Source organism: Oreochromis niloticus, linkage group LG6 (genome assembly GCF_001858045.2).
Source record: "Oreochromis niloticus isolate F11D_XX linkage group LG6, O_niloticus_UMD_NMBU, whole genome shotgun sequence".
Classification (NCBI taxonomy): domain Eukaryota; kingdom Metazoa; phylum Chordata; class Actinopteri; order Cichliformes; family Cichlidae; genus Oreochromis; species Oreochromis niloticus.
In genome coordinates this window covers 1480979-1553067 of record NC_031971.2, presented here as the reverse complement: position 1 = coordinate 1553067, position 72089 = coordinate 1480979, and the positions used below count along the sequence as shown (strand labels likewise).

Sequence of the window (72089 nt, the reverse complement as noted above, 5' to 3'; positions counted from 1 at the left end):
AATATCATCAGCATAACAATGATAAGAAATATCCTCAAAAGAGCCCATTATGTGCTGGAGGGGGAGAAGATAGATTAAAAACAATAAAGGCCCCAAAACTGACCCTTGAGGGACACCATAAGCAAGGGAGGTAGAGGATGACCTAAAATCGGAAACTGCCACAGAAAAGGATCGGTGATGGAGATAAGAGGAGAACCACTCTAAAGCAGTTCCAGATACACCAACCCAATTTTTCAGCCTTTCAATGAGAATGTGATGGTCAACTGTGTCGAAAGCTGATGTGACGTCCAACATGAGTAGAACAGAGCATTTTCCTGCATCATTATTCATCAAGATGTCACTTTAGACCCTAAGAAGTGCTGTCTCCGTGGAGTGAAATTGGCGAAATCTAAGCTTATCATCCATTGTTCTTCTAGGGCCTCTTCTTCTTGTGGCCTCAGCTAACTGCTAATATTTAAATGGCTAACATTAACATGTGTGCCAGCCAGGTTGTTCAGTGTTGTGACAGTCAGCTGCTTCAGCTGCTGCTGGGATGGGCTGTGGCAAAGAGAACAGAGAAAATCAAAATCAGAGTTTTTCTCTGGATTAAAAGCAAGGAAACAACAATATATTCTACATGGTGAAACTGATGGTTTATGGTGTTTGGGTCTGTTTTTCTGTATTTATGCAGATAAAGTGTAAACTCAGATGAATTATACCATCAAATGTTAAAGGAAAATATGAGGATGAGTGTCTGTGAGCTGAGAAGGACGTGAAGCGAGCAGTTTATCCCAGAGCTGAAGCTGCTCTGTGTGCAGAGATGAGCTCAGATTCCTGCTGTGATTGATCAACAGTCACAGAAATGTAGACTTGTAGTTATTACTGCAGGATGGTCACAGCAGATACTGATAAACATGGATTATGAGGATGGATGATCAAGTTTCTCACTCTCTCCTTTAAATCTCAGTTTTTTTCTTCTTCACAGTTTATCTGTTAATTTATTCATGAATAACACTGAAAGAGTTTCTGTTATATTTCCCCTTGAACATCACCTTATTAGGGCGGCATTAGGAAACAGCCCCCCTCCAAAGAATGAATGAATGAATGATAATAATACTAAAATGATTTTATAAGCAGAGTTCAGAGTGGTAGATGGTCAAACATGGATCCACGGGTGGTTCAACTGCATTTGGTGACGTGGCTAAAGCAAATCTTTCAAATAATCCCACCATCAACGGGATGTTGTCTCCTTTACTACGGTTAGTTTACTTGGTCACCGTGTGAATTTCTTTGAAATGAACCAAATTCTTTTATTTGTTGGTTGTTGCATATTTAAGCTCTACAGTCAGGAAAGGAGGAGATGAGGCCTCAACAATGTTGGGTTGTAGCTGTGGTTCAGGTTAGAGTGAGTGTCCATGGAATAAATGTAAGTCAGTGAACTGGAAACATGACTGTGTTCAAACTTTTTTTCCTTTTTATAATGAGTCTAATCAAAGGTGGACAGAAGTATCTCCACTTTGACTTTTCTGTGTCACCATCAGAGCTTCTGCACAGTGTGGAGAAAGATCCAGAAGCAGAGCTGGACTGCAGACAGCCAGTCAGAGCAGCTGTGTACAAAGTAAGACTGAACATCTGTCTGCTGATGGACTCATTTCTGAAAACTGGACTTCTTGTGTTGTTCAGACATTGAAGAGTTTTCTTTCTCTTTCTTTCAGCAGATGTTGGTCTGCAGGAGGTTTTAGATGAACATAAGATCAGTCTGAGGAAGAGATGTGAACATGTGACTGAAGGAAGTGATGAAACAGGAAGTAGAACCCTCCTCAACAGGATCTACACTGAGCTCTACATCACAGAGGGATAGAGTGAAGAGGTTCTTACGCAACATGAGGTGAGGCAGCTGGAGACAGCTTCCAAGATGGACGCCCTCCATGACGCTCCAATCAGGTGCCAGGACATCTTTAAAGCCTTCCCTGACCAACAGAGACCCATCAGAGTGGTTCTGACCAACGGCGTGGCTGGTGTTGGAAAAACCTTCTCAGTGCAGAAGTTCACTCTGGACTGGTGTTAAGGTTCGTAATTGGTGGAGAGTACAAAGGCAAGACAGTCCAGAAGGTTTGGGTCAAAGCGATCTTTTATTGAAGTACACGCGCGGGAAGACAGTCACTGCATACATCAGCAAGGGTCTTCGCCCAAATTATACTTCAGACTGCTTTTATAGCATCAGGGTATTATGACGCCCCTTCTTGCGTTTACAAGCACATATTTTGCATGTACAGAACATTCATGTATTTTAAGAATAAACTGCAGCATAGTGGTTCCTCATTTTGGCATCTTTTCCAAAGAAGGCAATAAACTCGGGCCTCTGTGGTCCCCAGGGGCTGGTCCTTGCCACGCGTCACCTGTTGTCAAGAAAGCTCTAGTGCAGCATGTTAACCAAATACATTCAGGCCTGTACTTAAGTCTGGTTCTAAGTTATATGTAATATATGTATATATATGTGATGTGTAAGCATGTGTGCTATCTTTCTTAAGCTCCCGGCTTCTTAACCAATGGGTCACCCAGACATTCACGCTGGATGCAGCTTGCGACCTTTATTACCTGGGAAGGCTTCAACTCCTTATGAGCACATAACTGCAATGTGTATAAAGATATAACAATGTATAAATGATTATGACTGCACCTGTGAGAGATTAATATGGTGTCAGTATGTTTAAATGTCTCAAGGCAATCTTAAAGCTGTATGCAGTATGGTTAATGCTATGAAATATATGTTGTGGCAATGAAGCAATTTTTTCTTATCTCGATACTGGGCAGAGGGCTTGGAGAACCAACATGTTAGTGTGGTGGTTCTGCTTTCATTCAGGGAGCTGAACCTGATCAGAGATGAGCAGTACAGTCTTCTGGAGCTGCTCCATGTTTTCCATCCAACATTACAGAAGGTCACAGCAGAGAAGCTGGCTGTCTCTCAGCTTTTGTTCATCTTTGACGGCCTGGATGAAAGCAGACTTTCATTGGATTTCACCAACAGGAAGCTGCTGTCTGATGTCACACAGAAGTCATCAGTCAGCCAGCTGCTGACAAACCTCATCCAGGGGAATCTGCTTCCCTCGGCTCTCGTCTGGATAACTTCCCGACCCGCAGCAGCCAATCAGATCCCTCCTACATGTGTTGACAGGCTAACAGTAGTACGAGGCTTCACTGACGCCCAGAAGGAGGAGTACTTCGGGAGGAGATTCAGTGATGAAGAGCTGTCCAGCAGAATCATCTCCCACATGAAGACATCCAGGAGCCTCCACATCATGTGTAGTATCCCAGTCTTCTGCTGGATCACTGCTACAGTTCTGGAACACATGTTGACTACAGAGCAGAGAGGAGAGCTGCCCAAGACCCTGACTGACATGTACTCACACTTCCTGCTGGTTCAGACAAAGAGGAAGAAGAACAAGTACCATGAGGGACATGAGACGAGTCCACAGGAGCTGACGGAGGCTGACAGGGAAGTTCTTCTGAAGCTGGGGAGGCTGGCGTTTGAACATCTGGAGAAAGGAAACATCATGTTCTACCAAGAAGACCTGGAGCAGTGTGGTCTGGATGTGACAGAGGCCTCGGTGTACTCAGGAGTTTGTACAGAGATCTTCAAAAGAGAGTGTGTGATCTTCCAGAAACCAGTCTACTGCTTTGTTCATCTGAGCATTCAGGAGTTTCTGGCTGCTGTCTACATGTTCCACTGTCACACCAACAGGAAGACAGAGGTGGTAGAAGGTTTTCTAGGGAATTTCCGAGAAGAATACCAAAACAGATCTTTTTTTAAGAACAAGTTCAAGTCTTAGAGCTTCACATCACTGGATGTCTTTTTGACTAAAGCCATGGAGAAATCCCTCCAGAGTAAAAATGGCCACCTGGACCTGTTTGTTCGCTTCCTTCATGGCCTTTGTCTGGAGTCCAACCAGAGACTCTTAGTAGGTCTGCTGGGTCAGACAGACATCAGTCCAGAAACCATCCAGAGAGTCATCAACAACCTGAAGATGATGAACAGTTATGAAGTCTCTCCTGACAGAAGCATCAACATCTTCCACTGTCTGATGGAGATGAACCACCTCTCATTATTTCAGGAGATCCAAGAGTTCCTGAAGTCAGAGAACAGATCAGAGAAGAAACTCTCCGAGAACCAGTGCTCAGCTCTGGCCTTCATGCTGCAGATGTCAGAGGAGGTTCTAGATGAGTTTGACCTGCTGAAGTACAACACATCAGAGCGGGGACGACAGAGACTGATTCCAGCTGTGAGGAACTGCAGAAAGGCTCGGTGAGTCCAGATGTGATCATTAACATCATTGATCAGTGTAGGTTAGTAGTTTAATTTTGAAAATAAAATCAGATTGTAAGCACAAAGTGTTTGTGTCCGTACGCTGCAACCTTCCACACCATCCTTTATTGTACAGACTCAGCAGCAGCTCCAAGGATCCCAAATCCAAGATAAGATAAGATAACCTTTATTAGTCCCACACGTGGGAAATTTATTTTGTCACAGCAGGAAGTGGACAGTGCAAAATCAGTGCAAAAATTAGAATAAAATAAGAATAAATGCAGTACACAACTGTATAGAATAGAATAAAATAAAATAAAACACTATATACAGTAGAATAAAATAGAATAAAATATACAATAAGATAAAAATAGAATACAAATGTTATATACAACTGAGTAAAAATACAACGATGCCAGAAAAGATTATTGCACATTAGTGTTATTGCACATTTGTGGATGTGTGTGTTTGGTCAGTTAAAGTCTTTGTTGTGGAGTCTGACAGCAGTGGGGAGGAAAGACCTGCGAAATCTCTCCGTCCCACACCGTGGGTGCCGCAGTCTTCCACTGAAGGAGCTGCTCAGTGCTGTCACAGTCTCCTGGATGGGGTGGGAGATGTTGTCCAACAGGGATGACAGCTTAGCCACCATTCTCCTGTCACTCACCACCTCCACTGGGTCCCAGCAAACCACACCATAAAAGATGGCTGAGGCCACCACAGAGTCATAGAAGGTCTTCAGGAGTGGGCCCTCCACTCCAAACGACCTGAGTCTCCGCAGCAGGTACAGCCTGCTCTGCCCTTTCCTGTAGAGGGCGTCTGAGTTATGAGTCCAGTCCAGTTTGCTGTTCAGATGAACACCAAGGTACCTGTAGCTGTCCACAGCCTCGATGTCCATACCTTGGATGTTCAGTGGTTGCAGTGGAGGATGTTTGTGCCTGCGGAAGTCTACCACCAGCTCCTTGGTTTTACTGGCATTGATCTGGAGGTAGTTCAGCTGGCACCAGTCCACAAAGTCCTGAGTCAGTCCTCTGTACTCCTTGTCGTCCCCATCAGTGATGAGGCCGACTATTGCAGAGTCATCAGAGAACTTCTGCAGGAAGCACTGGGTGGAGTTGTGGGAGAAGTCTGCAGTGTAGATGGTGAATAGGAATGGAGCCAGAACCGTTCCCTGTGGGGCCCCCGTACTGCAGACGACCCTGTCCGACACACAGCCCTGAGTCCTCACATACTGTGGTCGGTCGGTGAGGTAGTCCAAAATCCAGGTAGTGAGGTGATGGTCCACTCCTGAGTTCTCCAGGTTGTCCTTCAGAACCGAGGGAAGAATGGTGTTGAAGGCACTGGAGAAATCAAAGAACATGATTCTCACAGTGCTCCCAGCGGTCTCCAAGAGTGGAGAACAGATTTGAAGTGTGTCACATCCATGCAGTCACAGCTGTTTCCACCATGTTTACACTGATATTGATCCTGTTCAATGACACGTTTCATATCAGTGAATATGTTCTTTAGGACGTCCACTGACATGTTTAAGTGTCCTGCTGGAAATCACTCAAATCATCCATGAAATCCATGAAAAATCCTTTTAGTGTTTCTAACTTCACCCTCTGTCCTCTCTCTCTCTCCATCCTCCTCACTGATTCTTTCACTGATAATCACACAAACATCGTATTCAGCTACAAAATAACACAATAATATCATCTGATGATCATTATTATAAGAGCAGGATCCATATTTGATATCAGAGTAACACACTGCTTGGTTATGTGCAGTCATCATCAGTGACTGTGGGTCAAACAGAAGCTCTCTGATTGGTTGCTGACCTTGGTCACCTGTCCACTCTCACCTGTTTGTGTTTGCTCTCTCTTTGCTGTCTCCATCCTCTCTCTCCTTTCTCTCCCTCTCTGTCTTTGTACCGTCACTCAGGTCCAATGGAAACAGTGACATTTACAAACCAATCAAAGACAAACTGATCCATGTCAGGTTATAACAATATTCAAAGTGTATACAGCGACACACCAGCAGATAATGGCTCAGAAAGCTAAAATGAGCCAATCATTTCTGTGTTTAGTTCCCCTGAAATCAGATCTGATATCAGCAGCTCTGAGTTCATTCATCATTATTGTCCAGTGATGAGATTTCTGATCCGTTTGGTAACAGTCAGCAGGTTTTTCCTGCGTGTGGACGTGAACAGTCGTACCTGACAGCAGCAGGTAGCAAACAGAGCTCATCTTTTCCAGCTGGAACTCTTCACTGAGCTGAACTCATTCAAAATGTTCTGGAGTCAAAACAGGAAACAGTCCAAATGTGTGTCTTCACTCTGACTCTGGATCAGATCTCAGTGACAGACTGTGGACATTATGGAAGCCTAAATGTGACACCATCTTCCTCCTTCATCTGCAGATTAAAGCCAAACAAAGATTCTCATTAACCCTTTAAGACCTACCATAGAACCAAGTCCGCAAGAGCTTATATTATATTTTTACATGCTGTAGTGCCAATTTTGGGAGCATTTCAAGTTGATATACATCAATACAACCATTACAGCCCAAATTTTAATAATATGTATGCATTAAGTGCATAGTAATTACATAAATTGCAAAAAAGTGCAATAAACTACAAAAAAATTTAAAATCGTTTTTGTTTTTTTAACATATATTTCTAGTTAGAGAAATTTAAGAGGCTTATCCCTCAAAACTGTAAATACAAAAAAGTTGCACAAACTAGTTTCCCACCACAGGAAATTTATTTGAAGTGTCTTCATAGTTTTACTTTTGAAATACACCAATTTTTATATACTGCAGGAAAAACGAAAATAAATATTATAGTGCAAATTTGCAAAAAAGCAGCATATGCATCAAAATAAACCATTTCCAGCAGTGCAATTTGAGTTCTAAGCATCCCAGAAACGACACAGAAAGTCATAAAGTCAAAGATAACTTTTAAAAACACCAGTATAGGCTCTGAGGCCCTGACAGTAAAAAAAAACTACATTTCCGCGAAATGACGTCACTTCCGGTTTCGGTCAGGTAATGGCGGACATGCGAAAGTTCGCGCTGACGTCTATTCCAACGTAGGAAGTGTTATGAACAGCTGATCGGATCGGCAAAGCGTGTTTCTGGAGTATTATGTTTTTGTTGCTGCAAGCGCTTTTTATGCAGTTTTTGCAAAGCTATATGTGGAAGAAAACCGTGACCTAGGACAAGCTGATGGCATAAGATGTAAGTACAACTTATCCGGTTTCATATGCAAAAAAAATTATTGCGCTAGCTTACGTGGTTGCAGTGATACAGGGATTTAAAAATAGATACGCAAATTGTAGCGGGGGCGCTACGCTCGGCTCTAAAGGGTTAAAAGTCTGCAGGTCTGAGAGAGACTCAATCGTTGTGTCAAACACAGTAAGAGGAGCTGAAGCACAGATGTGAAGAGCAGATTCATCAGATTATGACCTCACTCTTTTTTGTCTTCATATACATTCAGTCTGTGTTTATAATGCCGATTTTCTGCTTTTATAATAACACATTTTATATTTTCTATCATCACAGACTGACTCGGTGTCGACTCTCAGAGTCTCACTGTGAAGTTGTGGCCTCAGCTCTGAAGTCCAACCCCTCCCATCTGACAGAGCTGGACATGAGTTGGAACAAGCTGAAGGATTCAGCAGTGAAGCTTCTGTGTGCTGGACTGGAGAGTCCAAACTGTCAACTGGAGACTCTGAGGTGAGTTCACTGACTGCGGCTGTTGTTGTTTTTCTATATTTCAGGTCTTTGATTGATGTTTGAAACTTTCTTTAGTTCCTAAATGTTCAGGATGTGTCTGAAGACAAATGTGAAGAAGTTTGAGTGCTTTCAGAAATGTTGTGTCTTTCCAAACGACTGAACAACAGTTTTTCCTTTTGGCTCCAAACAGAAGTGACAGACTTGAGCAGGGTTCATTTAAAGGCTGACAGAATTGGAGTGGTGACGGGGAGATGTTTGACAGGACAGTGTTTCAGCCTCCACAGGTTCATGTTGTGCTCCATCAGTCAGTGAAGATGAAGTCAGTGCTGATGAGGCTGTAGAGTGTGTGAGGGATGTGAATGAGGATGATGAAGATCTGATGATAGCAGATAAAAACAGGCTGCAGAGACTTTGAGCCATACAGGGCACACAGTGTGTGTACAGAACAGCTGAAATCATTATGGCGGCCTCACTGGAATATGGAAGCATCACAGTACAGCTTCACTAAAGTCTCTGATATGAGATGAGAAATGAAGCAGCCAGAGCTTTTTCATGAGTGGAAATCCACTGTGACTGTGAGCTGCTGCTACAGCCTCCAGATTAGCCAGCAGCTCATCCTGCTCAACATTTTCTCACCAACTTTAATGGAAGTGTGATGTTTTCAGCTGGAGTGATGGTCAGGGTGGCCTCCCTCTCCTCTTCTTCTCCTCTTCCTCTTTCATTTGTGAAGCCACTTCTGCTGCTTTCATTCATTTGGAAGTCCTGTAGCAGAGTTTGGGAGAGACTAACAGCCTCGGCAGCAGAGGGGAGAAAGGCTGTAACACCACCACTTTACTCTGTTCTACCTGTCACATCATTTTATCAGGAAACAAATATGTTTTTACTATGTTTGTCTTGAAGATGTAAGAAGATCACATGGTGCTTTTTATTATTGTGTTGGTTTGTTTCCTGTCTCTTGGATGGAGCCCAGCTGTGCGTGGCCCCTGGGCCTGTGGTCAGAGTGTGTGCTGGATAATCCGGCCCAGGATGAAGCCAAACTGACATGGGATGAAATGTCTGTCACATAATTGAACTTAGTGTAGTTTCATTTCTGCACAATTTAAAGACAACCAAAACTTTGTTCTGTCTTTTCTATGTTATACTGTAGACTTTCTTTGATACTGTGTCCAAAAGGAGCAGCTTTTGCTTTGAAGGGGAGGCGTCCTCTGTTTCCTCTTCAGGTTGGATGATGGAAGCAAATGAGTGGCCGTTTATCAATGCCCAAGTACGCCAGTACGTACTAGAGATGGCACGATACCACTTTTTTATGTCCGATACCGATACCGATATCATAAATTTGGATATCTGCCGATACCGATATTAATCCGATATAGTGTGTTTTTTAATCAATAAAACTGTTTTTTTTTAATATCTTGCTGCATTTTGTATAAGTTCATACTCAAGTTTAAATAAACAACAACACTAAAGCTATTCTGTTATACCTGTATGTAAAAAATACACTGCACCCAAAATATTTCATAGTTCAGCAATACTGATCAATCTAATAAACTTAAACCTGCTCCATCCTTCCTATTCTGGTATTTTAAAGAGTACTTAGCAGAAATATTAAGCAACCTAACTAATAGGGTTGCAAACTCCCAGCAAAAAAAAAAAAGGGAACCACCCCCCACCCTCCACCTCATGATGCTTAATCAACGTAATCAACTTTAATTTGATGCAGTGTGAAAAAAAAAATGCACAGAAATAAATTATTTTTCAAGAATAATTAAATAGATTCAACATCTTTCTTCTACAGAATTGCAGACTGCACAGATGGTATCTTCCCAAAGGAAAAAGTAGTATAGCTTACTAGGGTATATTAGACCTAACAGTTACTATATACAGTAATGGACTTCTATACATTTTACATCAGATTAAAACTTTGGGTGTAAGATTCAGATAATTATTTATTAAAAGCTAGACATTTTAAATGAGAATAAGAAAGAAAAGTATGTCTTTGTGCCCCCCTTTTCCCTGTTAATGCCCTATCGGCCCCCCTTGCTAAACTTGGCTAGATCCACCCCTGCACAGTTACCAGCCGTCAGCTACGTGGAAAAGGATCCTGGTCTAGAAAGTAATATTAAATAAATTCTAACGACAGCTTATCAAGGTTAAACGTGCTGCTGTTGTTCAGCCGCTGGTTTCCTCTTTCTGGTGCAAAGTGGGCCAAAAACAAAGAAGAGAGATGGACTCGCGACAGAAAAGCCGATCAGCTTATCATTAAGCAGTTTCATGAAGTAGCGGCAGGAGAGGGAGGGAGAGAGAAGAGGCAGTCGCTCCATATATCGGTTGTTAAGCTTAACGTAGGTACGCTTTACAAACATTCAGAGATGAACTTACACACTTGCTTTACTTCTCTCTGGGATCACTTCCTCGGAGATGAAATGCTGGTTTGCTAGCGAGGCTACAAATACACACAGCCGCTCTATCACGTGAGCACACTGCTCCGACGTGCTACGGTTATGAGCCGAGTTACGCCATGTCGCAAGTTTTGTGAGGTGCTTTTTTGATATTTAATGGATCGGATTACATTTTTTATTTCTCACCGATATCCGATCCAGCAATTTACGTCAGTATCGGACCGATACCGATACGTAATATCGGATCGGTCCATCTCTAGTACGTACTCGCGTTCTCGGCCAGTACGTACTCGCCGAGAACGCGAGCACGGACTCGCGATATGTACAATTGGAACACCTGCGTACGTGATGATGTCACAGGTCCGGAGTTTTTACTGCCGTCCCCTCTTAATTTAACTGTGAGTAATATGTTATGAAGCTTAACTTTAATCACAGCCAAACCGGTTTACTCAGGAAAAAATAAAACACTAAAATAAACCAAACATTAAAATTTAGAAGTGATCTAGGTGACTTATATATCATTTTAACCTCAGTAGTGAAACCTCTATTAATAAAAATAGTGTACATGTACATACGTGTACATACCTTAATAAAAACAAGCAGGTGAGATGTTAGAAAGCTTTTATTTTTATTTTAGTGGACACTCAATACTATAGACAGCTGCTGGGGTTTCTTTCACCTGAGTAGTGAGAAGTCCGCGAGCGGTGGGGGGGGGTGTTGAAACGATGTGCCGGGAGTCCGGGAGTTTTGGACGAAATGCATTCTGGGATATATAGCTGTACCAAGTCACCATCGATGCATGCTCGATAAAACGGGCGGAGCGAGAACACATCCGGGACTTTTTCAGATTCTCGGCTTGATGCGTACTTCGAATTGGAACAGTACAGTACTTGGTCTCAGACTGATGACGTTTCACGAGTACACGAGAACGCAAGTACGCACAAGTACGCATATTGATAAACGCCCAGTGTGTGATGTGCTTTCAGTGTTGCACTTTGTAGACACTCCCTGAGCACTGGTCTCACAGCCAGCTGCACATAGAGACCAGTGTTGTTAGTCCAGGTCAGAAGATGACTTGTTGGAATGAAAATGAGCTTGTAGTTTGTCTGCTTTAATCATGTGACTGGAAAAAGGTGTTGGACTTCAAATATGTCCATTTCTTTCACACTTCACCTTTAAAAGTGAAGCCTTGTGGTTCCTGGAAGGAAAAACACGACTTTTTCAAGTCTTTGTCCTGTTTTTATGATAAATGTACGACTTTAATGTGAAACATTCAGAGTTTTTTCTCTTGTTGTGTTTGTTTGAAGCTGCTTCCTGTTGGCTTCAGCTGTTTGGAGTTTCCATTTTCTAAACTTCTACATTCTGAACCTTCTTCAGCTCTAAACAGATGATGAAACACTGAATGATTTCAAGCTCACACTTTGTCTAATAAACTTACATCTTTCATTCTTTATACAGATTGGGGGGCTGTGGGTTGTCAGAGATCAGCTGTGATTATCTGGCAGCAGCACTGAAGTCCAACCCCTCCCATCTGAGGCAGCTGGACCTGAATAACAACAACAAGCTGGAGGATTCAGGAGTGAAGCATCTGTGTGGTTTCCTGGAGAGTCCAGGATGTGGACTTGAAACTCTGGGGTCAGTCAGCATGTTTTAGTTGTGCTGAGATGAATATGATGTGAAAGTTGTGCTGACACTAAACTGCAGACATCAGGCTGATATTATACTGATCCACGCTGAGGATCTTCATGGTAAAGTCTGTTTTCTTCTTCTCTGGTTTAGTCCATTGACTGCAACAGAACAATGTTCACATTTCAAACCTTCAAAGAAGAAGAAAAATCCTCCACTGGATAATTCACTGTGAAACTCTCCAACTCTTCATTCCACCTTAAAGTCTGTCTGACACTGAAATCCAAAGCAAAATGTGCGTTTGCTTTACAGACAGCAGTCCAACACAAACATACACACATCATCCAAAACACAGTCCAACATCCAAATCTCCTCCACTGCCAGCATGAATGATGGGAAAGAGAAGGAGGAACACTCTGACATTCAGGGTTAGAATGAGTTTCATGAAGCAGACTGTGAAGATCAAAGCTGCATTAGAAGCTTACATGAATGAATGAGTGGACAGAAGTGGACAGAGATCATCTGAAGCACTTCAAAGGCTTTAAATCAGCACATTTCTCTTTATTCTTTATCAACTCTGTTAGTTTCTCTCAGGTTTCTGTGGAATGAAGCTAACAGCAGGCTAATAAGATGCTGACCAATAGGTTTCTATTAAAGGTTGTAATTTGTATATGAAAAGTGCTTTGGCTCAGCAGGGATCAGCTTACAGGTAGAATACAGCTGCTGCATGGGATTAGCATGTCATAGCTATCTACCAAACTGCTAACTGGGGGATTTCAGGCCATCTATGGATCATTTTTGCTAACTGTTTATTCAGCTTAGGCTCACAGGGCTGCAGCCTGTGCCCTAGCTGTCATAGGGCAAGAGGCGTGGTCCACCTGCACAGGTGAGCAGTCCATCACAGGGCCAACAGAGAGAGACAGAGAAGCACTCTCTCACATCCACACCTACAGCCAATTTAGAAGCACCAATGAACCTAAGCAGCATTTCATTGGACTGTGGGAGAACATCCAACCTCCACAGAAAGGCCAACAAGCTTCAACCTACAACCTTCTTGCTTTAAGGCACTAGTGCGAACCACTTTTCCCCATTTCAGCCCAAAACCTGCATCTTCCTGTTTCTGACTCCAGGCCAGCTCCACTAACACTTTCTCCTCAGACACTGCCACCTAGTGGAGGAAGTCTTAGTTCCATTTGAAGCTTCAGATGACAGTTAGTTCCTTTACAAAGAGGTGGAGGTGGTGGGGCCACAGCACCATCATCACTGAGTACCATAGGACACTTAACCTTTGTTTTCATATGCTGGGAACTTCCTGTTGTTCCAAGGAGGACTGGAAAATGTGTGAAAATCTCCCAGTCAGTTCCTCACAGCACACTTCAATCATTCCCCTCCCACAGCATCAGGACCAGGGCTTTTTCTCTCTTTGGTCCCACTAAGAGATTTCCACACAAACACCTCATCAGTGGGACTCTCAGAGCTACCAGCCCTTTGCTACAATCACAAAGCTCTTCATTGAAATCAATGATATCAAAGCTGGAATCAAATGAGTCCAAGTCTTCTGCTGATTCAGCATCACATTCATCTTTGCTCCTTGTTCTGCATCCCCACCATGGACTTCATTCCTTTCCAAGCCAGCCTTGAGTGTCCTTTATTCAACTTATGCTCTGCTTTACTTTTACACCTGATTTTAGCTGCTTTATCTCTCTTTCAACAAGTTTCTGTGCCTCAATCTTGTTCTTCTCTCCCTCATAACAAGACATCTTCTTCTGCCTGAGAACATGTTGGAGTGATTTACTAATCCAGGGCTGCTTATTGGGGAAAATACTTCCTGTTTTCAAAGTAATCCCCATTTTTCCCCAGAAAGAAATGTAAGTAGAAATCGATGATCTAAGTGAGAACATGAGCCTTTAAAAAGTCCCAGTTGGTGCAGTCAAAGCAGTCCCTCAGTCCCAGTGTAGAGTCTTTGGTCCAGACTGAAACAACTGTGTGCCCAGTTTGAGCTCTCTTCAGTCCTGTGACCTGACAGACCCAGAGGGGCCATCACATCACATGTAGAAGCTCCCCTAATGGAGCCACAACACATGTCCAATACTTAGTCTGTCTTGTTGGACCAACTGGAAGAAATGATTCAAGGACTTAGTCACAGAACAGAGATTCAAATCTCCAAAATCCAACTGGCTGCATCAGGACATATAGTCTGAAACTCTGCACAGTTTCCTGTTTGAAGCTGCTTCCTGTTGGCTTCAGCTGTTTGGAGTTTCCATTTTCTAAACTTCTACATTCTGAACCTTCTTCAGCTCTGAACAGATGATGAAACACTGAATGATTTCAAGCTCACACTTTGTCTAATAAACTTACATCTTTCATTCTTTATACAGATTGTGGTACTGTGGTTTGTCAGAGATCAGCTGTGATTATCTGGCAGCAGCACTGAAGTCCAACCCCTCCCATCTGAGAGAGCTGGTCCTGGGCTACAACAACCTAAAGGATCCAGATGTGAAGCAGCTGTCTGATCTTCAGCAGAGTCCAGACTACAGACTGGAGACTCTGTGGTCAGTAGAGTGATGGAGTGAGTGGGTGGTGCTGTCAGCAGTATTGTACTAAACACAGTCAGTAGGAAACAAAGATCCAGTGTTTCCTGTAAAGCTGCAGCTTCTCAGTGAAGCTGTGAGAGGAGAATGGTGACAGGCTTCAGGATTGGACACAAACACTTCCTGTTTCTGACCTTTGTGGTCACCATAGTAACATCTGACACGCTCTGATCAAACACTGTCAACAGCCAATCAGCTCTCTGAACAAAGCAGACCAATGACTGCATTCATTTCCAGGTTTAAAGCAGTGAAGAACACAGTCTGTAGGTGAGGAAGACTTTAGTGAGAGCAGATGTTTGGATGGAATTCCTCCAGTTAACAGCTGGAACATCTGGATTGTTGGGCTTGTTGTTGGGGTTCCTACAGAGCTCAGAGTGGACACAACAAGCTTCTTCTAATGAATGAAAGTCCAAACTCAAACTAGGAGGGAAAAACATCTTCATCAACTTCAATAAAAATCCAAAGATTAGAAAAAGTGAAGCAACAATGAGTCCTAGTACAGTCCCAGCACTGAAGTCCCCGCTGCTCTTTATACTGGATGTGCTGCATCACTGACTGACAGCTGATGAAGAGTCTCTGGAAACACTCGTTTATCTCCTCTGCTCTTCCTCCTTCTCTCTGCAGGTGGAGCTGATGATGGTAAACAGGACGGTGTGTGTGCTGAGAGAGGAGGAGCTGTGTCCTGATGATCCAGAGAGGTTGAAGCAGCAGCAGCTTGTGTGTAGAGACGCTCTGACTGGGCCATGTTACTGGGAGGTGGAGTGGAGAGGAGAGCTTCATCCAGCAGTGACTGACAGAGGAATGAGGTGCAGATGACTGTCAGTGCTGCAGAGTGAACTGCTCCGAGAACAGCTCCACTGTCAGACACAATGTAGAGTCCAGCATCATCCCTGTGTGTCCCTCTGGATCTGACAGAGGATCATCAGTGTATCTGGACTGCTCTGCTGCTGCTCTGTCCTTCTACAGCATGGCTATTCAACTAAAAAGTTGGTTGGGCCAGATTTTCAAAAAGTTTTCAGTTTTTCAGTTTTCAGTTTTATTTGTCATATGCAAGTTAGCACAGGGTCAACATCGCAATGAAATGTGTTTGACGAGCAGCGGTCTCTCAGCAGCATGATACAGTAGGAAAAAAATATAATAAAATATAATATAATAAAATAAAATAAAATAGAAAAATAGTAAAGAGCAAAATATTAGAGAGACATGGTAAAAGAGAAAAGATGACTAAATATATATGTATCTATAAATATAAATATATGTACACTAGTGATTAAATAAGAAAATCTTGAAAAGAAATATGACGGGAGGGCAGATGGGATATTGCACAGGAATGAGCAGCAGAAATTTACAGTATTGCACTTTTTAAATATAAATTACAATAACAGTAAAGTGAAGTGACCAGTGCAGATTAAACAGAGTACTTGTGAAGCTGCAGGGTAGCTTCTGAGTGCTGTGTTGTGTGTGTTTAAGTGTTGTGGTTGAGGTGTCGTATGGCTTGGTGGTAAAAACTGTTTTTAAGTCTTGTAGTCCGAGCAGACAGACTCCTGTAACGTCTGCCAGATGGTAACAAGGAGAACAGCTGATGTGCTGGGTGGCTGTGGTCCTTGAACAAGGAATTTATCTGGGCCAGATATTTTTTAGCAGCCATTAAGCAGCATATCTTGATAAATTTAAAACCAACACAAACGTATTGAAAAACAAGTAATGTTTATTCATTTTGTCCCTTTTAAATCTGGTGACATCTCACAAATGCACACCAAAAACTCCATCCTTCTCCACTACTTCTTCTTCACATGTGTTGGGAAATCAGTTTTACCCCGGTTCTTTTTTATTCCTCGGGCCTCCAGAAATGCACCGGACTCAGTAGCCATTTTTACAAAATCTTTATTCATCTTTATTCATCTTCATTTAAGCATGCACTTCTAGAAGGGAAGACGAGGCCGGTGTCCCTCTGTAAAGATCTTCACCCCTTTGTTAGTCACAGCCAGCTTTATAGAAGCAGCCCTATCATAAATCCCCCCATGGTATGCTGCAAACTCTGTGTCTGTGTCTATGTGCACGAGCACGTGAGTGCCTGTGTGTGCGCGTACCCGTATGCCTATGTGAGTGCACATGAGTGAGTATGTGCGGATACCTGGTATGTGTGTGCACGTGAGTGAGTGTGCATGTAGGTGTGGGTGTGTGAGTGTAACAGTTCAAGCACTGTGTGTGTGTCTCTTTGTACGTGAGTTCCTAGGGGTCATAAAACTCCCTCTCCCTTCCAGACCACAGCTATCAAGTTAAAAATGCTGAGACCCCAACACAGGTATCCTCTGGGGAATTTCCACTCAGCCTTAACTCCTCTTTGTCTTACTTTCACCGTTCAACTGGGGAGGGTCTCCTAAGATCTACTCCTAAGTTCATGACACAGTCAGGCCTTTATTTATATCCAGGGCAGTGTCAGTGTCTCTACCATAATTCTACATTCTATCTTAACACATTTCTAAACTCTAAAACAAGCTAAACATTCCTACAAATCCCCCTTTTTATCTGCCCTACGGCAGATAAAACTAAACTAAATCTTTCACCATAATATGTTCATAATGTGACTCCCCATTTCCCAAAAGTGGCATCGTGGTGTCTGCCTTTGTATCAGATTCTCCCACAGCACGATTGATGAGTCTTACGAACAAGGCTCTGATACAAGGCACACAACGACACCCACACGTCGCTAATATTGCAGTAAAAACAGACAAAGAAACCATAATTGACATAATGAAACCTTTCCATTGCCCAAAGACAGAGGTCATCCACGCTTCCAGCAGGTTATCCACTCCTGAATGCTCATACATTGTGGTGGACAACGTCTTTAGGCCTTCCAGAGTTCGGGTCACAGAGCTGTCTGGAGCTGTGTTATTCAAAATAAAAGTACAATACAAACATAGCGCAAACGCCCCCTTTTTCTCCCAACAACATATTGTTGGGATTCAAAAGTTGAGGAGGAGAGAATACCAAAAATAATGACCACTGATCCTGCCGGGTGCAATTAGACGACATTTTAATGAATACACATGTGGAGCCAACACTGTACAGATTGAGTGTTGGACTAACTTACAACCAGAAGTCAAAGGCTTTATAGGGGTGCAATAGTACAGCCCCCCCCCCCCCCCTCCTTCCTGTTGCCAGGCAGATTTAATACAGCATAAGTCAACTCAAAACCACAACTGTTCAGTTAACTTTTGACACAGTTTAAAAGAACATTGTCTCGTCCCCATCCAGGTGTTGTCCCACAAGCTCGCTTCTTATCTCTAGGAGATCTGATGTCTTCCTGTAACAAACTGACAGCCTCGGCACAATTTGCAAGTACAACAAAACACATCTTAACTTTTTACCTACAAAAATGATTCTACCCCTATGCTTGTGTATGGGTGTATGTGTGTGTGTGTGTGTGTGCTCTGTGCACATATCATGACCTCGTCTGCACCCCAGCTCACCTCACACTAATGTCTCAGTCATGTCTCAGTCATCCTGAGACATGAGGCCTGCACGAACACAGCTGAAACTATATGTGTAGTTTTCTAAACTAAAGGTCACACTCAAATGAAGCTATGTCTACTCAAACCATAAATGAAACTGCTTAACTCTTAAAACTTAACTCTAAAAGAATATAAGTAATAAAAGATACTAAAACGTGAAACTTAAACTTAACTCTAAAAGAATATAAGTAATAAAAGAGGATAGCTGAAAACTATGACATGTAAGCAGGTGTGTTGCAATTCCCTCCAGAACTCCTGTCATCCTCACCATGTATTGGCTGATCATAACGTCTGCCAAGCGTTTCTGACCCTCCTTGACCAGGAGCCACAGCTCCTTTAATAAGCACAAATGCAATCATGTATAAAAAATTAAAATCATTTCCATTATGAAGGGGTTTTCCCCACTCTGCCAACATGTTTGCTCCTGTCACTTACAGTCAAACTGTTAAAAATTACAATAGTCTGCATGCTCTTTTGGAAGTTGCAAATTATCTCCTGACCAGGGCATCTTTCCTGACCTGACAATATATAACGCCATCCGATTTTGTACTGCCATTAAAGATGTTGGACCCAACTGATCAGCAAGCTCTTCAACCGTGTACATCATATCCCCGCCATGAACTATTTAAACCTTTACATTTACTGACAGCACAAAGGTTGAATGTATACGAGGTAGTGGACCCTTTAACGTAGTCCAACTCTATACCACTGTAATAATCAAAACACTCATCTGATTTACCTGTTTCACTACGTTTTGGTTCGCTTCGCCGTGGCCTGTGATGGTGGAGTCGCCGGAGTGGATTCGGATCTGTCTATGGGCAATTCACTTATAAGAAAAATCACAGTTACAATAACAACAGTTATCACACCTAACACTACCGTTTCTCTCCAATTTCCCCCCCACCAGCCTAGAAAAGTTGACCTGATGTAAATGTAGATGAAAGGCTTGTCTGTTTACATCTTTTCCTATGCAGAAGGCTTCTCTGCAGAGCATCAAATCATTTGTGCTGTTCACAGAATCACTATTCCATCACTGGACTTCCTCTGCGCTGTCACTTTTGGAGCTTGGCACGCTCTCTCCATCCCTCGATTCTCACGTTCCAACGCTGCTGCAGATTTTAAGGAAGAGCACGTCGTACACCTTAGCTGTCTTCCTCAACGTCAACGTCGACACTCTTTCATTTTATTTAAGATTTTGCTGTGCAGAGTCTCCTCATGATGATCTCCTGTGCGATATCTGCTGTGCTGAAGGTGATCTCTGATCCTCCTGAGGACTCTCTCCTGGCCTCAGCTCCCATCTTGTAGACGATCTCCTCAGTCACTCCTTCTCGTCATGGCACCTCACGACATCTGCAAATAAAATGACACTCCTCTCGCCACATGGCTTCCGCCATGTGTCAACTCCCAATGAGACATGTACAAGAATGTTGCACAGTCACCCTGAAACAATCTCCAGGGTTTCCCACTTGGAGCAGCCATACTCCAGCCTGTAACCCTGTGTAAAAACATCAGTCAGCAATTAAATGTTTAGCTTGTCTAACTCCCAGCTCCACCTGGAGCCTGTATCCTGGAAGACAACGTCTGTTAAATCAAACTTCACATTTGCAACCAACTATAGATCATAAGAGTAATAAAGTATTCAGCATAAAACACAAGTATCATGTGCAGGTTTTCTATTTCTACTATTATTGCCATAATTTGTCCCAAATCATGAATCATCCCAATTTATTCCACAATTTAATCGGTGACTTTCCTTAAGTTTGTCACTCAACTCATTTTATCACTAAGAGCTCAATAGTGGCCAGCTAATGAGCCCATATTCAACTATTCCCTAAACACTGCATCTCTTATTTATTTTTTCATGTCACTTGTCTGTTTTCTGCTGAATCCTTTACATGCACTCTTAGAAAAACAAACATTAACGACACACATGGATCATCCTGGTGGTCAGGCACAGGTCGACAGGTTCCAGAGGTGCTGCATAAAGTCATAAAGTTAAGCCTGCTGTAAAAGGAATGACAGTGATTTCAACACAGGATGTTTCTCACACTATTTTCACTTCTCCCCTGTAATAGTCAACATTTTCCCAAGAACACATTGTAATAGCATAATCAACATATAGCCTGTAAGTTCCCTTCACTCATAAACCCAGTAATCCTGTAATAGAAAAAACATCAACCATTAGTGTGCCCTACTGTAACTCACATAATCAAACACATGATTAACTCTCTGCTGTAGAAAAGAAATGTAAATGTTAACGCTGCGCACAAGCCAATAAATAACACACCCCTGATAGATTGACAAACACAGAAAATGGCATTTAAAAGGTTAAATCGTGACACAACCTAGGATGCTGCTGTCATCTTCCTGCTCCTGTAAAAGAAACACATAAATTCATCCACCCTTTTGTCCTGTCTAGGCGGAGGTTAACCTTGAGTAGTGGTCAAGTCTTGTCAGCTATTGTCAGCTTTTACCAGTCAGTCAGTTTTTTCTCTTTCACTCATTCATTCATTCATTCTTTCTTTACTGATAGTGGAAATTATAGTCGCATTTTCATTTCCACCCACAGCAAAATGACGTCATTTCAAAAAAGAAAAGAACAACTTTTAGATCGGATTATCTCGCTGAATCCTTTTTGGACAGGGACTCATTGTCTAATTGTCCCAAATAAGTGACTTTCTCCAGAGCCCATTGTAATTTTGGAGAAACTCACTTGCAACGGTTTTCTCGACATGTTGTATAGTGGTTTTAATTCCCGTCGTGCATATCTGCTTAAAGAGAAGAAATTCACAAACACAAGTCAGTGCACTTGTTCAAAACAAAAAATAAAATAAAAATAACAGATCAAAATGAAAAACAAAATTAAATAAAAATACAGAAGCCCGGTCTTAGGACTCATCCCAGAATATTATTTTTCTAATAGGTGAAAACACACCAAATCTAAAACTTGGTGCCATGGTACAACCTTCCCCATACATCAGAAACAAAAACAAAACAAAACAAAACAAAACAAAACAAAAAACAAAAAATCTGCTAGTTTTATTCATTTAAACTCTCACTGCAGGATTCTGTTTACCTGTGCTATCATGTTCCCCAAAATAATACTAATTCAGTCGTCTATGTATCAGTTCTCAACCCACTCAATAAACCAGACAGGATGATGGTAACAGTATTGCCTACTTAAAATTGTGTTTGATCCTAATGAGCTTCATTGCGTGTGTGTGTGTGTTAGTCGGGTTAATACATTTTCTATTTCTCAAATTCCCCCTCAACCAGTCTAGAGAAGTTGACATGATATAAATTTAGATGAAAGGCTTGTCTGTTCACATCTTTTCCCATGCAGAAGGCTTCTCTGCAGAGCATCAAATCATTTGTGCTGTTCACAGAATCACAATTCCATCGCTGGACTTCCTCTGCGCTGTCACTTTTGGAGCTTGGCACGCTCTCTCCATCCCTCGATTCTCACGTTCCAACGCTGCTGAAGATTTTAAGGCAGAGCACGTCGTACACCTTAGCTGTCTTCCTCAACGTCAACGTCGACACTCTTTCATTTCATTTAAAATTTTGCTGTGGAGAGTCTCCTCATGACGATCTCCTGCGCGATGTCTGCTATGCTGAAGGTGATCTCTGATCCTCCTGATGACTCTCTCCTGGCCTCAGCTCCCATCTTGTAGACGATCTCCTCAATCACTCCTTCTCGTCATGGCACCTCACAACATCTACAGATTTAAAAATAACACTCCTCTCCCCACATGGCTTTCACCATGTGTCAACTCCCCAATGAGACATATACAAGAATGTTGCACAGTCTCCCTAAAACAATCTCCAGGGTTTCCCACTTGGAGCAGCCATACTCCAGCCTGTAACCCTGTGTAAAAACATCAGTCAGCAAGTAAATGTTTAGCTTGTCCAACTCCCAGCTCCACCTGGAGCCTGTATCCTGGAAGACAACGTCTGTTAAATCAAACTTCACATTTTCAACCAACTATAGATCATAAGAATAATAAAGTATTCAGCATAAAAGACAAATATCATGTGCAGGTTTTCTCAAATCATTAAATCACAATTATTGCCATAATTTGTCCCAAATCATGAATCATCCCAATTTATTCCACAATTTAATCGGTGACTTTCCTTAAACAATGTCACTCCACTCATTTCATCACTATGAGCTCAGTAGTGGCCAGCTAATAAGACCATATTAAACTATTCCATAAACACTGCATCTCTTATTTGTTTTCTCATGTCACTTGTCTGTTTTCTGCTGAATCCTCTACATGCACTCTTAGAAAAACAAACATTAACGACACACATGGATCATCCTGGTGGTCAGGCACAGGTCGACAGGTTCCAGAGGTGCTGTAAAAGGTCATAAAGTTAAGCCTGCTGTAAAAGGAATGACAGTGATTTCAACACAGGATGTTTCTCACACTATTTTCACTTCTCCCCTGTAATAGTCAACATTTTCCCAAGAACACAGTGTAATAGCATAATCAACATATAGCCTGTAAACACAGTTCCCTTCACTCGTAAACCCAGTAATCCTGTAGTAGAAAGAACATTAACCATTAGTGTGTCCTGCTGTAACTCACATAATCAAACACATGATTAACTCTCTGCTGTAGAAAAGAAATGTAAATGTTAACGCTGCGCACAAGCCCATGAATAACACACCCCTGATAGATTGACAAACACAGAAAATGGCATTTAAAAGGTTAAATCGTCACACAACCTTGAATGTTGCTGTCATCTTCCTGCTCCTGTGAAAAGAAACAAATAAATTCATCCACCCTTTTGTCCTGTCTAGGTGGAGGTTAACCCTGAGTAGTGGTCAAATCTTGTCAGCTTTTACCAATCAGTCAGTTTTTCCTCTTTCACTCATTCATTCATTCATCCATTCTTTCTTTGCTGGTAGTGGAACTATTGTCTCATTTTCATTTCCACCCACAGCAAAATGACGTCATTCAAAAAAGAAAAAGAAGAACTGAGATCGGATTATCTCGCTGAATCCTTTTTGGGCAGGGACTCTCATTTTCTAATTGTCACAAATAAGCAGCTTTCTCCAGAGCCCATTTTTGCCAGAAAATGAGCCCAATTTTGGAGAAACTCACTTGCAACGGTTTTCTCGACATGTTGTATAGCGCTTTTAATTCCCATCGTGCAGATCGGCTTAAAGAAAAGAAATTCACAAACACAAGTCAGTGGACTTGTTCAAAACAAAAAATAAAATAAAATAAAATAAAATAACAAACAAAACCATCAACTCCCGACAAAACTCCCAGTCCACTGTCCAAAAACAAAATAAAAATAAAAATAACAGATCAAAATGAAAAACAAAATTAAATAAAAATACAGAAGTCTTAGGACTTGTCCCAGAATATTCTTTTTCTAATGGGTGAAAACACACCAAAATCTAAAACTTGGTGCCATGGTAAAACCTTCCCCATAGATCAGAAACAAAAAACAAAACAAAACAAAAAACAAAAAATCTGCTAGTTACACTCATTTAAACTCTGGCTGCAGGATTCTGTTCATCCCTGTTATCATGTTCCCCAAAATAATACTAATTCAGTCGTCTATATATCACTTCTCAATCCCTTAAATAAACCAGACAGGATGATGGTAACAGTATTGCCTACTTAAAATTGTGTTTGATCCTAATGAGCTTCATTGCGTGTGTGTGTGTTAGTCGGGTTAATACATTTTCTATTTCTGTGTATCCTTTTATTTACCTTCCCCCTTTTTTCTGAAACAAAAATCCGTTCACTCCAAATTTTGTTTCAGAAACATCTAAATAAAAATCTCTGTCTTAATCATGCACAGCTAAACCCCAAATGCTTGCAGGTTACCATTGGCAACCACGCTGTGTGTTATTAACCCCTTCTACAAATACCCTCTTTGGATGTGTAACACTTTATGTATAATTGTGTATTCTCTGTAGTGCATATCATGTGCATGTGTGGTATTGTCTTTCCATTTTCTCTAACAGTACTCTTGCATACCTCAGTGCTTGTCTTCCTCCCCCTTTTGTGGTGGTCTGGACACTTTGTCAATCCTCCACTTCAAGGCAGTCGTTTGTCTCCCCAGATTCCTTAACCCAATTTAATTCCCCACACTAAAACAGCATTCATCTGTCCTCACCTGCTCCTTTCTCCTCTCCCACTTTGCCGTCCAATGGCAGTCAGTTCTCTTCAGCGTTGCCCCGTGTATGCTCCCACTATCTCTTTCATTGCCATCTTGCTCCAAACATGGCAAGTGTCAAACTCCAACAATCTTCTCAAAAGTCCTTCACACACCGTGAAGTTGCAGCTTGCTGGAAACGCATCTCCATTCATCCAATCAAGATGACGGATCTTCTCTTTCTATGCTGTCTATGCTAGATGCTGTCTAATCTTCATGAGCTCTCTTGTGTTTGTGTTAGTAGGGTTAATGCATGTCCTGCTTGTGTGTGTGATTTTGTATATGTTTCTTTTTGCAGTGTTTCAGATCCCTTCACAATTTTCCAACTTAAGCAGTCAGTTTTTGTTTCCCTTTGGTTTGTGCTTTTTACTCACTTGGCCCACAGATTTTATTTAGTTTTCCTCTTTCCCTGTCATCATAAAACATGTGACATGTTGTCATGCATCTCACAAAAGAAGTTTGTTCTTTTGTATTCAGAGTTGTGTATCTGGGTGCAGGATTCACTCGCACATCACAACAGAAAACTCGGTGTTTTAGAGTCTCCACTCCAACAAACTCCAACACATCTCATTCACTCGTGCTAGAATTCAGTCACCTGTCGTTAATCTAAGAACAATCAACTAATTTGCATATCAGCTATTAACCTACTAAGATGACAGGACAACAGAAATGAAAGTTCAAAATGTTATCACCAAAATAAAATTTCCCTCATACTGTAAATTACTTGTGCTGCACCAATCAAGCAGAAGCATCTCCCAGTTTACTATATTAACAACTAAATTTATTGTCTGATCACTGGTTGGTCAAACCAGAATCTTTTTTTTTTTTTACCCCATTGTTTTACACCCACACATTAACCTGTTAACTCACTCCTCCAACCTCATTCTCCTTTAACCCCACCAGCTCTCATGCAGTCAGCAATCAAATTCTCCATTCATCCTTGAGTACTTGATCACCTTTAAATGTCACTATTAATTTTATCAATTTATTTATCATTACCTTAAGACTAATCCACTGTTTAGTTTTCTTTATTTATTTTAGTTCATTTTCTCCTATTTGATCACTTTGATTTCTTAATTATTATTATTTCACAGAAAATCAACTAATCTACTTTTTCTCCCTTTTTCCTAAAGGGAGCTCACACACACACTCACAGGCTGGTCACTCGCCCCCACCTTTCTTTCTCTCTCTCACACACACACACACATTTTACTCCTCCTTTGCTCCACCTGTGAACCCGCCCCTCGAGGCGGGCTCACACACACACCTCATGCTTCTCACAGTCCCATTCAAACTTTCTGCGAGACACTTTCTCTGCTGATTCGGGACAACGCCCTAGTCGGCACACAGAGCGGGTGCCGTCCGCTCTTGTACACCTCACAAATTATTCAAACTGCGCCACAGACTCGATACCGTGGTTTCTCTTCCCCTAAAAAAATATAAAACCAAATTCAACCCCCCAATTGACTTCACAGTTTGCAACAATTCATGACACGGCCTCCTGCCGCGATTTCTCTTTTGTCTCAAAACACAATCAAATTCAATCCCCAATAAACTCAGAATACACAACAATCAGTGGCACGGCCTCCCGTCCACATACAGCACAAAAAACACAATCTTAAACTCAAATCTCTTAGTTCCTACACACACTCACACATTTCCCCAAACACACACTTTTAGACGCGAATTCTTTTTGTTACTTTAATTGACTCCTGTACTTCAAACGAGACGCCGACTCTAACGGCGCTTTGACACACACACTGCGCAGTCTACACACGCTGCAGTCAGTAAAGCAACTTGCCCCCACTCTCATGCAGGTTATCAACCGCGACTAGGATCCAACACCTAGATTTAGTTATTTAAGGCGTCCCCGGTGCCTAGGTAACCAGCCTGGATCTCCTGCCCTCACAGGTCCTACCCCCGCGTCCGAGAATAGGTGGGGCAACCAAGCCCGGAACACACACAGCACTGAGCTGGCGACGAGGCCTTTCAGCCCCGCTTTCTAACTAATAGTAACACATGTTTCCTGCTTTAACGCACGGAGGACGGATCACACACCGCCACTTTTTTCCTAATAACTAAAACGGATGAAACACCGATTCTACTAATCCGTAACAAGTGTCTCCTGCTACACATGATATATAAAAAACAGAACAAAACATTTTGAAAGTTCCCTTTCTATATATATGTGACCCAGACACATCTTAAAGTGCATTTAACACAATGAAAATAGAACAGTCATCCTATCAAAGCTATCAGTGCACAAACCCATAAGAATACAACATTTACTGCTGCACACTGAGGTAATACAGTTTTGTTTTATATCAACCCCTGTAATTAGGCATGGCTTGTTAGACATTCCACATTATGTTGATATGTGGGCTACAGTTACCCTGACATTATTAATGGGAGAAGTGACTTTTTTGTTCTGAACAATTGCGGCAACTGTTGGCTCATAAGATGTCAGTGCAATCCGAAGGCAATGGTGAAGTGTGTTGTCAGTCAGTGAACAAAGAGAGCTGCTTTTTATTGAGTTTATGTGTGAAAAGCTTGATTCACACGTGTACATTGACCCAAACATACTGAGGATGACGACTGCTACTTTCTTAACGTTAGGGAACTGCTGTGTATTGACATCAGTCCAAAACTTTGCAGGTCCGTTAGTGCGAAGATCCTGTGCCATGGCTAAGGATGATGGCATGTTAACAAGTTCCAGTATGAACTTCCCCTCGTCAGTGGAAGGGACCACTTCCTTTGCTCTGATGGACAAGTCGCCTTCTGTTGAAACACTAAATGGGTCTCTGGCACCTCTGTGGGTAAAGCAAGTCCATCTAGTCGACCCAAAAAGTTCTCTTTCAACCTCACAATGAAATCAGTCATCACATCCGTGACTTGTGTTGGTGATGAGGTGCATTTGCGGAGTTTTGGAAAATGCAGCAACCGGCCTGTGCTCAAGTCAGTTTCGAAAAGGTTCAACTTGACTTGGAATACATGCATCTGTTCCACAAGTTCAGTGACAGTTTTGCCTCTGCCTTGTAGTCCCAGATTGAGGTCATTCATGAGTTTGAATATGTCAGTCAGAAAGCAGACACTGGCCATGAAGCTGTTGTCCATTATGCGATTCAAGTATGTTTCTGCTTTTTTTTGCCTGCTGTTGCAGAGGAAAGCTGTGATCGCCTCTTTGAGATCACAGAAACGCTCCAGTGCCCTGCCTTTGGACAGCCACCTGACATCATTGTGCAATAGAAGGTCATGGTGCTCAGCAGACATTTCTGAGAGCAGCATGTGGAATAGGCGGTGCTGGAGGCTTGATGTTGAGCGAATAAAATTAATTGTAGCCATCACGCTGTCCATTGTCGTTTTCAGCTCTGCACTTAGTTTTGCACACAACACAGTCTGATGAACAATGCAGTGTAAGGTTTTCATCTGAGGTGCAACAGCCAACCACTGCGCTGCCAAACCACTCACTTTTCCTGCCATGGATGGAGCCCCATCCGTCACCAGCATACAGACACGCTTCATATCCACACCATTATCCTCGAAAAAAGCTGAAATCTTCTCAAACATTATTTCGCCAGTTGTGTGTCCCTCTAGTGGCAGTAAGCCAAGCAGTTCTTCTCTGAAGCATTTGCCATCAAAAAAATGGACATATATGCACAACTGTGCATTATCAGTTCTGTCTGTGGACTCATCTACTGCTATAGACATTACATCAGTTTTCTTCAGGTCATCTAACAGCATTTCAAACACGTCTGAAGCCAGAACTTCAATCCTACGAATATTTGAACCGTCTGACAGGGGCACGTTTTCAATAGCACATGTCACACTCACTTTAATTTTTTCGTCGTTTATCACCTCATCCACCACGGCCAGCATGCACTCTTTCACGGTTTCAGAATCTGGAAAGGTCTTTTCTTCTTCGCCAAGATCCAGCATACACGAAGGGAACCTGCTGCAGCTCTCTCTTGGGCTGTACATGACCTCACCATGGTAGTACAACTCCGGTTTGATGATGCAATTAAACTCTGTACTTTTGCAGCTCTCTCCTGTGATTCCTCTGGAAAGTTTTTGCAGAAAGTCTGGTGTTTGTCATTGTGGTGTCTTCATAAATTGTAATCTTTAAGTACCGCAACACATTCACTGCAAATTAAACACACTGGTTTGGCATTTGGATTTTGCGGTAAAATGAATAAGTACTTGTCAGTCCAGGCAGGGTTAAACCGACGGTTTTCATTGTCAATTTTACGCGTGTGGATTGAGAAAGACATGCTGTTGTCACATCATACATTACGATGATAGCTTGATATGTTTACAACATGGTGCATTGTGGGTGGAATATTGCTAAGCTACTAGGAGTGTTGCATTCATAGTCCACACTATGCTGTAGGAATTTCTATTTTTTTTTCTTTTTCATTTTCTCTGCGTTTATGCTCGGACCACGGGCAGGGCCAGTCGGAGGTTGCTTCTGGGCCGCATGTGGCCCGCAGGCCGCCATTTGAAGAGGCTTGGTATAAACACTCCACTGAAAGGTGGCGGATTGGCCGGATGCTGGTCGATGTGTAAAAATAAGTCAGTTGTTTGGTGGTGGCTATGGCGGAGCTTCCACAGAGTCAGCAGGTGGATGAGGGAAAGGGGAGGCAGGAGGAGGTGAGACCCGTGGCGGCTGCCAGTCCGAGTGTCTGGTGAACTGAACTTCAGGTAAGAAGTTATGACCTGCAGTCTATCTGGGTCAGATATAAACCAAGTTTAGGTGGAGTTTATTTTCGTTGTGATCTGACTTGCATTTTAATGACGTCTTTCAGATGGATGGTGTTGTGGAAAATTTTACAATAACCTTCAACACACCCAGTGAGCTTGATTTGTTTAATAAACACATTGCAATTTGGAGAGAGCATCCCAGTGAAACACCAGGACCATCTCTGCCTTGTGGCCACCGCCCTCACATCTTATATACAGAGACACAGACAAAGAACATTCCCCAAACTCTTACATGTCTTACCCCCCCTCTCACGGGGGGCTATACCTTCTCCCTCACAGAGAGAATTATGACCTTGTTTTCTGCTCGGACATTACCTAAAGATTTACATCGCTGATAAGCAGAAGGAGTCTCACTATCTGTTTAATGTCTCCCATTACAACGGCCTCACTGTGTTAACTTTCCGCATGCATGCAAACTAGTGACAGGAGTGCTCTTACTATAGTAAAGTGAGAAAGTGATATAACTATAACTAATGTGATATGATTAAATATGTGATTAATACATGAGAAAATAAATCTGCCACCAAATTCCACCCTTTGTGATCCCACAATTAAGAATTAAAAATAATTAATTAAGAATCACATAAAAACACATGGAGATTTCTTTTCTAACTACTGAACATCAGCACCGTTGTGTACTCAAAGAATTCACAATGTGCATCCTCCCTATAGTCAGAAGGAAACAACAAATTCACATTTTATGGTCATCTTCTCTCCATCTGAGTCTCCACCCTTTGTTTAAAGGATGGCAGTTATATCATAAAAGAAAACACAATATGAGATCATATATAGAAATGAAACAGCCTTCGTTTTTCATCTGCAAAGTAAACTTCAACCTTAGTTACATCAAGCTGCTCTTTCATAAGAACCCGTTGTTAAGATAAGGAAGCTTTTCAGTGTGTGATATATTTTCCCACTTCATCATTAAATCTCCCAATTTATTAACCGTTTCTGTAAAAGACCCTTTCCCCCAGTGTTATTAGGGATTGAGGCACACATGCCTCACCGAACATCATACTCTCCTTTGTGCCATTTGCTTTGCCCTGTCCAGATGTTTGCCATCAAGGACAGTGAATATGTCTGAACCTGTAGGTAAATTAATAAAACAAACATATACTAACACTGATGTTAGTGCTTCTCAAGTTTTAAAGTAAAACCCAAAAGTAGCCATGAATTTCCACACAGCCAACATGTATCAAACACTTCTGAGCTACATTTTACAACATATCTCCAAAAGTTGAAGGTGGGCTGGTTTCAGTCATTATGCAAATGTACTGTTTATAAGGTTTGGGGAAACCTGCAGTCAGCTGAGACTGAAGAAGTCACTTGGATGAGTGACGAAACGTTTCTCCCACAAAATGATACGTCCAGATGAACAGATTCAACTTTTGGAGATTTACTTTCCTGGATGATTGAGAATGCATCAAGACATTTTACAACATAATTAAAGATCTTTCCTCTCTGTCTATGCAGTGTACTGTACTCTTTACTATTGTAGGGCCATCGGCCTGTTTAAAAGGTGTAAACCCTCTCAAGGGCATTTACAATTATCTTTACTGTGCCCACATCAGTGATTGGGGAAACCAAAACAACCACATTTAACTCTGGAAGAACAACCTCCTGCTTTAGGTGCTTCCAGCATGTTTGAGGCCGATCAAAATCCTCAATGAAATGTGATGAACCCAAAATCCTACTTTAGGCTGTCAAACAATGTGTCAAAATTGAGTACACATGTGAGAAGAACTCACAACTGTTGTTACTATGTTTACTCAGACAATGAGGGCCTAATGCACTTACACATCAGGAACTGACATGAGGGAAATGTGGAATTACAGGGATTATTTTACATAACCATCATCTTATCATTGCATTAATTATCATTTCATCAAAGCGTTTATTGAAGCTGCTGGCATTATGTTATAATTTGTATTATAGGGGTTATCATAATCAAATATTAACATGTTTATTACAGGTGCAGTTATAACTATGTTAAAATGATTGAGTTAAATATATATATTAAAACTCATATGCTGAGTATATTGTTACAGTAAAATAGTAGCTGAGCAAAGGCCTGAATGTATTCAGCTTCTTGTGGTATTTGAGTTTGCCTAGTTACAGGTGACAGAAGGATGTCCAGTCCATGGTGACCTCAAAGGCCTTAGGTCATCACCATATTCGGAAGAGGATGCCAGAAAGAGGAACCTCTGTGTTTGCATTTAATTCTTAAAATACATGAATGTTCTGTACATGCAAATTATGCGCTTGTAAACGCAAGAAGGGGCGTTACAATACCCTGATGTTATAAAAGCAATCTAGAGTGTATTTTAGGTAGAGATGTACAACTGATGTCTTGCAGTTTGCACCTCTCCACGCGGCGTGCATTCATTAAAATCAATTGTTTGACCGACCTCTTCTGGACTATCATTGTTTTACTCTCATCCTCAATTTCGAACTCGTAACATTTGGTGCATTGGCCGGGGTTGAGGGGGAGAAAGTTGGAGATTGAGACCAAGAGGGTCCGAGGTGCTCAAACGGGCAGACACGAGTCAGTGGTCGAAGTGAGTTGACATAAGCCGGCTTATTCAAAGGTAAGGCACTACCTGTTGAATTTTCCAAAGTGTGCCAGAATTGGACATGACAAAATGAAAGTCTACTCACTGAAAATTACTGGTGAATGTCTGTTTTGATTTTGGTGAAGTTTTTATGAGGTTTACCGGTTGAAATAAGGATAATGAAAGTAATAAAGTACAGTACTAAGAGGATTTAAAAGGAGTTGGAATGCTAAAGAGAATTTAGAATAATAGGTAACGTTTTGTGGGTTACACTCCCAATTGGTTATAAGGTTGAACCTGTGCCAGTCATACACTTGTTGTGAGGTGTTGATTGTTGTTTCAAAAGTATTACAAATTTCTGTAGAACGGCAGTTGGACTGCTAAGAAGCGCATTTCTCGGAGGTGACGCTCCAAATTTCCTGGGGACGCTCGGGATTTTCCTTTGGAAGGGATAGTCCGATTGGCAATCGTGGAGAACTTGGGAACCTCCAAAATAGCTAGTGGTTGGACCACTTTACCGTTTGGAACGGTACTTGCGCTTTGTTGGGTAGCAAAGGTTGGACCTTGGGCGTTGGACGCTTTTAAATTGATGTAGGGATTTTAGAAATCGGGGCAGAAACTGTTGGACAAATACTGCTTAATTGATTACAAAAAAGTTGGACTTTATCGGTTAGACCGTTAACTTAAATTTTTCGAAATTCGGTAGGTGTTTTTCAGAGGCCTAAAATCTGTGCAGTTGTAACTAAAGGACGTCTGTGTAATATATTAAGAGGCTTGTCTGAGAGGGGTCTGTGAGTCAGGCTGGTATTATTTTTAGACTGTGTGTGTGTGTGTGAAAATGCAAATAAGGCAGCTGAGAGGTGCATAGAGTATGAGGAAGTTAATAGAGACTGCTACACATTGCTGAATGCCTGTATTTAAGACGCTGGTTTTGTTTATTACAATAGTGTAAGTAAAGTTTTATTTCTTGCCATGACTGTATGACTTTTTGCTGGGTTTTGAGATAGGATACATAAACTGTTGATACTTAGGACCGTTATTTGGGTTCTGAGAACTGAAATTGAATTTGAGATAATTTAATTAATAAATATGTCTGTAAGTGATGTCTCTTTTGGTGTCGAAGTACGATGTTTTAGGATTTTTAGATGGGTTTTGTTTCAGTTTGAGATAATATATACAGTTACATTTTCTGTGTGTGTGTTGTTGAGTGACAACATGCGCAGTTTAAATTGGGCGCTGTTCCTTCCTCTTTTTAGTTTCAAAACACAAAGGCTGTTAGATTAAGAATTACTGTGTGAGGAACGGTTTGACTTTTGACTAGGGAAATAATATGCTTACTTTTGGGTCTATGAAGATATCATAACATTTTGGTGGAGATGCCAGGGTAAAAATAGTGAGCTCAGACGAGGGAGTCTGAGAAAAAAAAAAAAAAAAAAAAACACCGTGAGATGAGCAAGGTGTTTAACTGACTCAGGATTTCAGAGAATCGAGTCAGCGGCGATCTTGAGTTTTAATGGTAAGTTGATTTTAAGAGAAAAATCAATGTTTACCATGTTGAAGTAATTCTGATGGTATTACTAGAGGTGTTGTGACACAAGTGAAAAACAAGTTGTACATGTGGACTCACAATTATGCTGATATGGATCGGCTACAGTCCATCTGATAAGTGCGTGTTGGGTAAACTAAGACAAGAAACTGTTTTCAAAGTAGCACTGTGATGTACATGTGCTGAAGATTACTGGACCCGGCGAGGTGCATATGATGAAGTTCTTGGGCAGATAAAGGACAGAAACAGTTTCTGAATTTTGAGGAGAATTTTGAAGCACTGAGGTTGAATTTTCTCTGTGCTTGGTGCCCTGTGTGGACCTATATTAGAGTTATAAGTCCAAAGGATATGACCTGGAGGTCATTCATGGTGTTTAAAGAAGAACAGGAATTAGAAAAGATATTTAATGTCATATTTTGTGTAAATTGAGGGGGACTCACCACATATGTGTTCATTTTTTCATTTAAAGGGACACAGACATTGACACACACATAAAATTCTTAGGGGTGAGTTACTTCCTCTTTTAATTTTAAACTGCAACACGTGTGCATTGGACTAGAATTTCATTTGGGCTAGTTAAAGATAAACATGACCTGTGTCAGTCCCACAGGTGGGAAATTTCTTTTGTTAAAGCAAAAGCGCAAAGTTATGCAGTAGAAATCAGAAAACACTGGAATGCCATAAAATAAAATAGAACAGAATGATGTATACAATAGAATAAAATAAGAATACCAACACTATATACAACTGAGTGAGAAAATACAAACTACAACTTTGTCAAAGAAAGAATTGCACAGATAGCTGTCTTATTGCACGTATGAGGGTTCTGGTAAAGCACTAGTTCTGGTAAAGTAAAAGATTGTGTTCAAAGTTTTATGCTCTGGAGGCCAAAAGTCGTGAGTAGAGAAGAACATGTCTTAGAAATGGCCAGTAAAGGTCACATTTTGTCTAATATAGGGAGAATTGTCCCATATGTGTTTATTTCTCTTCTCTTTTAAGAGGACAGACGCAGTTACTGAGGGTTGTCTACTTCCCCTTCCTGATTGTAAACAAGCATGTTTGATAGAGATCTGCGCGCTTGATAAAACTCCCTCTAAAACTCCCTCTAAGACTGTTAGGAAAGCGTGTATGGAGTGATTATAAGTGTATGAATGTTGTACTGGATTTTAATGATTCTGTGTGAGTTGTACAAAGTAATAAAAGTAATAATAAGACTGAGTAGGTACATAGGAGAATGAGTGAAAAAGTGGAAGTCTGAGAGAAAAGGCAGTGTGTGTGAGACGATTATGAAAGGATTGTGTGAATGAAGTCAAAAAAAAAAAAAAACTGACAAATGCAAAAATTAGTATACTTAAAAGTGTGTGAGAAGAGGGTGTATTGTTTTAGATCAAGACTTAGTAAAACTAAATAGACAGACGAGTTAAATTCTGAGAAGATGAAGCGAATGCATGTTTAAGTAAAAGTAATAAAATGACATTAATTACAGGTTTTAGAAAAGGGACATACCGAGAGAAATAAATACATGAACTAATAATTACATTAATGAATTGAAAACGCACGTACACAAACTGTTACATGTGAAATTATTGTTGGAAAGTTAATACACACATGAAATAAAGAAAGCAGTTTACACTCCTTTAATTTACAGAACCAGTGTGTCCCCTAGATCTGGTAACACCCTTGCCCAGTTGGCCCCGTATCAGGTGAGCATGGAAGGCTGGATAGCCCATGACGGGTAAGATCCCACCTCGAAACCCTGGGACAACCTAAGGCAAGGCGCAGTCACGATTGCTCGCTAAGTCCCTAAGTGAGCCTGGTGTCACTGGAGGAGATGGGACTAAAAGGTAAAGCCGCTGCGCAAAGGCAGAGGGGAAAGGTCGTTAACAATGACCAGTGATGAGCCAAAGACAGAAAACACACCCTGTCAAAAGGAGTCTGAAACACTGCAAAAGAAACATTTACAAGATCACAAAGATCACAAAGAAACATTGATAAAATTACACATACAAACAGAAAATGCACTAACCTTATAAAGATAAGCTCATGAAGATTAATGCGATTAAAACCTGGCTAAGAATACAAACATATGTAATTAAATAAGGTTGCTAATTTCAGGAGTGTTAAAATGGTGTGGATGTTGAATAAAATACACTTGGACAAAGTAACGTTGAGGAAAAACTCAAAAGAAGTTAGATGACAAGGAGATCAGTTATACGAAAAAGTGATTAAAGTAGTTTAAAAAGAGTGACTTAGCAGTGCTTTTGCACTGAGTGATCAAAACAAGTGATTAGTATAGAAAGAAAATGAAAATAATTGAATAATGGCATGGGGTTTAAAAAAGTATTTCTCTTGCCAAGTTAAATTGTTGAGATATGGCTGAGTATGCAAAAAGTTCGAAAGCTCGTGTGAATGTGGACAGAGGAGCTTGCTGTGTGTGTGTGATTGAGGCCTTAAAGGAGGGGTAGATTGTTCAGAGGTGCAAATTTGATTAAGAGGTTTATAAATTAGTGTTGACACATTGTTATAAGGTGTTAGGCTGAATCTGAGTATGGTAAAGTGCTTAACCGGGGTTATTGTTGTGTACGAAACGGTGTAGCTTTTGGCGAGGTTTTTAGTGTGTTGAATGGGTGAAATTTAAGATTGTTGAAGATTTTTGAGGTTGTTGTTTTATTTTTAAAGAGGGAGTTTTAATAAACATGGATAAAAAAGGGGGTTTGTAACAGTGCACTTATAAAGAAAAAACCTGTCAGGTGATTTTGTTTTGTACTTTGATGAGCTAATACTCAGCTCTCTTTTTTCTCATTTTTGTTCTAAGCAGGCCTGCAAAAGAATGAATAACAGCGCTGACAAAAGTCTCAGGAAAACAAAAATAAGGTGACCTTTTCCAGATTACAATGGGCGCAGGAAAGAGGCCACGTGTGGGGATCTGATCAGATTGTGAGTCCCATTTTCCTAGAAACGACTAAAAAGAAAATAAATGATTATATAAATACACTGAGTTTGCTGAAAGTGGAAAATGTGATTATTTGTGCGGACGTTTACCACTACCAGATGTTAATGCGTTTGAGTGAATGTGTGGGAATGGACAGGTGAATGGACGGACCAGGCAGACCATAGGTTGGACCGACTGGACACTGACAAAAGACTGGACTAAGGTTGGACACATGACTGATAATTGTTCTGTTTTAACTTTTCTTTTATAACACAGGTTGGATCATAAGTGGAGAAACTGAGTATAAAAGGTGATGTTCTGGTTAACACACAGGTTTTTGTTTCTAGGACGTTTCAAGGATGCAGGCTGTGGATGGAGCCAAGAAAGGATTTGACATGATGATTAATTTGATTTCATTCCTTAAACACAGGTTTGAAGCTCCGGAGCATTTATACATAATATGATAGGACTAAACTTTTCTTTTAATTCCCTAACCTGAGTGAAGGATTTTGAGTTTGTAACACATGAGATGTGTCACAAAAAGGGGGGAGTTACAGGATTTTAGGGTTAATTTGAAAGGGGTTTTAGGATTACTCGATGACATTTGGGTTATTTTTGATTTCTAGAATAAGAGGTTATAATTTAGGCGTGCACATACAGATATGTCAAAGGAAAATCATACCATAATATCCTGTTAGATTAAGAATTACTGTGTGAGGAACGGTTTGACTTTTGACTAGGGAAATAATATGCTTACTTTTGGGTCTATGAAGATATCATAACATTTTGGTGGAGATGCCAGGGTAAAAATAGTGAGCTCAGACGAGGGAGTCTGAGAAAAAAAAAAAAAAAAAAAAACACCGTGAGATGAGCAAGGTGTTTAACTGACTCAGGATTTCAGAGAATCGAAATAATATCCTATTAGAGCGATTAGAACATGCTGTAGGTATTACAGGTACTGCACTGCAGTGGTTTGTATCATATCTATCTAATAGACTCCAATTTGTTCAAGTAAATGGAGAGTCCTCTTCACACACTAAGGTTAAATATGGTGTTCCACAGGGTTCAGTGCTAGGACCAATTCTATTTACATTATACATGCTTCCCTTAGGCAGCATCATTAGAAGACATAGCATAAATTTTCACTGCTATGCAGATGACACGCAGCTCTATCTATCCATGAAGCCAGGTAACACACACCAATTAGTGAAACTGCAGGAATGTCTTAAAGACATAAAGACCTGGATGGCCGCTAACTTTCTGCTTCTTAATTCAGATAAAACTGAGGTTATTGTACTCGGCCCTGAAAATCTTAGAAATATGGTATCTAACCAGATTCTTACTCTGGATGGCATTACCTCGGCCTCCAGTAACACTGTGAGGAACCTTGGAGTCATTTTTGACCAGGACATGTCCTTCAATGCACATATTAAACAAATATGTAAGACTGCTTTCTTCCATTTGCGCAACATCTCTAAAATTAGAAATATCCTGTCTCAGAGTGATGCTGAAAAACTAGTTCATGCATTTATTACTTCCAGGCTGGACTACTGTAATTCTTTATTATCAGGATGTCCTAAAAACTCACTGAAAAGCCTTCAGCTGATCCAAAATGCTGCAGCAAGGGTACTGACAGGGACTAGAAAGAGAGAGCATATTTCTCCTGTTTTGGCTTCCCTTCATTGGCTTCCTGTTAAATCCAGAATTGAATTCAAAATCCTGCTCCTCACATACAAGGTCTTAAATAATCAGGCCCCATCTTATCTTAATGACCTTGTAGTACCATATCACCCCATTAGAGCACTTCGCTCTCGCTCTGCAGGCTTACTTGTTGTTCCTAGAGTATTTAAAAGTAGAATGGGAGGCAGAGCCTTCAGTTTTCAGGCCCCTCTTCTGTGGAACCAGCTTCCAGTTTGGATTCGGGAGACAGACACTATCTCTACTTTCAAGATTAGGCTTAAAACTTTCCTTTTTGCTAAAGCATATAGTTAGGGCTGGACCAGGTGACCCTGAATCCTCCCTTAGTTATGCTGCAATAGACGTAGGCTGCCGGGGATTCCCATGATGCATTGAGTTTTTCCCTTCCACTCACCTTTCTCACTCACTATGTGTTAATAGACCTCTCTGCATCGAATCATATCTGTTATTAATCTCTGTCTCTCTTCCACAGCATGTCTTTATCCTGTTTTCCTTCTTCACCCCAACCGGTCGCAGCAGATGGCCGCCCCTCCCTGAGCCTGGTTCTGCCGGAGGTTTCTTCCTGTTAAAAGGGAGTTTTTCCTTCCCACTGTCGCCAAAGTGCTTGCTCATAGGGGGTCATATGATTGTTGGGTTTTTCTCTGTATTTATTATTGTGCTATCTACTGTACAATATAAAGTGCCTTGAGGCGACTTTTGTTGTGATTTGGCGCTATATAAATAAAATTGAATTGAATTGAATTGAATTGAATTGAAAATTGTATATATATGCGATTAGCTACATGAAATGTGCTGTTTTAGGGTTACTAAGCAAATGTCTACGTGACCTTTACCTAACAACCTTTGTGATGATAAACTTGTTTACCGACTTGCTCTCTTGTAGAACATACAGACTTAGAAAAGGGGAACTTCAGCTCTGAGTTCTGAGAATAACTCTGGTATCTTTGTAAGTTGACAGGAAACACGTCGAGACAGCCATATAGGGCAAATGTGTTAGAGCTTGTAATTAAATGTGGGCTTGAAAAGAGGAAGCAAATTTGGTACAGGACGTACTTGAGATGATCAGATGAGAGAAGGAGAAGGTCAGGAATAGTTTAAACTAAGATTGAGAAATTAAATTGGGTGAAAGGGGGTGTAGCTTCAGGGCAGTTCACAGCCTGGCGTAAACGCAAGGTGCTGTCACACAGCTTAAGTTATTTGGTTGATTTATTTTATGACAAAATAATAAGGAAATATTAAAAATATACAACACGTTGAGGAGATCTCTTTTGTTATATTTTAGTGTTTAACATGGAAGATGCCTCTCTGGAGCTTCTCTCCTGATGCTACCCCACCAAAAGAAGTTTATTTATAGAGACTACGTCAGCTCCCAAACAGACAACAACAAACCAAGACTAGCAAAAAACAATCTAAATATAAATAATAACAAATAAAGAACGATACAGAATCCAAATCTGAACCGAAGAACAAAATAATGAAATGTGGATTATTAAATATTAGGTCTCTCTGTTGAAAGAAGTCTCTGTTAGCTGACGCCAAGCGGTCGCAGCAGATGGCTGCCCGTACCTGAGCATGGTTCTGTCGGAGGTTTATTCCTGTTAAAAGGGAGTTTTTTCTTCCCACTGTTGCCGAGGTGCTTGCTCAGTAGGGGGTCACAGGATTGTTGGGTTTTTCTCTGTATATATGAAATATTTTTAATGTGTATCTGCTCATTATCTTGTTTTATGTACTTTAATAATGAAGGCTTGTAGAGGCCAGTTTTTACTCACAAACAAGTGCTCAGCCAGACTGAAAAACAGGAAGTTGTAGTGCACAAGGCATATTAATAAATATAGACACAAAAAGAGGAACTCTCCATATAAACAACGTTCAAAAATGTGTGAAGTATACAGTACCGAAATAACACTATATAAGTCACAGCTGATGATTCTAATGTTAGAGAGCTCTTGCAACTGGCGTCTGAGCTGTGCAGAGGTCGCTCTTAAGACAGGTACTTATGTAGGTTAGCATAAGGTTGAGTCCAACAGAAGCAAGGCACCCTAAATGCGTACAACATTCAACAGGGGTTGCCAAAATAATATAGGAAACAGTACATGTAGGGAGAGAACACTCACTAAAAGTTCTGACTACACATAGTGTGGTGGCTTATGTGAACTTGCAGGCCTTAATTATGACAGCATTCGAACAACAGAGAGGGAGTAAAGTTTTAGATGCTCCAAATCTGACATTTACACATGAAGGAATCAATATGGCAGATTTAATGGGATTAGGAGGACCTAATTATTGTACTAAGAAGGCAGAACTTGAAGGGAAAGTCAGGGAAGATTTAAAAGCAGGACCTGTTGGGATTGGGGATTTAGAGATTTTTTATTGCTATCATATAATCTGCCTTATGATGACTGCATTAATAATATGTTGTACAGTATTATTTTAATAGTATTGAATATGTTTGTCATAACAGTAACGTATCTATTTACAGGTTGAGTTCATTTTATACACAATGCGTAACTGTGCTTGTTTAGAGTTGATGTTCCGTCCAAAAGGGTTTTAAGCTTCACTGGTGAGAGTGTCCAGGTGATACATGTTGAGGGAAGATGAGAACATAGCAGGTTAATTGCATGCACGCTTACAAACACACATGATTTAAATATAGGCCAGGCCAAAGGCCTGGACTTGTTGTAGCTTTTAACTTTACAGCTCCTAACTTGCAGGAATGGCGTGGAGTGTAATGAATGAATGCAAAACATGCTTACAGACACAAACATGACAGGGGTTTATTTTACAGGGTAAAGGTGGACCACAGGTTGCTTTGTTTCTGCTTAGCAACTACTGAGGTTAAAGGTGTTAAAGATAAATATGCAATAAGTGAACAGGAAACGTGTGAGGGTGAGACGGGGGAAACAAAATGTTGTAGATAATGGAAACTTGTCTAACTGGCATTAACAGTAACTTTTGCATGTTATGTATATGCTTCAAGCCAAAAGAGGCGTGAATCCTGATAGAAAACTTTGAAGTGTGCTTTTTAGCGGAGAGTTAGGCTAACATGGGGATGGTGTGCATTTTACTCGGCTTGTGTTTAATAAAACTAAAAGCGTTGCTCACACACATAAAGAGTATGGAGATTAAATAAAGTTAATATAATGGATAGAGCCCAGAACATGATAATATATAAGTGAAATCAAATGCAATGTTTGATTTCACTTTTATTGGGAAACAATCAGGCTAGAAATGTGAGTAACCTATGTTTAAACTGTGTATTGAACTCTCCACATACATTAAAATTGTGCAACTCTCCGTGGTCCATGCAATCAAGCAACTGTTACATATCTGCATTAAACTAGCCAACATAGACTCACCACCACATGATGCAGGATGTTGCCCTGCAGCGGGGGCAGAAAATAATGTGCAAATCAGGGATGTTATGTTGATTATCATATGCTTACTTATGTACACACACACACAGAAGGGAAATTTCAAAACAAAACAAAAAAACAACTTCTCTTATCCTGTCAAGCGCAGGAGCAAAATAAAAATCTCTTTGGGCTCTGTTAAAAATTTCTTTAGTAAAAGTGTAAAAGGCCAAACCCAAGAGGTTGGGCGACCCGGAAAGTCCCTCCAGTATCAGGAGTTAATAGTCAGGAAACATTTCTCACATTAACGCCTTATATCTGAAAAAACCATTGACTCATAGATGTAGATTGACATACAAGTGCACATACATCCACATGTGCATTTAGACAATAAAACGTGTAGACGCATGTACACACACATTGGCACACAGGCACAGAGTCTAACTGAAGAGCTTAACAAAGCAGACGTGGCAGTAGGGTTTGTCATTTTGCCTGATATGATATCGTGGACCAACTTTGAATAATGACAGGAACCTTAGATGAACACAGTAGGTTAGTAAGGTGTAGCAGAGAGAGGCAGTTTGTTTTTATCCCTTACAGAAGAAGATTTCCACTAGAGAGGGACCCAGAAAAGGAGCAGAGATCACTTAAGCATGCAGTGTTTTCAAGTGGGAGCTGGTGTTTTATTACTGGACCACCTAGAGGACAGGAGGTTATTGTCTGGTTTGCTGAGTCCGGGGGCGGCAAGAGAGGGTCAGAGCGAAGGTAGTGGACCTGGGAATGGTGGTTTCGGCGCCCATGGTGCCATTAATGGATCTAGAGGTGACAGAGTGGGTCGAGCGGTGACACAAGACACAGTATAGTGACCTCTTGTGGGCAAGAGGTCATGAGAGGGAATTGTAAGATTTAAAGAAGTTAGTTTACTGCTGAACTGTATATAACCATCATCCTTATCATTGCATTAATTATCATTCATCAGAGCATTGATTGAAGCTTTCGGCATTATGATATAATCTGTATTACAGGGGTTATCATAATCAAATATTAACATGTTTATGACAGGTGCAGTTATAACCACTTTAAAATGATTGAGTTAAATATATATATCAAAACTCATAGGCTGAGTATATTGTTACAGTAAAATAGTAGCTGAGCAAAGGCCTGAATGTATTCAGCTTCTTGTGGCATTTGAGTTTGCCTAGTTACAGGTGACAGAAGGAGAGGTCCAGTCCGAGGTGACCTCAAAGGCCTTAGATCATCACCATATTCGGAAGAGTATGCCACAAGGAGGAACCTCTGTGTTTGCATTTAATTCTTAAAATACATGAATGTTCTGTACATGCAAATTATGTGCTTGTAAACGCAAGAAGGGGCGTTACAATACCCTGATGTTATAAAAGCAATCTAGAGTGTATTTTAGGTAGAGATGTACAACTGATGTTTGGCAGTTTACACCTCTCCACGCTGCGTGCATTAAAATCAATTGTTTGAACGACCTCTTCTGGACTATCATTGTTTTACTCTCATCCTCAATTTCGAACTCGTAACACAGGTTAGCCTTCTTAGACTGTGAGATTTCCATCAGCAATAGGAGACCTTTAAGGGTTGATGTCTACCGTAAACAGCTGTGAAAAACAATAATTAAAAAAAACTCCCTTTAAACAGGAAGAAAGCTCTGGCAGAAAAGACTCAGGAAGGGGCAGAGCCAGCTTAGCTGGTTAATTACTTCCAGCCCCTTCTCACTCCCAAGGCATAACATGTTGACAATTTGTGATGTCCCAAGGCGTCCCTGAGGAATGCAAAAGGTGTCCTTCCGCGTTCTTATGCTACCTGCCGGGTTATGGATGAAATATATTAAAATAACGCTCCAGCGGTAATACACGTTCCAGCTATGTATTCCAGCCCTAACCCACAGCTGGACTGACCATCGGGCATACATTTGCCCTGTGGGCCGATGGTAATTTTTTGTTTTTATGGGCCAATGTGTTTTGTTCTGGGTTTTTTGGGGTTTTTTTTTTTGTTTTTTTGTGAAATGATATAAACATTAAAAGTTGGTGGATTGGCCAATTGGTCATAGTCCACTGGACCAATTACAGCCGAGGAGGTCAGATGCACCATCCCCCTTGCTTGGGCAATGGCTCTGAAAGCAATCTTATCACAGACAAACTGAAGAAAATGGTATTGAATTGAAAAGGAATGTGATTTGTCCCTCAGGTAGAATGGGAAAAAAAAGAGACACGAATCTGGATTTATTCTGTATTTACGCTGAACAGCTGCCTCTTCTTTTCTGTTGCTACTTCAATCATGAAACTGATCAATGATCAGCTTTTCTCTCTTCTTTGTTTATCGCCCACTTTGCGCCAGGAAGAGGTCACCAGTGGATAAACAACAGCAGCACGTTTAAGCTTGATCAACTGTTGTTAGAATTTATTTAATATTAATTTCTAGTATCAGCTGATGTTTGCTGGAGCCACAGCCTTAGAAGCTGCTGGTCATGATATCGGTTTGGATATGTGGTTAGAGGGAAACATGAAGATGAAACCAGGAGATGTCCTTACTGAATCATCAGAGCTGAACAGGTGATGGAGAAACAGGTTTACCTTTTAGGTGACATGAATGATTTGAAGGGAAGTTAAGAACGGTTTCTGAGAGACAAATAACACCAGGATCCTTTTCTAAGTGGCTGACAGCTGGTAAATGTGCAGGGGCGGGTCTAGTTTTGCCAGGGGGCCAGTTAGGGCATTAACAGGGAAAGGGTGGAACGAAGAAATACCTTTCTTTTTAGTTCTCATTTAAAATGTCTAGCTTTTAATAAATAATTATCTGAATCTTAAAACTAAACTTGTCATGTGATATACAGTTATAGAAATCATACGTATTGTAACAAGTCTTAAGTGTATTGCACTATGACCAGAACTATGTTTGTGCATTGTAGTGTTCTTTGGGGTTATGTTTTGGTGCACCACAGGAAATGGTCTGGTGCTTAAGTGCATAGACACATGTTACACTGGTGTCAGAAGTGGGATGCGGACAGAGCCCCCGTGACCCTGTACAGGAGGACCCCCCCGCAGAAGTGACGTGTAACCCACGTGCAACCCATGTTCAGACTCTGTTCCCCAGGGCCCCAGATTACAAGTGTCTTGTTTTTTTTGTTGTTTTTTTTTTTAATCTGGATTTTTTTAAAATAAAAAACTACTGATATAGATTGCCTAATAGGCAGAGGAAGATCGTTCCAAATCGTCGGGCCTGAGACTATGTTTCATTGTAAGATTATAACAATGATGGCAATTATCTGTTGTTCAGTATGTTGGCTGATATAATTTTTTACATTTGAAAATAAAAGTTGGGTTTATTTTAACACCATTACAAGACATTACAAGTGTCTCGTTTTTTTTTTTTTGTTTGTTTTGTTTTTAAATCTGGAGGGGTTTTTTTTTACAAAAAAACTACTGATATAGATTGCCTAATAGGCAGAGGAAGATCGTTCCAAAGCTTCGGGCCACAATAGAGAATGCTCGCTCACCTCCAGGTTATAGCCATGATTTAGGGACTGAGAGCAACAGCTGCTCAGCTGACTGGAGTGAACGATAAGGCCAGAACTGCAGTAATAGGCTCAAATGTTCTTTTACCAGTTAAAAACTGTGCTGCAGCATTCTGTACCATTTGCAGGCGTGACAGAACGCCCTGGCCAACCCGTATTAAAAGAGAGTTGCAGTAATCCAAGCATGAGGTTATAAAAGCATGGATGACAGTTTCCAAGTCATGCCTGGAAAGAAAAGGCTTAAAATTCAACAGACGTCTGAGGTGATAGAATGAAGATCAATGAATAATGAAGAACCTGATATAACTGTTTGGTGAGACATATGCAGAATCCATAAAAAGTAGTTCAATGAAAACAACTAGGGGTTTGATTAAATTAAAACCGCTGGGTAAACCATGTGAACTCCAGTGAAACCTGAACTCACGTGAGCGAGCTGATTAGTGATGGGATTTCCGGCTCTTTTTAGAGAACCGGCTCTTTCGGCTCGGCTCACTAAAAAGAGCCGGCTCTTCCGGCTCCGAACCGGCTTTTCAGGTTGTTTTTTTGCATTAATTAATTTATTATTAACAACAATATAAAATTACACACAAACGGAATTACTAATGTAAAAAAACCCATCATTTTATTTATATATTTTTATATATAAATATATACAGTGGCCCCTAGAGACAAAGCACGTACAAACTCCAAAGCACATTTAAGCGTTAACTGAACTTCCAAAACAGATCTACATTGATCACTTAAATTACACAATTGAAAGCATATGTATATTTTTTGTGTATTTATACACAAGCACTCATATATATTCAAATAATTAAAAAAAAAGTTCATTTACCTGTTACTACCACACACCAAATCAGGTCGTTGGTACTTCCTGGCGTGTGTAGCCACGAGGTAACAAAAGCTCAACACTGCGCCGAGCATCCTGAAGCACTTCTGTTGTGTTTTGTACGTGTTTTGGAGTTTTTACATGCTTCAGAGTTTTTGTGTGTTTTGGAGATTTTTTTACATGTTTTAGAGTTTGTACGTCCTTTGTCTCTGGGGGCCACCATAAATATACTCTTGTTTATTCACTCCACATAAAATGTAATGAATAAATCATATAATACAAAAACCAACAATTTACATTTCAACCTTTAACTATTTAAATTTTCAGCTTTTTCCTTTTAAACAAATTTAACGTGAAACAACACAAAAAACTGCAAACCACAATGCAATTAAATATAAATATGAAAAAATATGAACACAACTACCGCCCCTTCCCCCTCTTCCCAGCACAGAGCACGAGGCTCACATATGGGTGAAGCAGAAGAGAGGGTGAGAGAAAGAAGAAAAAAAAAACCCACGGCTCCCGATAAGGAGCCGGCTCGCGTCATTCACTTCAAAGACTCGGCTCTAAGAGCCGTTTCGTTTGCGACGACACATTATTAGAGCTGATATCGGGGCAGGTGCACGCGCGCGCACACACACACACACTCAGAAATGGTTGCACAATAGCTTGGGCCCCCGCTCTAGTAAGTGATAGGCTTGCGTGGTTACCTGACTACTTGAGACAAAAAGAAGAGCGCAAACTGTAAATAATTTGGGACGCCTTGGACATTTGCGCTCGTGGAAATTAAAATCACATAAACAGCATTTGAAAGAAAAGGCATCACTGCGGCTGGGCTCTCGGGATGGTCAAGGTTTTTCAGAAGTATCGCAAGAAACTATTTGTGGGATTCTGATACGTTAAAAACCAGCAAGCTCTTGGATCACCATTCCGAAAATTAAGATACTTAAATAAAATGATGATTCGCCTAGTGATGTACCGGTATATTACTACTCACCTCGATCCATGACAATCATTCAGGCAGCAATACCAGGACTGGAAACAAGACATCCTCAAAATATTACAATATACCAGCTTCTGTGTTTGAATGAAAAACAAATGTGTTGTTTAAACTAGAGACTGCACTTGTGACTGAACATTAAATACATTTTATTTTGATTATATAAGTAATGCAACTTGCAAAACAAAGCTGTGGAAAGCTTAACTTAATTTCACAGTAATTAAATCTGAGACTATGTTTCATTGTAAGATTATAACAATGATGGCAATTATCTGTTGTCCAGTATGTTGGCTGATATAATTTTTTACATTTGAAAATAAAAGTTGGGTTTATTTTAACACCATTACAAGACGTGTTGTTAATTATTCTTTTTGAATCATAATCAGGGTACCACCATTTTTTTTAATTAAATGTTTGTCACTGGGTAAACAATTGGTGGTTATTGCAGTCAGAAACATCAAGTTATTCTTAGTGCTGTATATTTGCAATGAATAACTTTTCCTAACAGTCATCTTAAATAAACTTTACTCAGTTTTTTGAGGCTACAGGTTTGCATAGTTTTTTTTTTTTTTTTTTTTTTGAGTTCTAGGAACTAATTAGATTTTACCATGCATTAGTTTCTGTAACACCTCAATCATCAGCTGTCAGGAGGGGAATGTTTAACAGAACATTTCCTCATGTCTGACTGTGTCACAATATGTGAATCTGCATATTAACTATGTATTTAAAACATTTCCTTTTGTTTTAAATCCAGTCTTCTGTTTTCATGAATAAATCTGAGTTCTTGTTAAAGGAAAGGATGAACAGTCAGAGTCTGACTGCTTCCTGACTTCAGTTGACCAGGAGGACAATGAGGTCTCAGACAGTCTAAGACCTTCTGGACATGACCATCTGATCTGTTCTATAGCTGTTCTGATCTCACACCTTAACATTTCCAACAGACTGTCAGCGTTACGTTCTGCACTTTACACTGTACACATTCTTTAGTTATGGAGGGAGAGCTATAAATCTGTTTGAGACTTTACTCTGACATCAAAATCATGATTTACTAAGAATACATTATTACATAAACTGACTTTTAACATGGATCAACTAAACTATTTAACCCATCTAAATGTATAATTGAGTGACTTTATAAATGTATTTGACACAAGATTCGAAACACAAACATTGAGCAAGCCTTCAATCAAACTGAAAACAGTTCAAAAGAGACAAAAATCAAAGTGTTTAACACTGTGGGACCTCACGCAGGGAAACAACAGAGACCACACTTTAACCAATTAATAATGATAAAAAGCTTCAAACACTAGAAGAAAACTCAGACTTCAATCAAGTAATTAAGAAACAAAAAGCAAAAAATGAACATATGACATCAACACAAAGACATGGAAATGCTGAAAAGTCCAAATAAATTTCTACACGTCATGAATGACTCAAGTCACAGCCTCCATATGCAGAAATTATTAACATACACAGGATTAAAAATGGTGTCTTTAAATTTTTTTTATAATTATCTCTTCCTCTGACTGTGTTTGCAGTAACTCTTAACTGAGCTGATGCTGATTTACTTCTTGTTGTTTTGACATCACTTCAGTAAAACCTGAATGTCGACTTCTGAAGAATAAACTGATTTTATCTGATAGTTTCCAGTTAAAGGGAAGAACAACATTCCAACAGTGATGTCAGCTGGGCCTAAAGTTTCATACAGATCAATTTAACCTGTTTATCACAGTAACAAATGTTTCAGTTCAGAACTACCCATATGGAAAAGAAATAGAAAAAACTTATAAAAGACTTGCTTAAGATGTGGCCTACTTCATATAGTGAATCATATAAGGCTTATATGTTTTACTCATTAAAGTGGCCACTTTCTCATTACTTTCATATATTGTTTTAGTAAGTATCCAAAACATACAAGTTTCATTTACATAATTTTTCAAGGGATCTTATATCTGTTTCCACTCTTGTATGCTTTTCATACAAGTTTCACACAAGACAGATACAAACTTTATAAGATTTATATATATCTTTTCCATATAGTTACTGACTGATAACCAGTGTGGATTAAGTCAATCAATAATCTATAATTATGTAGTTTTGTCTTCAAACACAAGAATGATCTAAAGTTTGCCCTGAAATACGAGCTAAACACAGGTGAGCTGCTTCCTGGAAGGAGGCGGGGCTCCACCTGAAACACAGGTGGGAGGGCCACACCTTCATATGTTGATTTAAAAATATGCCACCTGACTGCTCAGCGTGAACTATCTGATCACAGCTTGTCTCTGACACTTCAAACTATAAAAGAGGCAGCATTAATTTTCAATTCAATTCAATTCAATTTTATTTATATAGCGCCAAATCACAACAAAAGTCGCCTCAAGGCGCTTTATATTGTACAGTAGATATCACAATAATAAATACAGAGAAAAACCCAACAATCATATGACCCCCTATGAGCAAGCACTTTGGCGACAGTGGGAAGGAAAAACTCCCTTTTAACAGGAAGAAACCTCCGGCAGAACCAGGCTCAGGGAGGGGCGGGGCCATCTGCTGCGACCGGTTGGGGTGAAAGAAGGAAAACAGGATGAAAGACGAGCTGTGGAAGAGAGACAGAGATTAATAACATAAATGATTCGATGCAGAGAGGTCTATTGACTATGTGCACGAGAAAATGCTAACTTCCTGGTTTGAGACCGGATGTGGGGTTGTACATTTCCGGTAGCTGTATTTTGCCGTCAATCGCTACTGCGGAGATGGACTTCAAAATGATGTCTAACAAACAGAAACGGAAAGATCGCTTTAAATTACAAAGAGCAGAAGGTGGGACCGGTCACCATTGCTGTGTCCTGCTGTGTCCTGCTGTGTACTGCTGGGGGGAGATTTAACAAGATGTTAAGTTTCCACTCCTTTCCCAAAGATTCTGAATTGCGAGCATAATGGCTGATAAAAATCAGAAGGGACGGCTTCACAGTTACAACCAGGTCTAGAGTGTGTAGTCGGCATTTTGAGACAGGAGAGATCTTCGTGTCTTCCTCTGGTAAGCGTCGTCTTCAGCCGAAAGCTGTTCCCTCCTTATTCCACTGGAATAATTTTTCTCAAAAGACGGAGCGACCCGGAGTTTGGGAGCGCCGACCGCGACCTGTTGATACCGTGGCTATGGCAACCGTAGATTACAACACAGAGGATGAAAATGATGTGTCTGATATGCCCATTACTGGTTGTACTGAGTCTGCTCCAGCCTCCATTCCCCTGACTGAAGAACACGACTATGCAGCAAGTCCTTTGATTGTGGTAGACCACATTAAATATGAAACTATGTCACGGGAGATTGAGGAGCTTAGACGGCAGCTTGAGTCGTATCATTTGACGCAGGGATTTGGACTGCAGCGATTTGCCACATCACCTGAGGACATTCGGTACTATACAAGGTAAGAAATCCTGAAGTTTCAAACTAGTGACCCATGACCTTAATAATATTACCACACAAATGTGCATTTTAACACAAGGCTGGAGTTGGTTTTCGTTTCTAGCCTCATCACTTTAAAAATATTAATGTAACTTACCTCTGATCTGTATTAAATTGACCAATAGAAAGTTGTAATGTCATCTGAAATTTAGCAATAGCTGCAGATAAAAAAAACTATATTAACATCCACCATTTAAATGCAGATTTCCGTCATATGAGCATTTGATGGCCTTTTGGAATCTAATCCAAGAGGCAACAAGCAGGATGGTGAGGGTCACCAGTGGTCAGAAGAGCCTTTCCACCAGCACATCCACCGAGAGCCCTGTAAACAGACCAACTGTAAGTTCTACACAATTACTACCTGCTTGATCTGTGTGTGTTGCACATTTTTGTGACTGCAGCAAAAAATTTTTCTCTTCCAGAAATTGTTGCCAATTGATGAGCTCTTCTTGTTCCTGAATTATCTGGCAACTGGCTGTACACAAAGGGAGCTTTGTCACAAGTTTAACATCCACAGAGCTACAGTGAGTAGAATACTTGTGTCATGGTCCAACTTTTTGTACACTTTGCTTGGATCTGTTTCCATCTGGATGGCACCTGGCAGAGTGAGAGCAAACTGCCCCACGGATTTTAGTGGGACTTATAAAAATACCCAGGTCATTCTGGACTGTACTGAAATGAGATGCCAAACACCCTCCTCCCTTCTGCTCCAGAGCGAGGTATTTTCAACTTACAAGTTGCGCTCCACTTTCAAAGCGCTTATTGGCATGTCCCCCCATGGAGCATTGACATTTGTCTCAGCACTTTTTGAAGGCTCCATCAGTGACAAGGAGATTTTCCGTCACTCTGGCATCACCTCCCTCCTGACACCTGAGATGGATATAATGGTGGACAAAGGGTTTCTGGTAGATGAGCTAGTGCCTGGGAAAGTCCATCGCCCAGCCTTTTTGTCCAAGCAAGCTCAAATGTCAGAGTTGGATGTCCATAGAACCCAGTCCATTGCACGTCTGAGGGTCCACGTGGAGAGGCTCATCAGGAGGGTTAAAGAAAACAAACTTTTTGACACTGTCATCCCTCTCTCCATTTCTGGGAGTATAAACCAAATTTTTACTGTTGCATGTCTCCTCACAAATTATCAGTATGGACCACTGGTCAAAAAATGGGTGGTTGATTAAAAGTTTGAAATGTGTGTAGTGTAGTGTATTTAGTGGGAGAAGTAGCCAGTTTTGGGAGAATACTTTACAATTGTATTTAGTTACTGAATACTTAATTCTTGCCTTTAAATGTATTTTGTAGCACATTCCATTACTTTGTCTAGTCAGAATACTGTATTCTGAATACTTTGAATATCTTTAGAATATTGTTATTATTTTAAATTCATGTATTTAGTTGATTGATTGATTGAATCTTTATTTTGAACATGTTGAAAAAGTACAACAAAATAGAATAAAAAGAGACAAATGAACAAAGCAAAACAAAAGAAAAACGAGCAACCACAACTCCAAATAACATTCGTGTTCAAAAAGGAGCAGGAAGAAGCATAAGCTTATTTAATCCCACCCCTTTTCCACTATCTAGTATCAATAGACTACAGAAATACCTCCTTGCAATTACATTATATGTCCTGTGTATTTTTTTTAATTTTATTTTATTTTTTTTATATATACATATATGTTTCTATCTATCCATACCTATGTATATACACATACGCACATATACACATTTTCAATAACCCCATTAACACCTCAAGGATACATAACCTACAAATATATATATATATACCCATACCAATATACCCGTGCACCCGCACACACATGAAAATATTAAACAAGAACACCCTATCAAATCTCTACCTCTTCCCTGTACCCTGTAAAAACCATATCCTTAAACCGCTTTTTAAACTGCGCCATGCTCGGACATTGCTTCATATCTTTACTTAGTCTGTTCCACAGCTTCACTCCACACACAGAGATGCAAAAACGTTTTGATGTTGTACGGATACGAGGATGTTTTAAATTTAATTCCCCCCTCAAATTGTATCCCCGTTCCCTTTTAGAAAACTTCTGCTATTAAAATGGATTATTGATAATTTATTTTCCGTGTTGATGGTGTGCTTAAACTGTTCATCAGTGAAGTAGCAGCAGTTACTGCTGATGTTGTAAAAGAAATTATTTTCCGGGTCTATATCCTTTTCTAAGTCTAGAGCATTATGGTCTGTGTATCGAAATGTACTCAGTTCCAGATTATCATAAAGAGAATTCCAATGAGTTATATTGATATTGTTGCCGGATGCAGATGAAGTTCTTTTGGACTGTGCCATGTGTTGTGTTGTGTGTCACGTCACATGTGTATTCATACCTCCAGAGTAAGTTGAACCTCAGTATTTGTCCAGCTCCTCCATATTTCTGATGAGCAACACTTTGGCTTGTTCCGGTGTTCCATTGAGTTTAACGAATACTTTACAGTTGGTGGTCCATGTATTTTGAATCTTCCCCTGTTTCTTCAAGTAACGTGCTTTCCTGGCAATGTCCGCATTTCTTTTTATCAGATGTTCATTCATGAAGACATCGGATCCTTTCAGTTTCTTTCCTTGTTTTAACAGTGCTGTTTTGTGTTTTCTGTTTGCAAATCTCACAATGATGGCTGGTTTGTCACTGTCATTTTTTCGGGGTAGAGGGTGGCAAGCCTCAATGTTGTTATAATCCACTTCCACACCTTTGGACCGTAGAAAGGTACTCCACTTGATGCTCCGTGGAGTTGACATCTTCCTCACCTGGCCCTCCTACATTGTCAGCGGCGACCGCCCGGGCGTATGACCGAGGTTTGATGCGAAGCCCCGTGATGATAACATCGTTCATCCGGGTGTACTGCTCCAAATCCGCCACTCTGTTCTCCAGGTACGCCAGCCGCCGATCCTTCTCGGCATTCTGGATGCGGAGAGCCTTAACTTCCTCGACCAGGTCCAGGATGGCTTTCTGCTGCAGTTTGACAGTAGAAATCTCCTCTGTCATAAACTCCAGCGACTTCTTAATATCGTCACCTTCCTCGGCTGTCAGAACTTTTTTCGGGCCCATGCTGAGAGACGCTCTTGTAGTGTTGCCGTGACGACCGGCTAGCTAGTTGATGCTAGCGTCCTTCCTCTCACTCACCGCTACGGTCTAAAACATCAACTTCTGAGTTTTCGAGAGGTCGCAAATGATGAGCCACCACTTCTGGACGGTTTCCCACACACGCTCTCAAAGTTAAGTATCCACGGAAAGCTGCCGTTTTCAGGAGATATGTTAAGTTTACCAACGTTTCTGCTCAGAGAACCTGTTGCTGACAGCTCGGTGTGTCAAGTTTAGTTACTCTCCAAGATTTTAAGTAGCAAATTTTGTTACTTAAATAAAATGGATAAACAGCTAACACACCCCCTTTCCTGGATAAAGTTAAATAATAAATCACTTGATGTTTTACTGTTACTCTGCAAATAAAACTGCCTTACTTTAACCGCATTGTCTATTGCACTGTTCTGTGTGCTTCTTATTGACTGCAATAGATTTTCTAAAGATAGTAAGTACTGTTTCTTTGGAATTCTGAAAATAAAAAAAACACAGATTTCAGATTATCAACTTTATTTAACATACTTTGAGTTTTACAACAGTAAGGATATCAAATTCTCTTCTACCAAACCCTCCCCCCATGTTTTGAACACAAACACTGCTGATATTAATACTAACACAAAACTCGTCTGTGTGAACTCTTCACCAAACCTACTTTTATTAACAGCTTTCTATTTTGATCAAAACAAAACGACAAGCAAATAATACAATGGCACTTGCCCACCATGTAAGTTTATGACATTAAAGTCAGGAATGACAAGCTGCCCATGTATGACACTGCAAGGTATTTGTCCATGTACACGTGAAAGTAGAACATATCTATCTTAGGCTTCATTGTCTCCATCAAACCCTCATCCCTCTGTATTCTTTGTATGAAGACATCTTCTTGAGTGGAGACTACAAAATTGCACCAACTCATACCTGTAGTTAGCAGCTGGCCCTGAACTTGCCAATAATAGGCATGTGTTGGTTTAAGCTGCAATGTCCCTCTGCTGACCTTGAGGGAAGGTGCATCTACATAACTTTTAATGTTTGGACATTTCATTTCTACTAGGCCAAACGGAGGCTGCTCCAAGGGGTCGAAAATGATACCATCGGGTGATGCACCAATCCACGGTGCATCTGGGTGCACCACAAATCCACATTTGTAGTGGTTCACTCGTTTTATCTGACAGTATTCCCAGATCACATCTGCCTCTAACTCTAAACCCCTCTTCTTAGGGCCTGTCTGGTGAGTACCTTTTAAGATGCGTTCAGCCAGCAGCTCTTCAGAGGGTTTGCTCACATGACAGATCTCTCTAAAACAAGATGCAGTCACTCGTGGTCTCCGTACATTATACCAATCGGCACACTCACTCTGCTCTCGCGTAGCACATTCTATGCTCTGGGACATTTCCAGCGTCACCTCCAGACTTTTCATGTGCAGCTGTTGCTTCCTGGAACAGACAAACATGCACTCTGATGGTTTCAGTCTGTAGTCCTGCAGTGGCAATGATGGTGGAGGTGGAGCATTATGAAGAGTCTGCGCTTTCTCTTTGGATGGTTGCTGATAAGAAAGTGGACTTCCTTGTTGCACCTTGCCAAAACGTGACTCAACAAGTGGGATATCGTCACTTATTCCCATGGTACAAATCATAGGCCGGTCAGCATCAGAGAAAGTTTGGTACACTTCAGATACCCGCAGAACCGAGAGGTCAGGAAGGTCCCCGTAAAGGCCTTTCTACAGTTTGCTCCTGGATGTTACAGAAAACACACACACACAAACATTTTAAATTTAAGGGAAATCTACTACAATTACAGGTACAATAATAGCTATGTACACAGCAAATTCAAAAGTGTTAAATGTATTGGTGTTAGTAGTCTTCTTGCAAAAGTAGAGTTAATTTTACTCTTAGTAGAGTCACATTCCTTTAATGTAACTCTGAGGTGTAAAATTATAGTAGTTAAAACCGAGTGTTAAAAATGAGTGTTTCTATGTCAAATCTGGAGGTGTTAACAATGGAAACATTAACTCTTGAGCTCTTAACTCCGAACTCCGAGAGGGGCTATGACACTAATAGAGTAAATTCACAGACTCCGCCCCCAGCACCACAGATTCTGATCCAAGCTTAAGTGAAGCCGTTTAAGGACATTTTGCTCTACATATTTCTGAGTTGTTTTCCATGCTTGGTAAGTCATTTTTTCAAAGATTGTTTCACTTATTATTATTATCAGCTTTTACTTCTGTGGCTCTTTGGAGTTGAGACAAAGCTGTGTGAAAGGCATTAGCCATGTTGCTCGGTGATAGCATGATATTCTGTTTTAGCTAGCTGAAAGGTATTGTTTGCGGGCAAATAGTACAGCCTTGAAAAAAGCTTGCTTGTGAATTTTCAGTCAAATTTTTGGTCAACTTAAATACACCTAAAACAATGTCTAGAATGTGAAATGTTGGTATAATGGTGCTACTTGAAGCCTGAAAACGATCTCCTATAAAAACAAAACAAAACGAGCAAACAGCAGTAGTTTTTTTCTATATATGTCCTGACTGGGTTCTATGTTAGCATTTAGATCCCTCCAGAGTTTTGTGCACACGGTTTAGGTAAAAATGAAAAAGGTTGAGGTTTTAAATTTGGTTCGGTATTACCTGTTGTCTGTGTCCTTGTCTTTTGGGAAAATACTTTACACAAGTAATGGCTCAAAAATGATTCCTTTTTCTACTGTGCTGCAATTGATTACCGGATTATTTGTGCAATTAATTAGTGTCAACTAATTTTTAATCAATTTCCACACAGAATATGCCGTGAATATGAAGGTGGAATATGGGGGAGAGCAGAAGTGCGTTGAAGTTCCACAAAGTGACGAATGAAGGACATGCATATTGTATTGAAGAAATAAGTGATGAGAATGCTGTTATTTATTTGCATTTACCAGCTCACCTATGTCAGACCTTTTGATAAACAAAATTCTAATGAAAGTGAGAACATGTACATTGTTACATCTTTCAGAAAATGTTTTGAAATTGTGGTGCACAGTTCAGAATAAATGTTTTTCAAAAATCATTGCATCTTTTTAATGTTTATTTCCAAAGGTAGAAGTAGAATTTTCACTTTTTAGAATTAATTAGAAGATAACTCTTATGTAGTTAAACTAAAATACTCTTTGAGAGTTAATATATAAACTCTTAACACCTAGTTAGCATTAGTAAGTGTTAAATTATCAACTCCAGATAGATTTGGTGTTTAACACTGAATCAGAGTTAACTGACCAACTCTCCAAAAAGAGTTAAAATAACACTCTCTGGTGTGGACCCATATAGACACTTTAATAGTGTTGAAATCAAATCTGATAGTGTTAATTTGGACATGCTGGATTTGCTGTGTATGTATCTATTTGTGTATATATATATATATATATATATATATATATATATATATATATATATATATATATTTATATACACACATACATACACACACACACACACACGTATTTTACAAATGAACATTATGACTAATGATTAGAGGTGTGAAATTCGAAAAACACCTCCTAAATGATATGTAACAAAAAAGCATAATAATTTTAAACAGATTTTCAGTTTTCAGATTAGAATTCAGATAGAATATCATGATGTCATAGGGCCACTGGGGGACAAGAAGTCGATTTTCTTATTCATTACAGTTGCCATGGCAGATCAAAACTTTAAATTTATAAATGCTGAAACAAGTCATTTTTATTAGTTGCTAGGCCCTAAAACTCACTATATTACCACTAGAATCTGCTTTTTAACAATAATTAGTTGCCCCCCATTCTGTATTAAATACTATTGTCCTAACGAATGTTGTGATGATATCTGAAACCTCATCAGTAGCAAGCACTTACCGCACTCCCTCTGTGGTTTTTCTTGTTTTGGGTTTGGCTGAGAGCACAGCCATCTTCTCAACAGGGCCAGGCTTTATCCCCTATTGCAATATTGAAAAAATGAATTATAAAATATAAAGTTACATTAAAAATATTGCGATGATTGCACTCACCATAACTCTGGGCTTATGCCACTGTTGTTCACCTTCAGTGCAGCTCAATATCGGGGGAACGACTTGGACTTTCAACTGCGAATGGTGTGCAGATTGAAACAGAAGAGCAACACAATGGTTGCACAGAGCTTTTCCAGCCTTGCACGTGCAGGAGAAGTGCAGCAGTTGCACAGGCAGCGAATCTTTTAGGACCACCTACAAAGTACAATATTTCAATGTATTTAATGTCATCAATGAATATCCTTAGAAAGTATTATCCATGTTTGCCCGATGCATTTATTTCTGAACACCTCCCTGATATGACAGCCTGACATGATCCTATGATACATTATGCACTATATACACTAAACACAATTTCACACTGCCTCTTTTTCATGATCATACGCTGAGTTTGTGAGATTTCTCTGTTTTCCTCATAGACCTGAAGCACTCTGCCCTGACCACCACCTCTCCTGAGCCCTGATCTTTGTCAGACACTGTAGAAAAACAACAATTTCAGTAAAGTTAGTAATAGAATAATGTGTTAGTTGGTAAGTATAAGCATAGAAACATATATAGACCCTTGAAGCAGACATTCTCATAAAAAAAAATCAAATGATAAGTTTTGATGTTTGATGAGTGTAGATCGATTGGTTGTTTACATCACCCAATGCAAGCAGAACTGCATTACAAAATGAGAAGACACATCGTCCACACTCGGAAGCACATCTCTGTATAGTGACAGTTCTTATGATTTAAACAGGCAAATGTTCAGCATGCAAACTACGGGTGAACAATAGTGAAAGCCAGATGTTTCCCCCATTATGTCGATATTAGCGAGCACAGTTAAGTACGCACATACACAGCATGTCAACAAACCGTAAAAAAGCCCTATATAAAAATAAATAAATGAATGATTGCTGTTAAAGGTCTCTACATATTAGTATTTCCGAAGGATATGTTGTGACTTACCTTCAAAATTATACAGATACTGACAAATATAACATTTGAATCCCTTTTCTCTTTTGTTCTGAGGCGCAGGGGAAAAAATATCGACAAGTCGATGAACATCATTTACAGTTATATTGAGTAAATGACCAAGACATCTAGAGAAATGTAAATCGCCGCTGAATTCATTCATTTGGTTAGCTTGTTTTGGGCCGCAAACAGGGCGTGAATAGGACACCGGAAACAAAGCTCCCCACAGGAGTTTCCGCACCGGAAGTAGCATATGCTAACGTGCACATAGTCAATTCTACTTTTTCTACTTTGATCTTCTTGCTAAAGAATTGAAGCGAGCCTGATGGGATGAATGAAAGTGAGGATTGCAAGACTGCAGCTTCAGACTGTGATTTTAGCAGATCTGAGCTCCTGTTGGCAGAGTCGGATCACATCTGAGGAGACAGAGAAATCATTTCAGAGAGCTGTGTCTGATGTACAATTCTATTGTTGGACTATTTCCATCTCATTGTGTATTCAGTACTGTGTAACACACAGTACAGGTGAGTGTGAAAAACAACCACATACATTTGATGCACCCACTGTGTTAAGGCCTGAATCCAGTTTAGTTCATGTTTCATGTTTTTGCTGCCAAATGAAATAAAGACAGCACATACATGATGGTTATTATTTATTATGATGTAAACTCACACTGCACAGACTGTGTGACTCTACAATGTAACAGTGTCCCCACTCTTTTCTTATGTTTTTGGAGCTATAACTGCTCCGCCTCCACAGACTGCCCCACCACTAATGTTGATGATTTTGACAAATTCATCTTTGTAACTGTCACACCTTTTATAATAATGAGATATTAGGGAATTATAGGTGGATGTCTTTGAGATTTGGGAGGAGACCCATGAAAATGTGACATGTAGCAAAGACACAGAGCAGTTTGATTCAATGTGTCAGATTTGAATAAGATGAGATAGAACAGTGCATTCTGGGAAATAAAGAGTTCCTAAAATCCTTCTTTCCATTTCACAGTCAGTGTGCTCCCATTAAAAGAGATCATCCAACTCCAGTTTATGTAGCTTGTAGCGTTACAGCCAAAGAAAGAAGTGAAGTAAAGATCAAATGGGAAAGAGATTCTTTAGAGGGATCTATGAGATGATTTGCTTATTTGTCCGGTGTACCAGGCCTTCATGTCAGAGCAGGAATCATCAGATCACTGATGGGTGTCAGGCGTGACAGGATATATCATTCATACACCTGCGGCCACTTCAAACCACCATCACACACACATGCTCATATATAGTTTGGTATAATAGCTATAGCACCTGTCAGTATGAACTGTTTATATTATTATTAATAACAACACTATATAAATATATATTCAAAGTCATATAGAATACAGTCATCTGTTTGATTTACTAGAGTGAAAAGTACAGTTGTTGTCCGTGTTCAAATCAAATATAGTGCTTGTAATACTGTCCTGTTATTTATGACTATTTGTGACACCAAACAAGTGAGCATCATTTGGGAAACTGTGGATAATGTGACATTGGTAATGTTCAACATTCCACTTTCTTTGAAGGTTTACCTGTAAAGTTCATGTGTAGGCAGTGCTCTTTGTGGAGAGAGCTGTTAGGCTCTCCATGACACCAGTATGTACATGTGAAACCAGTTCCACCCACCCAAAACCAGTAACCCTCCTACATAACAGAACCAAAGAGACAAAAACTCATTAGAAAAAAATGACAGCCTCAAATGATAAAGATGGAGAACATAGACAAATTACTCTCCAAGTCCAGTGCTTGAAGGGTAGATTCATCTTAAGAAGTGTCCCAGCTTTGATACAAACCTGTGGAGCATCAGTGCCTCCAATCCACGTAGTTCATTATTTATGAGTGGCATAAATCATCTGGTCCTCTCTGTGGTCGCGTGCAGGTGCCAGGTTTGCATTCTTGGACTCACAGTATCTCTGTGGTGGAGAATCCCAAAAGAAAGAAAAGATTCAGGATTTGACTGAGCCAGACTTTAGAAAGGATCCAACAGACAAAGAATCAAAGGTCGATCTGAATCACTGTTCTTACCTGTTCTGTAAAGCACTTTGTCACTATGTTCACAAAGTTCTATACAAAGAAATGACTTTTCATCCTGTCTTGGTAAAAGAGGCTTTTTGTTGTTGATTATCAAAGAAATGTCATCTCAATATCAACTTAACATCAATTTAACATCAACAGCGCCATCATGTGGCCAAATGCTTGTACTACCAGTTGCCATGCAGTACAGTAATTAAATATATCCAGTTAAACGTGCTAAGCTATATGTTCTTATGTTAAACCAGGTAAATGAATAGGACCTGTGTGTGTAACCATGTACAATGAAAATTGTTGTGACTTACAGTATTCGACAGTAGAAAGAGAATGAGTTGTGAGTTAGTTACAAATACAGGGAGTGCAGAATTATTAGGCAAGTTGTATTTTTGAGGAATAATTTTATTATTGAACAACAACCATGTTCTCAATGAACCCAAAAAACTCATTAATATCAAAGCTGAATGTTTTTGGAAGTAGTTTTTAGTTTGTTTTTAGTTTTAGCTATTTTAGGGGGATATCTGTGTGTGCAGGTGACTATTACTGTGCATAATTATTAGGCAACTTAACAAAAAACTAATATATACCCATTTCAATTATTTATTTTTACCAGTGAAACCAATATAACATCTCCACATTCACAAATATACATTTCTGACATTCAAAAACAAAACAAAAACAAATCAGCGACCAATATAGCCACCTTTCTTTGCAAGGACACTCAAAAGCCTGCCATCCATGGATTCTGTCAGTGTTTTGATCTGTTCACCATCACACGCGTCAAAGTACTCCACAGCGTGGCTGGCAAGAAAGGGTATAAAAGAAGAAAAACTAATGACATGGCCTCCTTGTTCACCTGATCTGAACTCCATTGAGAACCTGTGGTCCATCATCAAATGTGAGATTTACAAGGAGGGAAAACAGTACACCTCTCTGAACAGTGTCTGGGAGGCTGTGGTTGCTGCTGCACGCAATGTTGATGGAGCATTGTCCTGCATGAAAATCATGTTTTTCTTGAAGGATGCAGACTTCTTCCTGTATCACTGCTTGAAGAAGGTGTCTTCCAGAAACTGGCAGTAGGACTGGGAGTTGAGCTTGACTCCATCCTCAACCCGAAAAGGCCTGACAAGCTCATCTTTGATGATACCAGCCCAAACCAGTACTCCACCTCCACCTCGCTGGCGTCTGAGTCGGACTGGAGCTCTCTGCCCTTTACCAATCCAGCCACGGGCCCATCCATCTGGCCCATCAAGACTCACTCTCATTTCATCAGTCCATAAAACCTTAGAAAAATCAGTCTTGAGATATTTCTTGGCCCAGTCTTGACGTTTCAGCTTGTGTGTCTTGTTCAGTGGTGGTGGTCTTTCAGCCTTTCTTACCTTGGCCATGTCTCTGAGTATTGCACACCTTGTGCTTTTGGGCACTCCAGCGATATTGCAGCTCTGAAATATGGCCAAACTGGTGGCAAGTGGCATCTTGGCAGCTGCACGCTTGACTTTTCTCAGTTCATGGGCAGTTATTTTGCGCCTTGGTTTTTCCACATGCTTCTTGCGACCCTGTTGACTATTTTGAATGAAACGCTTGATTGTTCGATGATCAGGCTTCAGAAGCTTTGCAATTTTAAGACTGCTGCATCCCTCTACAAGATATCTCACTATTTTTGACTTTTCTGAGCCTGTCAAGTCCTTCTTTTGACCCATTTTGCCAAAGGAAAGGAAGTTGCCTAATAATTATGCACACCTGATATTGGGTGTTGATGTCATTAGACCACACCCCTTCTCATTACAGAGCTGTACATCACCTAATATGCTTAATTAGTAGCAGACTTTCGAGCCTATACAGCTTGGAGTAAGACAACATGCATGAAGAGGATGATGTGGACAAAATACTCATTTGCCTAATAATTCTGCACTCCCTGTATACTGTATTATCATTTGATAGAATCAGCTCAAGCTGCTCATGTGCAGAGGATATGACCAGCTTGAGCTCTGGATAATCAATAGTTGTTCTCCATGATTTACTCCTATGTCATGTTTGTGTAATCAAAGGCTGTCATGCTGCCTTCATCTGGTTTTTACTGCATTACAAACTTCTTCAATTATGTTTCAAAGAACTGAAGTTTTTTCTCCCTCTCAGTATATTTGTGTAAATATCAGTGTGCACAGAAGACCACTAGATGGCAGAAGAGTCTGAGCAGCTCATAGAGCCAACAGCTCCTCAGCCTCCTCAATCCTGAAGTCCTTCAACTTTGTAAGAAAACCTTTGAGCCACATGGATGTAGAGTAATGTTGGCCAGTGTTACACTTGGATCAATAACAGCATTATAAATATTTGTAAACATGTCACTGATGACTCAGATACTGTCTGTCAGCTAAACTTCATTAATGATCCCCCCTGGAAGATGGCGCGGCCACGTCCAGACACCTTCCTGACCGTTTTTTACTTATTTTTTGCTCTGGTTTACATTCCAAAATCCTCTAGTTTTATAGTATACGACAGCAGATCACTTGTAAACATTGGTGACAAGGTTGCACATCTAATCTTGGACACTTTTAAACCCAACCCATCCTGGTCGCCAGAGATTCTACGTGGCGTGGAGAACAACAAAGGACGGGCCGCTCATCCGAGGCGTAGAACAAAGAAGCACCCGGGGAAATGCGCTGGCATTAGGAACAGACTGAGACAGCAGGCGCATCGCGCACCACTGCCCAGTATCCTACTGGCCAACGTACAATCCATGGAGAACAAGCTCGATGACCTAAGAGCAAGAGTCACCTTCCAAAGTGACATGAGGGACTGCAACATTCTGTGCTTCACGGAGACATGGCTGACCCCCACCGTGCCGGACCAGGCCGTAACTCCGTCGGATTCATTATTTGTGCTCCGCGTGGACAGAACGGCAGAGTCGAACAAAACCAAAGGTGGAGGAGTGTGTTTCATGGTAAACAGAAAGTGGTGTGATGCCAGGAGCATTTCTACTCTTTCCAGCAGCTGCTCACCACATCTGGAATTCCTGAGCATTAAGTGCCACCCTTTCTATCTGCCCCGTGAGCTCACCTCGGTCATCGCCACGGTGGTCTGCATCCCACCCCAAGTGGACACAGGTATGGCTTTGTCCGAATTACATGATGTGCTGAGTTCGCTTCAAAACAAGGACCCGGGTGCAGCCCTCATTGTAGCAGGAGACTTTAATAAAGCGAACCTCAGACAAGTCATGCCAAACTTTTACCAGCATGTCTCATGTCCGACGAGGGGGGATCAAATTTTGGATCACTGCTACACGCCATACAAGCAGGGCTACAAAGATGTCTCACACCCGGCTTTTGGGAAGTCTGACCACAACGCCATCTTCCTCATTCCCCAGTATAAACAAAACATACGGAGGGAAGAAGTAACCACGAGGGAGGTGAAACGGTGGTCTGCCCAATCAGAAGCTACCCTACAGGACGCACTCAACGACGTCGACTGGGACATGTTCAGAGCATGCGCAGTCGACATCAACGAGTTTACGGAAGTAGCAGTATGATTCGTCAATATGCTAGCGGAGGAGATTATCCCCACTGCGAGAGTCACCACATTCCCAAACCAGAAACCGTGGGTGGACAGATCGATCCGCGCTGCAGTGAACGCCAGGACCGCCACCTACAACGTGGGTCTCGCCACTGGCGATATGAGTGCCTACAAAGGGGCCTCAAACGGCGTGCGGCGCGCGGTGAGAGATGCCAAACGCCAGTACCGGGAGCGTGTGGAGTCCCGCTTCCACCAAGGCGACACACGGAGTATGTGGCACGGACTACGCACCATTACGGACTACAAAGTGTTAATGTTAAGGGTTCAGAAATTGAGTAGGAAGACCAAAAATAATGACCACTGATCCTGCCGGGTGTAATTAGACGACATTTTAATAAATACACATGTGGAGTCCAACACTGTGCAGATTCAGTGTTGAACTATCTTACAATAGTCAGAACAAAGACTTTATAGGGGTAAGATAGTACAGCCCCCTTCTGTTGCCAGGCACACTCAAGATCTCCTACGTCAATCCAAAACCACAACTGTTTATGACCTTCAACATAGTTTTTTAAAACCTTATCTTCGCCTTACCAACGGATACTTTCACTTCTTACTTTCACTTCCTACTTTTGCCTATGTCTGGAACACCAGACGCCTAACTTGGCAGTCACAAATAGAATCTGATTAAACTCATACCTATAAAAATGAACTTACTAGTATATGTGTGTGCATGTAGGTGCTCATATGTCTGTGCATGTCTTACCCTTGCCTTACACTTTATTTTAACCTCTCTAACTGTATGTGTGTGTGTGTGTGTGTGTCATCTTCAGATGAACTTAGTTTCCCCTCTCAGCTCCTCAGCTAAGCCTTGTAACCTTTCCACCAGAACAGAAGGCCAGCACGTACACAACTGAAACTATGTGTGTGTATGTGTGTCTCGTCCTTAAATGCTCTCTCATCTCACCCGTTGCACTTCTGACCTTTCACCAGAACAGAGGCTCATCCTTACATGTAATACCCGAATTGGAACTATATATGTAATATGTTGAGTAAATGTTTTAATCAAGAGCCTCTACTAAAAGCTTAATCCAAAGATATAGATACATAAAAGATACTAAAGATTCATAACCTACTCAAAATACTTGCACTCAGACTCTCACCCACTGAAGTCTGGACTTCAGTGTAAGAATATAAAAACATTCAAAAGCCTTTAAAATTATAGATTCAACTCAACAGTTTAAAGTGGTTCTTACTGGACTTATAATAAAAGCTTAATTGGGTGCCAATATGTTTAAACATCTAAATGCAATATCGATATTAATAATTAATGGAATAGTAATAATGATCATAAAAATAGCAGCAAATAATAGCAGCATAATATTTTACTCCTCCTGACAAAAGCCAGGGACACTGCGCCGATCAACGCCGACTCTGCATTCACAGACGAGCTGAATCAGTTCTACGCCCGTTTCGAGGTTAGCCAGACGGCTAATGCTATCTACGGCCTGACTACCGAGGACAGTGATGCCATCAGCGAAAGACCGGTGACCAGCATCACGGAGCATGATGTCCAAGCGGCATTGAGGAGAGTGAACACAAGGAAAGCAGCGGGGCCAGACGGCATCACCGGCCGTCTGCTGCGCTGCTGTGCTGACCAGCTAGCAGGTGTGTTCACTTCCATCTTCAACGAGTCCCTGGCGAAGTCCGTGGTCCCCACATGCTTCAAAAGATCCACCATCATCCCTGTGCCCAAGAACAGCAAACCCTCATCCCTGAACGATTACCGTCCAGTTGCACTGACCTCGGTAGTAATGAAGGTGTTTGAGAGGCTGCTGAAGAACATCATCTCCTCCTCCATCCCAGACACCACAGATCCGCTCCAGTTCGCCTACCGACCCAACAGATCCACTGAGGATGCCATCGCCCACGTCCTGCACACCACCCTCAGCCATGTGGACAAGAAACAGGGTAACTATGTGAGAATGCTGTTTGTTGATTACAGTTCAGCGTTTAACACAATAGTGCCCAGCAGACTGTTCACAAAGCTGAGGGATCTGGGACTCAACAGCTGTCTGTGTGCGTGGGTGTTGGACTTCCTCACTGGCAAAACTCAGGTGGTGAGGGCGGGTAGATGCGTCTCTAACAGCATCACCATCAACACAGGAGCACCACAGGGATGTGTCTTCTCGCCACTGCTCAACTCCCTCTACACTTCAGACTGTGTGGCCACCCACGGCTCCAACGCCATTGTGAAGTTTGCTGATGACACAGTGGTGTTGGGTGCCATCTCCAACAACGATGAGGCGGCCTACATGGACGAAGTGAAGAATCTGGCATCATGGTGCCAGGACAACCATCTCCAGCTGAACGTTGGCAAGACCAAGGAGCTGGTGGTGGACTTCAGAAGGAGTAAGCACAGAGACTACAAGCCCATTATCATCAACGGAGCTCCAGTGGAGAGGGTGCAGTCCTTTAAGTATCTCAGTGTTCACATCTCCTCAGACCTGACATGGTCTGCCCACGTTCAGGTCCAGACCAAAAAGGCTAGTGTCAAGAGGAGAAATATTTACTGCTATTACTTGCTGCTATTTTTTATAATCATCATTACCATTTCATTATTAATAGTGATGTTGCATTCAGTTGCATTCAGATGTTCAAATATATTGGTATTAAATAAGTCTTTATTACAAGTCCAGAAGAACCACTTTAAATTGTTGAGTTGAATCTATAATTTTAAAGGCTTTTGAATGTTTTTATATTCTTATACTGAAGTCTTCAGTGGGTGAAGCACTCAAAGAGTAGGGACAGGAAACACTTCTGCAAGGCATGCTCTTGCAGAAGTGAAACTGAAAGCAGAGCCTGCGTGTATGTACAGACATGCACCCATACACACACATACAGACACATATAGTGAGAGAGGTTATGACACGTACGCAGTACACAGCACGCACGCGCCCCCGCACATGCACGCACACACATATTAGAGAGACTCAGTTAGGTAGGTAAGAGTTTAAGTATGTTTTGCTATGGCTGCAAAGTCGGGGCGTACGTGGTAGTCTGTTCCAGGAAGTACACCAGATGTCCCAGAGATAAGCGACAGCGAAGACGAGCTGGGGGAAGATGATGTTCGTTTTAAACTATGTTAAAAGTCATTGTGGTTTTGAGTTGACGTATGCTGTATTAAATCTGCCTAGCAACAGAAGAGGGGGCGGTACAATTCTCGCCTCTATAAAACCGTTGTCTGACTATTGTAAGACAGTTCAATACTGATTGGGCTGTTGAACTCACACATGTGTTCATTAAAATGTCGTCTAATTTGCACCCGGCTGGATCTGTGGTTATTTTTGGATTTCCCCTCAATATTTGAACCTTAACATTTGGGGGCTCGTCCGGTGAGAGGGGGAATTTTGGTGTAGACGGAGAGATCCGGGGTCCGTGGTGATTAGATGGGCAGATACGAGTCAGAGGTCGAAAGTGAGAGACAAGCCGGCTTATACAAAGGTAAGGCACATACCTGTTGAATTTTCCAAAGTGTGCCAGAATTGGACATGTCAAATTAAAGTCTACTCACTGAAATTACTGGTGAATGTCTGTTTTGATTTTGGTGAAGTTTTTATGAGGTTTACCGGTTGAAGTAATGATAATGAAGTATAAGTGACAGTACTGAGTAATGAGAATAAAGGAATGAAAAGAGAAAGCAGTTGGACTGCTAAGTGAACTTAGAATGATAGGGAATTTGGTCATTTTGTGGGTTGGAGCCCCATTGGCTATGCAACCCTTAAGAAGCTTCTCGGAGGTGACGCTCCCTGCTGGATAGAGAAATTTATCCTTCACCTAGCAACGACTAGGGATAGTTTCGGGCAACATCCGAGGAGAACTGGGGAAACTCCAAAACTGTTGAGGGTTGTCCTTAATCTTAATCCTGGTTCGGATGTAGATTGTTGGTTCAAATTATTCTAAATTCTTCTAGAACGACAGCGGCGTCTGTTAAGAAGCGCATTTTCTCGGAGGTAACGCTCCCTCCTGGATAAAGACGTTTATCCTTGACCTAGCGGCGACTAATGGGATAGTACGGTACGACAAACCGGGGAGGACTGGGGAATCTCCAAAATTGCTAGGAGTTAGAGTCTCCTATTTTTGTGCTTGATTGGGCATGCTGGCAAATTGAGTTAGGTTTAGAAATCTGGACAGGACAGTCTGGGACTGCCCTGGTGAATTGAGCACAAAAAGTCTGGGCCGTTATGTTAAATTTATCGAAATTATATAGGTTTAAGAGGCCTAAAAAATCTGTGCAGTTGTAATTATAAGACGTCTCTGTGTAATATAAAAAATGAGATCTATGTGTGAGATCAGTCTCTGTGTAAGCAGTGCACAGCCGGATGTGCACTGATGGTGTGTGAAAATGTAAATGAGCAGCGGTGACGCGCAGAGAGGGTGGTTTCAGTTTCGAGAGTATTGAGCTTTATAACTATTGTTTGCCAATATTGCTAAATGCCTGTATATAAGAGGCTGGTTTTGCTTATTACGAGAGTATAAATAGAGTTTGAATTCATTACTGTGGATGTATAGGAGTTGACTGACTTATGATTTAAATATATATAGATCGAGTGTATTGTACAGTACCTAAGACCACTATATATTTTCCTGTAGTAACCTCTCTTGAGTAATACATGGTGGTGTGTTTTATTTTTTCAGTTATGTGTGTGTGGTGAGAAGCTGTTGAGGATGATGAGAGGTTTTAGTTTCTTTTTCTTTTCTTTTTGACTTGCTCTTTCTGATGATGAAAAGCATGGCTAAAATACTCGTATGAAAGTGTATTTGGAGTGATTTTAACTGTGTGAATGCTGTCAGTATTTGATTTGAGTGACTCTGCGTGATTTGTCTGAGTGAGAGAAAAGGCAGGGTGTGTGAGACGATTCATGATGTCTGAAAGAGGTTAGAACATTTAAAAGTGTGTATGAAATATATATTTCTTTTTTGATGTAAAGTAGGATGTTTTAAAGTTTGAAAGTGCTTTTAATTCAAGAAATCCATGAGTGATGTTATGAGAGGTTGAGTTTATTTTTTCTGATTGAAAACACATAAGTATATACACTTAGTACACCCGCTCAAGAAATTATTGTGTGACTGATGCTACAAAACTGACCTAAAGAATGGTGATGTGTGTGGAGAAGTGTTAGTTGTCCTGATGTTGGAAAGAGCTCTATTTAAATGTGTGTGAGTGAAATGAAGGTGTATTGTTTTTAAATCAAGATTTAGTAGAATTACTGATTGTTTGCAGACTGTGAAATTCAAAGGGAGACAGAGTCTGCCTGTTGCCTGCAGGAAGTCTCTGCAGAGTCTGCAAAAACAGGAAACCGTGTGTGTGTGTGTGTGTGTGTGTCTGAGACAGGAAATGCATGCCCATAAAAGGGAAGCTCACGGTGACAAGTGTGCACCCTGAGAAGAGAGAGAGAGTTAACTCTGGGCAGATGAAGCAAAAGGGAGGTTTTAAGATAAAAAATGAATATGATACTAATTATATGCTTTAGTGTGCCAATACAGGTGGACTTCTCTCAACATTGGAACCTTGAGTACAGTGGCAGAACAATAGATTAACAGAATTGGGAGAAAATAAGCCAGTCTTTGGCTCGAAATTGTGCAGCTTGATCTCTCACTTTGTCCCTGAAACTGAGAAGAAACTCAAAGGACAGTCAAGGACAGTCAATTTCCTGATGAAGACCGACAGAACACCGTGGACTTGAAGAATTAACTGAAGCTAAAAGACAGTGCAAGCGAAAGCAGTAACACTGACGAAGACTGATGAGTCCAGCAGTATGAAAGAAAGCACGTGATGCAACATGCATGCTGGTGAAGAACAGTGTGATGTGTCTGCTTGAAGGCACTGACTGTCATATTTGCCATGCTTGGAGCAATCTTGGAAGAGAAGACTGAAAAGATGAATGGAGAAGAAAACAGAGCAAATGAAAATAAGACTGAAGGCACTGAATGTGATATTTTGCCATGCTGGGACTTAACCTAAAAGAAAAGGCTGTAAAGAAACAGAGAAGAAGACAACAGCTGAGTTGAGCCTGTGTTTCTTGGAGCTTTGAAGCCCGAACAGGACAAAGTGAATGAAAAAGGACCAGTGAGAGATGAAGCTGGACGACTTTGATTGCGAGAATACAGGATATGATTGGATTGAAATTGAAACCTGAACTCATGACTGTTTAGGGATGTCCACCACAGCATAACAAAGAGGTAAACATTAGAAAAGGTAAGAATAATGAAAGAAAATAACTGACAACTATATTAATGAATAGAAAACACACATACACAAATTGTCACATGTGAAATTATTTTTGAAATGAATCAGAAGTGAGATAGTTTGAAGCTAAAGCCCAGTGAAAAGATGCATAAATTAAATATGAATACATAAAAATGCAATGAAGAGCACAAATAGGATGCAATGAAGATGCAGCTTACACTTAATTAAGATGAACACCTGGCATGCGACGAAGAAAGCAGCTAACACTCAATTAACATGAAATGTAACGAGGAAGAAAATGCTTACATTCATATTCATGACATAAACATGACATAACTGGTATTTGTGACAGGAAAGAGAGAGAAGTGGCTCGTTTAAACACTCGTGATAATAATGAAAATGTCTTAGTTTGTTATTTTCAGGAGTAAAGCAGACCCGGACCAGTTCTCCACGGCCGCAGTCGGAAGGAAATTGTAGGTTAACATCAATGGATAAGTTAAGGCAAGTTTCTGGTTGAGTTGTTCACAGCATGATGTGTCCATGAACCTGAAAAGCAAGCCCTAACACCTGGCTGAAGACCAGGAGCGTTATCATTTAAGGTGGGAAATTAAAATTTGGGCTAGTAATTCGGGGAAAGAGAAAACTGACTGCTTAACTGGAGAATTGGGAAGGTGTATGGGAGACTGCGAAGCCATATATGCAAAAATAACACACACAAACATATGCAATGAAGATCAGCTTGCTACTTGTATGAGTGATAGAATGGTGTGAATGGTTAATAAAATAGACTTAAAGCTTGAAGTTGACTCAAAGGGGTTATACAACAGGGGAGTGAGTTATGGAAAAAACAAACAAAAGAAAAGTGATTGAAGTAGTCTAAAAGAGTGACTTAGGAGTGCTCTCGTACTGAGTGATCAAAACCAGTGATTAGTATAGAAAGAAAATTAAAATAATTAAATAATGTGGTAAGGTTTAAACATGCATTTCTCTTGTCAAGTTGACTTGTGGAGATGAGTCACTATGCAAATTAGCTGGAGCAAAGACACTTCCTGTGTGCGTGTGTGTCGGAGGCTTTCAGTTCAAGAGACAGCGGTGGCTGTGGAGGATTATTTGGCGAAATATATAAGGGTAAAGTAACACGATAATTGATTACGGTGGTCAGGTCTGTTCAGAGGTGCAGAATGGTGCAGCTTGTGATGAGGTCCAGGTTGCACTGAACGGGTGAACTTTGAGATTGTTTCAGATTTTTGAGGCTGTTGTTTCTATTTCAAGAGAGGGAGTTTGATTAGACATGGATATGTCTGAGAGGGGCCCGAGAAATTTTGTAGTAGTGCACTCAGAAAAAACCTGTCAGGTGATTTTGTTTTGTACTTTGATGAGCTAATAATCAGCTCTCTTTTTTCATTTTTGTTCTAAGCAGGCCTGGAAGAGAGTGAACTGACGGCGCTGACAAAATTACCAAGTACGAAAATTAGGTGGGCTTTACGGATTATAATTGGCTGAGGTGGAGACCTGATTGGCGGCGAGTCTCTGTCTAAAAAAGGATTGTAACGATTCAATCCAGTCAAAAGTATAGAGAACTATTTTCCTAAAAAGGAAAACGAAATAAAACAAATGATTGAGCTCATTTTGCTGATGTGGAGCATTTCATTATTTGCGCAGAAGGCTGCAGTATCAGCAAAAATATCATGTGTGACTGGACTAAGGTGGGGATGAATAAATGTGGACAAATTTACCATGTGAGGAAAAGAAAGGGGATGCTTTGTTTTGCTTTTGCCATGAGCAGGACAAGTGGGAGACTTAAATCTGGGGATGCTGATGTTCCTTTGAGTGAATTTCTGTTTTATTGATTTGGGGTAGACCATGTTATTACATTAAAAAATGCTAAAAGGGAAACATTTTTTGATATAACTCAAGTTACCATTAACTGAGGTAACATAGGATTAATAATAGTTCTGTTTAAGTTTATTTTTGTCATGACACAGACTGGATCATAGAGGGGGAGTTGAATATGATCTGTAAAGTACAGGTTTTGTTTCCAGGAAATTCCAAGGATCCAGACTTCGAAGGGAGCAGGAGTTTGAGAAGATTTGACATAATGATTAAACTGATTTTATTCCTTAAGTACAGGTTTTCAGGGCCGGAGCGAAATACCGGAGAGGAGGATGGCTGAAGTGTTTGGAGAAATGAAATGACTAGCCTTTTTTCCTTTTAATTTGTTAA

At 40.6% G+C, this 72089-nt stretch overlaps 1 protein-coding gene and 1 long non-coding RNA gene across 3 annotated transcripts; both read left to right on the top strand.

Annotated features, from left to right (window-relative positions):
• The first annotated feature begins 3606 nt into the window (after nucleotides 1-3606).
• On the top strand, nucleotides 3607-9031 carry LOC109202617 (NLR family CARD domain-containing protein 3-like). Of its 2 annotated transcripts, none has more exons than XM_025907886.1 (2): nucleotides 3607-4282; nucleotides 7822-9031. In XM_025907886.1, exons 1-2 carry the CDS (start codon nucleotides 3846-3848, stop codon nucleotides 7997-7999), a joined length of 615 nt encoding a protein of 204 aa, XP_025763671.1. In that variant the 5' UTR covers nucleotides 3607-3845; the 3' UTR covers nucleotides 8000-9031. The 2 variants fall into 2 exon arrangements, with proteins under 2 accessions (XP_025763671.1, XP_025763672.1); XM_025907887.1 differs by lacking the exon at nucleotides 7822-9031 and adding an exon at nucleotides 6203-6288.
• A 40814-nt stretch (nucleotides 9032-49845) lies between these two features.
• Nucleotides 49846-50446, top strand: LOC102083089 (uncharacterized). Its single transcript, XR_001223646.3, has 3 exons — nucleotides 49846-49940; nucleotides 50182-50317; nucleotides 50401-50446. It is a non-coding gene; the product is annotated as an uncharacterized LOC102083089 (long non-coding RNA).
• Nucleotides 50447-72089: the final 21643 nt, after the last annotated feature.

What these genes read in the sequence shown, in the direction of transcription:
- LOC109202617 (XM_025907886.1), top strand. Translation starts at nt 3,846, where the DNA reads ATGGAGAAATCCCTCCAGAGTAAAAATGGCCACCTGGACCTGTTTGTT. An exon ending in AGGAACTGCAGAAAGGCTCG is followed by an intron (nt 4,283 to 7,821) that starts GTGAGTCCAGAT and finishes CTATCATCACAG; the next exon opens with ACTGACTCGGTGTCGACTCT.